Consider the following 72,089-nt stretch of genomic DNA (forward strand, 5'->3'; position numbering starts at 1 on the left):
CTTTACTTTGTCGTACCCCTGAGGACGTAACGCACCCCCATGCATTTTCCATTAATCATTCAGACACCGATCAAGGGGCGTACCTGTTATGCTATGACGTATACCACATGTATTTTCCCTGTTGTGCCTCGTATATTATGATCCATTCCTTGTGCCTCTACCACGTCATTACACATCGGTCAGCAGGGGTACCATGTGTGTCATAACGCATCATGTACATCTTAGCCTCATTCCTTGCGCCAAGCAAGGGGCATGAGTTGCATGCCCCATAGGTCAGGGCATATTAGGTGCTTGTTCACCATGTTATATACGTTAGACGAAAGGCATACCATTTGTGCCGTGACGTATCCCATACGTCCTTACCTCGTCCCATCTTCCGTATCGTGAAGTGTCCCATGCGTCTCCATCACGTCAGCTATGGACCAGTCAACACGTATACTCGATGCACCACCATGCATCACATACGTTCGGGTATTGTCAAGGTTGTACATCGCGATAGGTCGCATACGCATCTTCCATATCAGATACACTAGTCCAGAGCCATATCCCGTGTAACAAAAGACATACCCCGTATGTCGTGATGAATCTCGCGCATCTTTACCATGCCTCACATACCCGTCAAGTGGAGCACCTTTAGACCTTGAGGTATTCCCTACGTCTTCGTCGTGTTATACTTTGTGTGGGATACGCCGTGCACATCTTTATCGTCTTGTTTATACCATTAGAGAGTGTACCTAGTGCATCGTGACATGTCACATGCGCCTTCACCGTAGTGTTTACGTCATCCGGAGACATATCCCATATGTCGTAATGTATCCCGCATCCCTCTATCATGGTTAGGACTTGTTTGGTGGTCATCCTGACATTCGCATCGTGGGGCCAGTCCTGTATACTGTCCACACGGTCAACTCAAGACATACTAGGTGTGTCGCCATGTATGTCGGTTGTTCAAAAAAAAAAAAAATATCACGACGTCGGTTCCCTCGAGACTCGAATTAACCATTCATCACATGCCTCATACACGTCCTACTTATGCCTCAAGACATACCATGTATGTCGCTACGCCTTAACCAACACATCTCAAGATTATGACTGGCACCTTGATCTCAAATAGAACCATAATCTCACGGGTCGTCGTCACCTCCCTTTCGTATCTCAAGACATACCCACGGATGTCGCCACGCTATACACAATTGCCCAGGTGATTCCAAATTACGTTGTTGTATTATCCATGCCCCTCACCTCATAGGTTGCCATTATGACCTTCGTACGCTAAGACATGCCACGTGTGTCGGCGCGCCGTGCACCTATAATCCAAAGTTACGTGGTTGTAAGATCGAAACCTTAGGGTCGAGTGAACTGTTTCACACGAATCTCGTTTACCTGTCGTCATTCGCATCTGGGGAGGTAGTCCATACGTAGCACCTCCATATTTCAGAATTGTGGGCAATACCCTGAACTTCGAAACAAACCCTTGACTGGTGTGTTGTCCACGCTTCCCATTTGTACCTTTAGGTGCGCCATGTGGGTCGTCATAATTACACCATCCCACTGTCCGGACCCCAGGTTCGCATTGACCCTCTGACGCACGCTTCACACGAAGTCATGGTGTCACATCCGCGTTTTAACTGGCACCTTATATGTCACCTCGTCACATCTAATAAATCCATTGCACTAACCTCTTAGCTAGTAGGTCATCCTCATGCCCCATTGGTACTCTCGGCCGTACCTTGTATATCGACACGTCATTGTACTAAAGTAACCCGCGCATCCTTAGCCTTCTTGAGACACGCTGTCGCATCTTCAAAAATGGGCAAATCGATATGAGACATACCAGGTGTATCATCATATATCGTAACACGTCAGTATTCCAAACATGTGACACTAGTCCTTCGAACACGTATCAGCTTTCGGTGCATATCCCGTATGTCACCGCTTGTGCCTTAGTCATACATTGGGCCTTGTCAAAATGTGCCCCACATGTCGCCTTATCATTGACAATATTTGTAGCCCACGAATATGTCATTAGGCTATCCAATTCTAGACCGACCTTTGACGCGTGTTCCGTATGTCATCCCTCGCACCTTACTCACATATCAAAGACTGAGTCGTTTATACCATCCAGTCAGGGTTAAGCTTGTGGCACACACCCATATACGCAGTTCGGTATGTCCTGTTCGCATGTCAAATGTCGAGTCACTCATGTCATTGAGTTCCAGTCGAATCTGGGGCAAGTTCATATATGTCATCACGTGCATCTTGCTTACACCCCCAATGTCGAGTCATTTGTATCGACAAGTTCAAGTTGAACTTTTGGCCCGTACCTGTCATATAGAGTGATTCATGTCATCAAGTCCAAGTCACACCCTTAGGCACGTACCCTATGGGCCGTCTCGAGCATCCCGCTCATACCTTGACACACTGAGTCGTTCATGTCGTGAGGTTCCTGTCAAACTCTTGACGTACGCCCTGTAAATTGTCACTCATATCTTGAGTACGCCTCAAACAGCGGTTTGTTTATGTTGTCAAATCCTCGACACGCTCCCCTTACACCCTTGGTATTATTGTCTATGCGCCCCAAACTCCGAATTGCCTTATTTACGAGTCTGAGACATATGCCCTATGTGTCCTTATTTGGGTCTCGCTCATATCAGTAGTATCAAGTTGTTTATACCGCGGCTAAGTCCAACATTTGGCACTTACCTCGAAGGTCTTGGTTTGCGTCCTCGTTGCTCTTCGAGTTGTTCATAGTAATAGGTTCCAGTCATCTCAAATATCGGTGATGAACCCAATCCGTCGTAAATATCCACATAAGATCTTTAGGGATTCTCATAAAACATATCGTCATCAGGTTCGCGCTATGAAACAAATTGACCTTCGACACGTACCAGGTAAGTCGTCGTTTCTGTCTCGTTGATACCTCGATCGGATTAGGACACTTCTCATTCTACCAGACGCACCGATGTCCGCAAATTCATTGAGGTATTTGGGGTCTCTAGCTTAAGTTAATCCTTGAACCGCACCCTGCGTGTCGGTATCGTGTCTAGCTGACACTTCCAATGTTGTTAGAAGGTACCTCTTGAGTCATCTCTGGGCTTCATCCACACCCAAAGTTGGTCAGATAATACGTGTGTAGTATGCGTACCCTATTCGTGTCTCGTACCTAGCATGTTGGATTTCCCCCACTATGGTCGAAATCCCAAAATCAAGCCATCATATCGTTCGTGAGTTGCGTATAAGTAAATCGTGGGGGCACATCAAGTGGGACTCCCATCCTGCCGTTTGGCTACCTCTAAGGCATACAACGTACGTCACCGTATTCCCTAAATGCACCATGTCTCAAACCACTCTGCCCAGGCACTAGTGAGTCGAGTAGGAGTTAATAATTGGCACATACCTCGTATGTTGACATATGCATCCTATTCGAACCTCGAGTATCAGGTATTCCGTGTGCATTATCCCGTCAAATAATACCCATCATCGTAATAGTTGCTTTCCAGGAGAAGCTGACAATCGGCGCACATCACGTATGTCACTCGAGTCTCCCATATGCCTTAACCTGTTTAGGGCATGTCCCGTGCGTCACCACTTTCTGCATAACACACCAAGGTTCCGTTGGTACGTCTACGTATTAGTGTCTTGGGTTTAAACTAACCATCGACCCACACCCCATATGCGGTGGTCTCGTCCCGTTTGCTTCTAGTTTAGGACACACCCTCTATGCCGGCCTGTTTTAGGAAACTTGTGTTTCCCAGAAAGACGTTTCCCTGTTATCAGTATCAATACCAAGTAAACTATGGACAAGTGCCCCGCATGTCTCCGTCACGGTCTATTGGAGTCTCGGACATACCATGAGCGTCACATCAGTCCATGTAACACCGTGTATCTTCGAAGTACGTCATTGCTACCAATGATGGCAATCCCTCATATACACCTCATGTATGGTCGCTTAGGTTGTTCTTTTTAGATCGTGAGTCGTATCAATGTACCAAGTATGTCATTCCCACCACTCAGGTCGCTACCCCTCCAATGTATCTACACGTCACGGATATCATCGGGGTACACTCTCATTTACCTAGCGTCCTAGGGAATTCTACTTATCATGAGGGTCGTCTCAATCTCACAAGTGTCAGTCGTGTCAAGCGTCATTCAACATTGTACATCTTATAAAGCATTGCAAGGTAAACTTGTAGGGTTCGTACTAATGTGTGTATAACAGTTGAAATGGTTTCAGGCATCGGCACTTCCAAACAGGTAAGTTAGCACAAACGATCAAAGTACTGCCGACGGCTCTGGTAAAAAAAAAGAGAAAAAAAGGGTTTAGCTCTAGTCAAATCATGTTTATGTTGTGAGAAATAAAGCGCAGACCACGAATCATGCATAAATCATACATCCATCTATAGGAGGCACAAGTAGATAGCTTTAGCATTCGCATCGCATGTGCATCATCAAAATTCATAATGCCTAAAAAGCTCCACTCACCGATCCTTTCTCTTTCCTTGTTAGAAACCCAACTCATGGCCCAGTCCAGCAATTCAAACCACAATCTTGAGAGCCGTGTGCAAGGGGCTTTAGCCAAATACATCTTTTCTGATGAGTTCAAACGTGCTCTTAATGATCCGGAGAATACTAAGCATAAGGGGGTTGAAAATTCCCAAGAGATGATAGGAGATTTCAATCTCAGAGCAGAAATCGAGCGAGTTCTTCCCGATATCCTTGCTTCAGATGAATTCAAGATAGAGCTGAAAAGGTTGGTCAGGGAGGTCCTAAGCGAGTCACTGGTTGCGGAGATCCCGAAAGCCGTTGTGGAGAAACCTATTTTCCAGCTCGCGTCACAAGTTAATCCACAAACATTCACTCCACCAAGGGTAGTCTCACACCATATTTCACGAACACAACAAGATCCACATCATTGGGGACATGGGATTACCAGGGTTGTTCGCCCTCCGTCGCCCACTCAGTATAGAAGGGAGGAAAGGGAATTCTCCACTTTCACCCAACCCTTGTTTGAAGTGTTGGAGGGTCTACGAATGCGTGACATACTTCACCCTCTACCAGCCATGGGAGGTCAAACCACTGAATTAGTCAAACGCGGGGGCTACTGCCACTTCCACCAGAAATATGGTCACGAAACAAACACTTGCATGAGGTTGAAACATGAAATCCAAGATCTCATCGAAGCTGGAAAGATAAGTGATCCAGATCTTTCTCAACAGATTAAGCCTTCGACTTGTTCCTTGAATGGCGAAGTCTACAACGGATCAGGATAATCTAAAGAAGAAGTTCCCGAGATTGAGGACACCTATGAAGTGAGAGAATCTGAAGCTTCTTGAAATAGCATGAGAGAGAGGAGTGCACTTGTAGTCTTTATCCTTGTCTTTTATTTTTATCTTTTATTCCACAAGAGGTTATTAACCTCCTTTTGAATTCAATGAAATTTCGTTTCCGCAAATCTATCCTAAACATACGTACTTACATTTGATATCTACTCAATTGAGATATTCCCGCTTCTATCACGGCACAGACATAAGCTCTAGAATATACTTATTGCTCAGTACTTAACCACTGAAGAGAGAAAATTAAAAGAGTAAAAAAAACAAAAAATCATGAGAAACGATTCCCTGACTCTACGATGATAAGTCGGGCGTAGACCCATCAAACGAAGGGTTCTCATCGGCTTTTGCCAGAAAGAAGATTGAGCGACAATCAATAAAGTCCAAAAGAACAAGTGCATGAGTGCACCATTCAGAACAAGACAGGGGCAACTAACCTATCAACGATAAAGGACCCTGCTCCAGGATCAATGAAAAGGTTCAGATCTATGATGACAAAAAAAAAAAAAAAGGCCAATGCTGAAAAGGCTCAGTGGCAAAGTCAAGCCAATCAGAAGTAAGAGAAAATTATCAAGTAGACGTAACTAGCCCAGGGGCGTCAAGGGGACAAGAGTGGTTGACATTGCCCAGCAAATGGGTGATCAAATGTATGAGAAAAGCTCACTTTAACGAAGAAAGATCAAATGCGTAGGCGAATGAAGCTAAAGGCGGTGACAAAGTTTAGAACTTTAATCAATCTCGAGGGAACCGGGGAATCCTTCTCATAAAAAAAAAAGAAAGAAATTCCCGATAGGTTGAAAACCCGCAAAGGGCGGCCTATGCAACAATAAGGGACATCCCAGTGGGTGAAAACTCGAAAGGGCACTCATTTGAAAATTCCGGGATAGCAAAAGGAGAGGATTAAAATAACTGAGATATGAAAACCCGAAAGGGCATACTTTAGTGACAGTGGTTAATGAACTGAGCAATGAACAATTCAATTCATGCTTGCCAAGTGCTTTATTTAAGCTAGACGGTTGCATTTGCAATGAAAACACCCGCATCAATAGACACCCCATCTCAACTAAAGTCGCCTTGACACCCATGAACCGATCCAAAATCCAAAAAAAAAAACTAAAAAAAAAAGACTATTCCTCTCTCCCATGCTCCATGAAGTCTGGTTCCTCCGCTCCTATGTTGTCCTCTCAAGGGTCAAATTTCGACCAAAGCGTCTCTCTTCCATAGCTACTCCCAACGGCAGCATCCCTAGTCTGGCGTACATGAAATCTCGCCTCGAGTTGGCAGGGGCATACACCCGCATCAACTTCTAACCTACACCAAGACGGTAACTTTAATCGGGGGCACGAGCCTACAATCAGATCAACGTCCATCTCACTCCGGAAGCTTCTCCATTAACGAAGGCATCGGGCATGAACTCATCGTCAAATGATTAGCATAGAAATGGCCCGTGGATATAAAACCCCCTGTCCTATCCGGTATCATTCACATTCACAATCAAAAAAAAAAAAAAAAAAAATTGAACAAAAAAGAGTTGGATTGAAAACCTCAAAAGAGGCGATCCAAGCAAAAGGAGAGATAGAGAAAATCAGTGAGATATAGAAAAGATGAATTGAAAACCCCTAGGGGCAGTTCATGCAAAAGGGGAGATAGAGAACATCGGAGAGATCCCGTTGAGTTGAAAACCCGAAAAGGGCAGCTCAGGCAAAAATTAGGGGAAAATGAATACGTCAAACTCTGGTTAAGGGCGAGAGCCCCTTTGACACAAGCTCATCAAGACCAAATCCTCATCCTTACAACCCTTGGTTTCAAACTTAACCTCACCCTCATCCTCACACTCCTTGGGGACAGCCCGAAACATCATTTCTCGATCTGAAGCTACGAAAATCCTCCAAACCTATGAAAAGGGAATCCATCCGAGCATCTCATCCACATGTACATAGTTTGCATTCCCACATGTCCATGCATCCATATAAAGTAAAACACATAGGCCACACGTATGCACATTCAAACACACGCACGGTCACCTGCATACGCACATATAAGGGTTTACATGCATCCATAGATTAGGCTACATCCGCCCATCTATATGCATCACTACATACCTCCCCTTGACACAAGATCATCAAAACCAAATCCTCATCCTTGCAACCCTTGGTTTCAAACTTATCCTCACCCTCATCCTTGCACACTTTAGGGATGGCCTGAAGCATCATTTCTCGATCCGAAGCTACCGAAATCCTCCAGCCTATGAAAAAGGAATCCATTCGACCATCTCATCCACACATACATAGTTTGCATACACACATGTCCATACATCCGCATAAAGCAAAACGCATAAGCCACACTTATGCACATTCAAACACACGCACAGTCACCTGCACACACACACATAGTTGCTTACACGCATCCATAGACTAGGCTACATTCACCCCATCTATATGCATCACTACACACCTGCGGTCGATTTAGAGACCAGGGTTGCTTTTGAGCCATTTTACCCGCGGTCATGGACCAGGGTTGCTTTTGAGCCATTTTACCCACGGTCGTGGACCAGGGTTGCTTTTGAGCCATTTTACCCGCGGTCATAGACCAGGGTTGCTTTTGAGCCATTTTACCCACGGTCGTGGACCAGGGTTGCTTTTGAGCCATTTTACCCACGGTCGTGGACCAGGGTTGCTTTTGAGCCATTTTACCCGCGATCATGGACCAGGGTTGCTTTTGAGCCACTTACCCACGGTCGTGGACTAGGGTTGCTATTGAGCCTTTTTGCCTGCGGTCGATTTAGAGATCAGGGTTGCTTTTGAGCCATTTTACCCGCGGTCGTGGACCAGGGTTGCTATTGAGCCTTTTTGCCTGCGGTCGATTTAGAGACCAGGGTTGCTTTTGAGCCATTTTACCCGCGGTCTTGGACCATGGTTGCTTTTGAGCCACTTACCCACGGTCGTGGACTAGGGTTGCTATTGAGCCATTTTGCCTGTGGTCGATTTAGAGACCAGGGTTGCTTTTGAGCCATTCTGCCTACGGTCGATTTAGAGACCAGGGTTGCTATTGAGCCATTTTACCAGCAGTCGATTTAGAGACTAGGTTCCCCAAAAAGAGCGTCTGTTCGCGACCGATTTAAAGGCAAAGACGGGACAAACCAGACAAAGATCGAAGACAAGGTCGGAGCATGCGGCATGGGGATCAGGTATTCTTCCTCCTACTCTTCACGTGTCTTTTACTTTCATATGTTTTACATTGCATGTGTTATGTTAGCAAAAAACGTTTTCAAAACACACACATCACTGTCAAAATAGAAAAGTAGGGGCAACTGTAGACACCGAGTCGGAGGACCTGTGACGAAAACCTGAAAACAAGACGGTTGAAGCGATTGATTCCGAAAGTTTCAAAAATAATAAAATAAATAAGTTACAGTCGGTCGCTGTTGTCGATCGGATAGCTCGCGAATGCTTAACGGCACGGTGCGAGTGCTTAGCGGCGGCCGGCGCGCATTCAACGACAGTCGGACGCACGCTCGACGACGCAAAGCACGCGCTCGACGTCTGTCGGACGCACGCACCCAACCATGAATAGTACGCGCTCGGTGTCCGAGCGAGGCACGAGCTTGGTGGCACGGGACGCGCGCTCGTCGGCCACGGGACGTGTGCAACCGGCAGCGCGGAACACGCGTTCGGCGGTCACGACGCGTGAACGCCCGACGACGCGGAACGCGAGTTCGACGGCCGCGGGGCGTGCACGCCCGACGGCGCGAGGCGCGCCCCGGCGGCCGTTGAGCGAGTGCCCAATCGCGTTGGGCGGAAGCCCAAAGGTAGGGGGGGCGCGAGCGCCGAACCACGTCGGGTGGACGCCCAACCGCGCGTTGGGCGCTCGCCCAACGCTGTTGGGCGGTAGCCCAACGTGATGTTGGGCGGCCGCCCAACGACTTTGGGCGACGCCCAATTTTGCTCGGGCGTCGCCCAAAGTTTCCGGGACCCGTTTCCCTATATTAGGGGCACGGATCCCAATGCAAAGGGGGAGAGGGATTTTTGGAGCCTTTCTCACTCTAGACATTTTTAGAGAGAGAAAGGGATTTTTTTTGAGAAAAATATTTTTTTTCCTCAAAAATTCCCAATTTCCCAAAGTTAAATTTTTACTAAAAAACACAAAAAAAACCGGAAAATCACGACTCGTGGAATCAATCGGCTTCGACTGTCAGATACCGAATTTAAGGTATTATCCGAGGACTAGACTCTTTTATTTTATTTAATTTATTTCCTTCTTCTATTTATTTTTATGTTATAGTTTTTATTTATTTAGTTATTCATTTATTTTATCACGTTTTATTTAATTTAGCGTATTTATTTAATTTTTGTCTCGTGTTGAATAAAATTTGGTTTTGTTTTAAAATAACAAACCTCGTTTTGATATCCCAATACGAACCGTGATCCGATAAAAAGGTAGTTCGGGTATTAAAGACGTTGTAATTATAAGTTGTAATTTAAAGAATTTTCAAATAACGTTTTAAAATAAAAACGTCGTTTTAGGAACTTCCGTTATTGACTATGATCCATTTTTGGTAGTTCGGAAATCCAAAACGATTGAATTAGACTTAATTTAAAGCTTTTGAATAAATCTGGAAATAATTGGAGTGCTACTGTAATTTTCCATTTTCTGTCACTAAAGGCTGTTTACCGACGGAATTTCCGTCGGTAAAGCTGCTGAAATGTAAAAAAAACTGTTTTGGTCCCTCTTTCTCAACTTTTAAGCTTTCAATCCTTTGTACATATATGTATATTTATGTACTAAATATTTTCAAATTATTTTTGGATATTTGGTACCTATAGTTATTTAGAATGTCTATATATTATTTTTCATTAATTTGATCTATTATAAGTATATGTATATATATATTTCCTTTTTCATTCATTTGAGTTATATTGGATTTTATTTTAGAATGTTATTTACTTGGGTGTTTTGAAAGTAATTGATTAGTAGATACTTAGTAGATAAATGGGTATTATTTTGATATTTAAACTATATATAAACATAGGTGATTTTTGGGCTATTTAGGTAATATTAGTTATTATTGAGATAAAACTATTTTGGGGATAAATGATATTTTCTCATTTAAGGGTTTTATTTACTATTTTCACATGTTTAAAGTATAAATGTATTATATTTAGTATTTTCATATATGTATAATATAATCTCTCTTCATTAACTTTTATTTCATGTTTCTTTTTTGGATTAAAATGTATATATATATATGCTTATATTATTTTCTTTATTCTTTTGGGCCATTTAGGGGTCCATGTTTCAAATGGGCTTTATTTGGGAGTGAATTTTGGTTTAAATATGTTTATTGTTGGAATTATAATGAGTAAAGAGTCCATTGAATAAAAATGGGAAAATAAATCACAAAAAGGGTTTTCGATTTAATTATTTAAACTAAAGGATTTTTAGAGGTTCCTAATGTAAATGAATAGTGTTTTCTTGACATTTTCAAATCATTTCCCAAAACACCACGTTTTAAAACCTTATTCCGTTCCAACGACGGATTAAGCGAACATTGTAATTAAAATCGTTCTCTTTGTGAATAATGGAGTTTTGCATTGTTTTCTTAAATGATTTGTACAAAATAAATTGACTTGTATGACTTAACCATGTTTTCTTATTAAAGTTTTTTTACCTTAACGTTTTCAAACACTTGAGTCGTTCCAACGGCGATTCGGGTGAATTTCATCAAACGGGGTTTTGAAACGTACTTAAATCGTTCCAACGGCGATTAAGGTATGAACCATGTAAATGAACTCGTTTTGGGGAAGTGAATTAGTATAGAATTAGTAAGTAACACGGAACATAAATCACGTTGTAAATAAATCAATTCTTCTTTCTTCCTCCTTTCTTTGTATGAATATTAAACTGATGTAAATGGGTGATTCTTTACTAAAGTGGCTTTTCCATAATATATGCTCAAAACGGTTTCCAAAACGAGAAAGAAAAGGTTTCAAATGAATTTTAAACTTAAAGAAGTATACGATTAGTCAGTTATCGCCTAACATGCTGAGTAGGAGGCCGATGGTTCATAACCGGGCGATGTCGGGGTGCCTAGTAGCCTTTCTCCGGAAAGGAGCTAGCCTTCTCGGCTCGTACCTAAGTTTCCCGAACCCACACCGGTCTCCCGCAAGGGATCGGTGTTCATTTTCCCATTCGTGGGTGGCGACTCTTCCATATCTCCGAGCTCCGGTCCTGCCGAGCAGCTTGATTCCACGATTGGTTGCTTTCGGCGCCAATCACCGCTTACATCGCCATGAGGTGTCCACCCCCCGGTCCGCCCGGGAGATTAGGCCGCGGCACCTCGTCTAACACCTGTGTCCATGTTTGTCGTGAGGACCATGCCTCTATCGGACATTCGTCGCGACCTGACCCGCCAGTTTGCCCCCCGAGACGTGTGGGACCATGCAGAGGGTCGTGCTCACTATTTATCGACTTTGTTGACCCCGGCGGACGCTCCCGAGGTTGCGATGGAGGTGGATCCTAGGACGGACGTGTTTTCAGCCGAGGCTGTCGCAGCGGTTTTTGGTAGGGAGGAGCTCCCGGTGAGTGCTTGACCGTTTTTCATTCTTTATTAGCTAGGTGGTTAGGGATACTCATTGTGTCTTCATACGCAGGAGGGTTCTTTGAGGAGTGCTCGGATGTCCGACTTCTTTGATGGTGCTCAGGCTCGAACGCCTGCGGGCGAGCCCTCCTATTACGCGGGCGAGTCCTCGGGCGTCACCCGACCGGAGTGGCCCCCTTTAGGCGTACCTATCCCCGACTTTGGGAGGGACTTCTCGACAGTTCACTATGACGAGTCCGGAGTGGCTTATGCTGGTGTTGAGATAGCTCCTCCTGCTTTCACATCGAGGATACCGTTTGATCCCCTGGACGCCCTCCAGACTTCGAGGGAGACGTGCACTGACTACGTGGGGTTGTCTGGTTATCTCCGAGAGCGACTCAGCCTTCGTTGCACCAGCCACCTGGTAAGTATCCTTATTTTATTTTAGTGTAGTGGAATGTATGCACATATGTATGTATGACTTCTGTTGTTGCCTTGTTTCAATGTTCTTTTTCTTTTTTTTTTCTACAGAGCGATCTCCATGCAAATGAGTAGAGGAGGAGTGAGTCGCAGCGAGAGGCCGATGCTAGGGTCGATCAGGTCTATCGGGAGAGGAATGATCATTGGTCCGGGGTGATGCGAGCGGAGACCGAGGGGCGTCTTGCTGCAGAGGAGAGGGCGCGAGTGGAGACCGCGGGGCACCTTGCCGCCGAGGAGAGACTTCGAGTTGCCGAGGAGGCCTTATCTGCGGAGCGGGCTTCCCGTTTGAGGGATTTTGAGGATTACTGGGATCTTCCTCCTTATTAGGCTCATTATTTATAGCTTTGTAGCTTTTTATTAGAATCACCCCGATGTATAGCTTGTGTATAGGGAGAGGGGTGGATAGTACGTAGGCTTTTTATGTGAAAAGAGAGGTAAGAAATGTATAACTCATGATTTATATTACCATGCATTCAGTAGATTGTAATGATTCCAATCATCCTCTTCAAATATATTCATGCCTTTATTTATTTACAAACAATGGAAATACTTAGCCGCTCATACATTATTTTTATAATTGCTCAAGATATAACTATCGTTACCAGGACCCGCCTTTTCGGTTTTCAGATCCCAGCGATTTTTCATCTCTCCTTTTACTATCCTAGAATTTTCAAATGAGTGCCCTTTCGGGTTTTCACCCATTGGGATGTCCCTTATTGTTGCATGGGCCGCCCTTTGCGGGTTTTCAACCTATCGGGAATTCTCGTTTCTTTTTTTCTTTTTTTTTACGAAAAGTATTTCTTAAGCCTATCCAGATTGGTAGGTTCGGAGAACTCTATACCGTCCATAGTAGTAAGCTTCACCGCCCCTTTGCTCAGGATCTTCTTCACGAAGAACGGTCCTTCCTAGTTAGGCCTAAACTTGCCCCTAGGGTCGGTGTGCGCCACTCGGATCTGTTTCAGCACCAGGTCTCCTTCTTTGATAGGGCTGGCCTTGACCTTTTTGTTGAAGGCTCGGGTCATCCTTCTCTGATATAACTGCACATGGTAAAGGGCCTCCATCCTTTTCTCGTCCACCAATGCTAACTGCTCATATCGCTTCTTCACCCATTCCGTCTCGGGAATCTCTGCTTCTACTGCGATTCTCAACGATCGCTTTTCAATCTCAATCGGGAGAACGGCTTCCGCACCGTATACCAAGGAGAACGGCGTTGCCCCAGTTGACGTTCTAACTGTCGTGCGATAAGCCCATAAAGCGAGCGAAAGCTGTTCGTGCCAGTTCCGGTGCGAGTCTACTGTCTTTACGAGAATCCTTTTAAGGTTCTTATTAGCCGCCTCCACTGCGCCATTAGCTTGCGGACGATACGGAGAAGACCTATGATGTTCAATACCGTATTCTTGGAATAGACTTTTCACTTCTCCTTGAAACTGGACCCCATTATCCGTGATCATGTGATGAGGCACTCCGAACCTGATGATCAAGTGCTTTTCAATGAACTTCCTCATCTGTTTAGACCCCAACTTGCTAAATGATTCTGCCTCTACCCACTTGGTGAAGTAATCAATGGCGACTGCAATGAATTTGTGTCCGTTTGACGCATTAGGCCTCACCTCCCCGATGATATCAATGCCCCAAGCCGCAAACGGCCAAATGGGCGCTAACACGTGCAATTCTATAGCTGGTAAGTGATTATAATCTCCGTGGATTTGACAATCATGGCATTTCTTCGCATACTCGTTACAATCTCTTTCCATGGTGAGCCAATAGAAGCCTTGCCTTATGATTTTCTTTGCCAATACTGCTCCTCCCATATGGGCCCCACAAATTCCCGAGTGTACTGACTCCATTGCCTCACGGGCTTCTCCCGCATCCAAGCACCTTAGTTGTAAACCATCGGTGTGCCTTTTGTAAAGCAAGTCGTTGTGGATGACGAACTGCTGAGCTAACCTTCTAATCACAGCCTGATCCCTAAGTTCTGATTCTGCCGGGTATGTTCCACTCTTCATGAAGTTTACGATATCGAAATACCAAGGCTTTTCATCTGCCCCCAACAGCATTACATCTTTGTAGCATGGTTTGTGAGACCTCTTCAATACCAAAGGCTTCGAGGCAAGGTTCCGAGGGTTATCCCATACTGATACCAAAGTGGCCAAAGCATCCGCTGCATGGTTCTGTGCTCGAGGAATGTGATAAAAACGACACTCGCTGAATCTTCGCGCCAATCCTTCCAGCTGGTCTAGGTATGGACGCAACCTTTCTTCCCTCACTTCCCAGTTTCCATGCGCTTGTTCGATAATCAGTTTTGAGTCGCCCCAGATTTCAACATATGATGCTCCCAGTGCTGCTAACGACTCCAACCCATAGATGCACGCTTCATATTCGGCCATATTATTGGTGAGAGGGAAGGATAGCTTCTTTGCCATTGGGATCCTTTCTCCTTCTGGTGAGATAAGTAGCACCCCTACTCCGGCTCCATTCGAATTAACTGCTCCATCAAAGAACATTTTCCACGGTATAACTTCTATTGCGTTCAAGTGCTCATCGGGGAAATCATAGTTTATCTCTTCCTCTTCTGCGTTCAGAGGTTGGTTGGCCAGAAATTCTGCTACGGCTCTCCCCTTGATAACCTTCTTCGTTACATATTCGATATCAAATTCGGACAAAAGCAACAACCATCGGGCTAGCTTCCCTGTTAGAGACGGAGTTCGGTACAGATACTTCACAGGATCCATCCGGGAAATAATGATCACTTTGTAAAATTGAAAATAGTGCCGTAGTTTCTTTGTTAACCATACTACCGCCACGCACGTCTTTTCGATCATGTTATACTTAAGCTCGTATTCCAGGAACTTCTTACTCAGATAATACACCGCGTGCTCCACACCGATGTCCCCTTCTTGGGCCAGCATTGCCCCAATAGATCGCTCTTCGATTGCTACATATAGGAGAAGCGGTTTTCCAAGTTTAGGCGGTCTCAGAACCGGCGGATTAGACAAGTAGTTCCGGACATTCTCTAAGGCTTGCTGACACTTATCATTCCAAATCGTGGGTTGATCTTTCCGTAGCAACTTAAAGATCAGCTCGCAGATTGCAGTGAGTCTTGCTATGAACCGACTGATATACTGAACATGTCCCAGAAACCCTCTCACCTCTTTCTCATTCTTTGGTGCCGGCATTTCCCGTATGGCCTTTACTTTGTCGGGATCTACTTCAATTCCCTTATTTCCGATTACAAAGCCTAAGATTTTCCCCGATGAAACGCCGAAGAAGCACTTCTTCGGGTTCAACCTTAGTTTGAATTCTGCAATTCGGGCCAAAAACTTCTCGAGTGCAGCGAAATGCCCCTCTCTCGTCTCCGATTTGACCATCATGTCATCCACATAAACCTCTACCTCTTTGTGTATCATATCATGGAACAGTGCCGTAGCCATTCGCTGGTAAGTTGCCCCGGCATTTTTCAAACCAAACGACATCACCCTATAGCAGTATGTTCCCCACTCAGTTGTGAACGAGGTTTTTGCTTTGTGTTTCTCGGCCATCTGAACTTGCATGTAGCCCATAAAACCATCCACATTCGTGTGTAAGACGCTCGATGCTGCACTGTCGATTAACACGTCGATATGAGGCAACGCGAATTCATCTTTGGGGGCACGCCTTGTTAAGATCTCTATAATCGACGCACATTCTTACTTTGCCGTCCTTCTTCGCGATGGGCACTACATTCGCGACCCAAGGGGGATAGTCGATTACTTCGATGAACCCTGCTTCTAACTGCTTCTTCACTTCTTCTCTGATCTTATTTGCCCATTCCGGTCTTATGCGTCGGAGTTTCTGTTTCACGGGCTTAGCATCGGGGTATGTTGGAATACGGTGAGTTACGATTGATTGATCAATTCCTGGCATGTCTTCGTATGTCCAAGCAAACACTATTTCGTATTTTTTAATTATTCTCTCAAATTCTTTCCTCTCTTCAATAGTTAATTCTTGAGCAATTTGTATAAGTTTAGGATTTTCATCCGTGCCAAGATTGAAAGTTGACATTTCTATTGTATTGATTTCAAATGTAGGTCTGTTATATGAATGAGAATGCATGGAATGATCACGATCAACATCAAGCAAGTAAGCAAAATCGGAATTCATTTCATTGATAGTGTTGGTGAGTACATCATCGGATTCAAATAAAGCAGTAATACAATTTTCATCATCGGGGTTCTCGGGTTTCTCATAAGCCTTGGAGGTACTGGGCTCGTCCACCGCTCCCACAGTTGCTTCAATAGTGATGACCTGCTCCTCGGCATTAAGATCTAACATCATGATCTCCTCGACGAAACAACTTGCCTTTCCTTTGCCCTAGTCGGTAACATCATTGAAGATCTCGAAACCTGGCAGAATCTTTCCCTCGGTGCTAGTCCATGACTCAGGAGCCCCCGAATAAACCTTCCGGTGACCCTCATTCACAAAATACTTCTTTAGGCCCACTTTTCCTTCACCGCCTGTGTTGGACGGACCTCCCTGCTCATACCCCAAGCCCCTCCGGGTTTTCTGACTCTTGAAATCCGGAAATTCTGGCAACCCCTGATGGTGTGCTCCGAAGCCCATACCAGGGATGAAACCCCCTTTCATCATCTTCACCACATCGGTGGTCATGCTAGACTCGTAGATCCCAGAAACTTGGAATCCGGAGAAAAGCTGAGGCTCAATTCCCAATGCCGCCACTGAACTCAATTTCTCAGCTCTGATCGTCACTATCTCCTCCCCGAAGGGAAATTTGATCATTTGGTGGAGCGTGGAGGGCACACCTCCCAACTTGTGCTACCATGGACGTCCCAACAACACGGCAAACGTCACCGGTATATCCAGCATAGTGAATTCAGTCTCCTCTTCATGCGGCCCTACTTTCAGCTTGGCCTTAAAAACTCCTTCGATGTGCCTACGGCTATCATCATAGGCCCTGATCACGGTTTCCGAGGCAGTCAAATCTCCTCTTTCTACTCCCAAGTTGGAAAAAAGTTTTAGTGGGCAAACATTAATGGCCGATCCATCATCGACCATCACACAGCTAGTCTTCTTCCCATTAATTTCAGCTCGGATGTACAAAGGCTTGTTGTGAGCCTTCCCCTCTTCTGGGAGATCTTCGTCAGTGAACGTGATTTCGGTCTTCTTCCGGGCCATAATTGCCCCTACTAACGCTGCCGGCTCAGCATCGGTAGAAATAACCAAATTCTGCAGCTCTTTCATCAGATTTTCACGGTGGTACTTGGAATGGCATAGGACTTCCCATACCGTAGACTTAGCTTGTGTTTTCTTCAACTGCTCGAGGACTTGGTCATCTGGCTTGGGAGCCGATCCTTCCCCTATCTCAGTCTCAACCACAGGTGCCTTTCCCTCGCCACCTGACCTGATCTTGTCATGACGGCGATTTCCGGCTCATCATCAGATTCATCCCAAATATTGATAGGAATCATCCGATCAGCATCCTCCTCGTCCGAGGAACTTTCCCAGATGTCCACAACCATTAGGTCCATCACGTGAGGGACGTTTGAATTTAAATACAAGGGATCTGCCGATCCATACATGGCCCAGCCTATCAATTCATCATAGTTTTGGAGAAACACCCTATTCATTCTCCTTGCCGCTAACGGAATAGTGCCTCTCTGTATGCACATGATCTGCACCTTATCGCTCATCGTTTCATGACATAACTCGTAGCGGTACCTCCACCTCCTAACATAATCCACGAATGGTTCCTCGGGGAATTGCCTGATCCTATCCAGATCTTCCAGGGATCCCGTCCATGGAACATACATCTCATACCTCGACACAAAAGCATCCCTAAGAGGTATCCAATGACCCATCTCTTCCTCTGATAGGCCTTGGTGCCACAACAAGGCTTCTCCCATGAGAGTTTTCGAGAAATGTTCATGTAATTCACACTGAGGGAACCCAGCGTCGTACATGTGGTTGTGGAACAACCTTGCATGCTCCACGGGATCCCGATATCCGCCATATCTGGGCATTGCCAACACCGCCTCGGGTGTTTCATAAGAGGGTGAGTCCGGGGTTTGCTCTACAAGCATCCATACTGTGTATTCCTTAATGAACCTTTTGGTCATCGCGGCCCAATCGCGCTTAATATGCATCGGGAGAGACATGTACCACATCAGCGGCTCCCCCATTAGTGAATTGCAAAACAGACTGGTGATCTCTTCTTCCTTAAAACCCAAAGGCCCCATGGCCGATAGGTAGAAGTGAAGGTGCTCCATTGGATCCTTGTTGCCATTATACTTACTGACCATCGGCAACGGGCGTTTGATAGGCCCAATCTGCAGTGCGAAGCACTCTGCCACCCTGTTCTTAGTGTTCTTGTACTTTTCAAGGAATAGATCGGACAACTGTTCCCAATCATGCTTGCAAGAGTCGGGTAATGAGTGGAACCACCCCAAAGGCTCGCCTATTAGCGAATGGTGGAACCACTGAGCAATCTCGTCCACCCCGAAGGATTCAACAAACATATCGTGCATATATTCACGCAAGTGCACATCGGGATCCTCTCCTCCACTAAATAGACTCAATTCTGGCACAATAGTCCGAGACGACCCTTCCCCGGTCTCTTCAGCACTATCCTCATCATAAGGTGCTCCACCGTCCAACCCTTCATCCATCGGTTCGCCTTCCGGTTCTTTTCCAAGGAAGGACACATATAGACCATTTCCTACATTGCTCTTTTCATCGGAGTCCAACAACTCCTCTTCATTTTCCCCGAAGGATTCCACCACCATGCTTTCTTCCAGCCCAACTCCGATCATGCTCACCCTATGATTAGGCAGCAGATTGCGCCTAGTGGAAGGGTTTGCTAACGAAGGATCAGCTATCTTCTTCTCCTCAATCAAATCTTGGATCTCATGCTTTAACCTCTCACAGTTCTCAATGGTATGCCCATAACTGTTGTGGAATTCGCAGTATCCCCTAGCTTGTATCTGCTGAGTGGGCGGAGCTTTGTTATAAGGAGTAAGAGCTTTCAACAACCCCTTCTTCTGCAACCGTTCGAAAACTTTTGCGTAGGTTTGATCAAATTTGGCGAACTGCCTCTTCTCGATAGCATTCAGTTCAAGCACTTTCACCGCAGCAGATTCTGCACTCGCACTTGGCCCTCCGGCACTATATCCCGACTTCGTCCACTTGGTATAAGCTTTCTTCGGTTCTCCATCCCCCTCAACTGTCAAGGCACAGCTATACATCTGGTTGAAATCGGTAAAAGGCATGTACCGCAGCTCATTCTTAATATACGGCAATGTGTTACCGACTACCATTCGGATCTGATCCTGCTCAAGCGGCTTCTGCTTCATAACCGCGGCCTTGGCCCTCCATCTTCTCACGAAATCGGAAAAATATTCCCCGGCCTGCTGCTTAGTGCTCTCTAGCTCCTTCAGAGTAACCTCAAGCATAGTGTTGAAACTATACTGAGTGATAAATGACTTTGCCAACTCCTTCCAATCTCTTTTCGTAACCATCGGCAACGCATGGAACCATGTGAGGGCAGCCCCCTCCAGATAAGTATTAAACAGCCCCAAGACTTGATCCTTAGTCAGGATCGTGTGCTTCATTACTGTGACATACTGATTCATGTGGGTGGTAGGATCCCCAGTTCCGTCAAACTTTTTCATGTCAGGAAGTCGAAACTTCAAAGGCAAAGCAGTTGCCGACAAACAATTCTTCAAATTATAAAAGTCCTGACTTCCGGAGCTTCCCCCACGCAGATCCTGGACCTCCTGAGTGATGTGCTGCTTCCACTCCTCTTCCTTAGCCTTCTCTTTCTCAAGCTGTTTCCGGATATAGTCCTGATAGTCATCCTCATTCCCGAAGTGGGGACCGGTGTTCACTTCATTCTCAGCACGCTTACTACCACTCTTATTGTCCTTCAATGCCAGCTCAGCTAGCTGGGCCAAAATTGCGGCCAGCTGATCATTGATATTGTTCATAGAATTTTCCAATTCGGCCATCTTTTCGTCGGTCGCATACATACTGGCTGAAGACTGAGTATACTCGGACGAAGATGACTCAGACGCCACAACTGCCGATTCAGAACTGTCAATTTGTAGCTGATCAAACTGCCTGACTAACCGGTTACTCTCGCGAAACCACAACCGCTTAATGATGAAGTCTGCGCGAACGGTCATCCATTAGTATGTATGCATGATTTTATATGCATGATTCATGGTGTGTGCGTTTATTTATTTACGGATATATAAGATAAGAAGAACAAACGTTAGTCTAATTACATGTATCACATCATCTCTCTTCCACCCTTATTCCTCCACACACTCGATGGTCCAAGTCTCTTTCCTAGGATTTTGGTTCGGGGCTCACATGGCGATCCAGGGGACGCGTGATGCCGTCGATTATCGCAGAAAAGTAAATCATCCATCAGACAATACAGTTCGTTTTGACGTATCAACGTTCAGTGACTAAGATATCGACCAAGTTGGATTGTCCTTTCGGAATAACTCGTCTTTTGTCATTTTGCGAGACGCAGTAATTCGGGTTTTGACTCCCTTTGAGCGCGTCTCAGATTTTAGACGTGGTACGAGTTATTCTTTTGGTTCAATCGTTCGTTATTGACAATGACTCATTCCCTTTTATTCGCGTGGGTTTGTGTCTCGATTTTTGGATTACGACGGGATCTTTTGGATCTATCGAGAGACGTAACCACGTGTTTATTTAGTGATGAAATCACTTTTTGGATTTTATTTTAGGGAACGGACTCATCGCGTAACGTGTTTGTTTTTAGCGTCAAGAATCCGCTTGCTCGTTTTAGCTACGTGAAAAGACGGCGAGTCTTATTCGAGCGCATGGTAATCTTTCGGCTAGCAACAACTCTTTATTTCTTCCCTATCTACGGGATATATCACCCTAACGTGGTTATAGAAAATCAACGTTTCGTTGAATCGCATGCTTATTCGAAGCAGGGATATCACCTTTCCTTTTCATTTAGGCACGAGTTAAGCAAACGCGTATATCGGGCCATATTTCTTATAGTTTTGGTAACGGTCGAAATGATCGAGTCGTTAGTCAAACCCGCAGTCTCGTCCATATGGTGCAATTATGCGGTTTAGCTTAATTCGGCTTTGTGATTTTAAACGGTGTATACACCTTTTCGAGGCATGTATTCAACGATATTGGTTCGTTTTCTTTAACTACTCTTGGGATTGACATATATCGTAGATACGGAATGATTTTGGTCGTTCGTTTATTTTTGTTTTTAGTCACTTTCGCGGATACATCCATTTCTCTTAAGAACAACACAAGGCGTAATGTAAGAGTTTGTTTTTTTCATTCGGAAGGGACGGGCCACGTTCATAAAACTCTTTACGTTACGACGAGGTCGTTCAAAACAGAAATGTTCTTCGTTTTCGTTTCGTCATGATTTCGTTTTATCCTAACGTATTCAAAGAATGTGAATAACGGTTACCGTTAATATAGTCTTTTGAATTGAGATATAACTATCCTTAATACCAAACCGATTCATACTGATACGTGTTTACGTCATAACGCATTTCCTGAACATGTGCCTTCTTCGGGACACGGAAAGGGACTAGGCGGGTCGCACAAGTTCATTCATACGAGATGACTAAGTCGTCTTTAGTTCGAAACGTTTCAATGTTTTGGGGTAGTTTGTATATCGGTTTAAGAGTATATATTAACGTACCGTTTCATTTTCTTTACATATTTTAGGATGTAGACACGTATCATGGCAATTTCAAAACACGAACTGATTCATTCATCACATCAAAAATGGTAACGGGTAATCCTATGGCAACTTCTAAGGCTACTATATGCTGACACGGCTGATCGCGGGACCTCACAGGACCGCACAAATTCGCCCCTAACGAATGGATGGGGACCCTTTGGCGCCTTACTGTAAGGGGGAACTTACGCTAGCCTCTTTCGAGCGACGAATGGACTCTCGCTAGAGGTTTCGCGGAAATTACCCAAAAGGTTTGCAATAATGCTTTTGAATGCATACGAAAAGAAATAATACGATCCGTCCCCGTTAAGGGCTTAATACACGCCTTCCGGAATCAAATTTCTCGCTTCCCCAGCAGAGTCGCCACTTGTTAGACAAGGTGCCGAACGGCCTCGCCCGGGCGGACCGGGGGGTGGACACCTCATGGCGACGTAAGCGGTGATTGGCGCCGAAAGCAACCAATCATGGAATCAAGCTGCTCGGCAGGACCGGAGCTCGGAGTATGGAAGAGTCGCCACCCACGAATGGGAAAATGAACAACGATCCCTTGCGGGAGACCGGTGAGGGTTCGGGAAACTTAGGTACGAGCCGAGAAGGCTAGTTCCTTTCCGGAGAAAGGCTACTAGGCACCCCGACATCGCCCGGTTATGAACCACCGGCCTCCTACTCAGCGTGTTAGGCGATAACGGACTAATCGCATATTTCTTCAAGTTTAAAATTCATTTGAAACCTTTTCTTTCTCGTTTTGAAAACCGTTTTGAGCATATATTATTGAAAGCCACTTTAGTAAAGAATCACCCATTTACATGAATTAAAAATACATAGGAGAGAGAAGGGGAGAAGGAAGAATTGATTTATTCATAGTGTGATTTATACTTTATATTATACACTAACTCTAAGCTAATCTCATTCCCCAAAACGAGTTTATTTACATGGTTCGTACCTCAATCGCCGTTGGAACGATTTAGGTACGTTTTAAAACCCCGTTAATTTACATGACATCGACTCGAATCACCGTTGGAACGACTCGAGTGCTTGAAAATGTGGAATAAAAAAAACTTTAACTCCAAAAACGTGATTAGGCATACAAGTCCATTTATTTTGTACAAACCATTTAAGAAAACGATTCAAAACTCTATTATTTACAATGAAAATGATTTTAATTAGAAGGTTCGTCTAATCCGTCGTTGGAACGGATTAAGGTTTCAACACGTGATATTTTGGAAATGGTTAAAAAAATGACAAGAAAACGTTATTTACACTTTAGGAATATCTAGAAAAGCTTTAATTTAAACAAACAAATTAAACTCTCTTTTTTGTGGTTTATTTTCCCCTCTTTCACTCAATTATCCTTTATGTAGATAAAATGACAACAAGTAATGAATTAAATCTCAAAATTCACCAAATAAAACCAATTTAAAACACATACACCTAATATCAAAAGAATAAGAAAAACAAAAGGTTATATACATGTATATATGCATTTTGTCTAAAAATAATGATAACAAAAATGAGTAAGAGGATAATAAGTAATAAATATATAGGTATAAGAAATGATAGTGAAAATATTAAATAGAGTACATTTTTATCCTACTTATAACTATGTGAAAACAATGAAAACCATAAAAACTAGAAAATAAGTTTGATATAATAAGTACATAGAAAATACTCTTCCCTAAATAATAGCTAAACCATCATTTGATAACCCAAGAATATATATACATATATACCAAAACCAAATCAATGAAAATCATAATCAAAAATACAAAATAATAAGTATATAGGTAGTTATTAAGTAAATACCTCAAAAATAATTTCTACCAACATGTTACATAATTATACATATATATATAAAGGATTAAAATGCCAAAAAGTTGAGAAAATGGTTTAAAAGGGTGATTTTCGGTTTCCAGCAGATTACCGACGGAAAACCCGTCGCCAATCTGTTGTTAGTGACAGAAAAAGGAGAATTACAGAAACAGTCCACAACTTTTCAGATTTATTCAAACACTTTGGATTAGATCTATTCTATCGTTTTGGACCTCCGAACTACCAAAAATGGATCATAGTCTATAACGGAGGTTCCTAAACGATGTTTTTTATTTAAAACGTTATTTAGAAAAATTTTGAAAACTTATAATTACAACATTTTTTAATCCCGAACTACCTTTGAATCGGATCACGGTTCGTATTGGGATATTAAAACGAGGTTTTTATTTCAAAACAAAACCGAACGTTTATTTAACACGAGGTGAAAATTAAATAAATACGAAAAATTAAATAAAGCGTGATAAATAAATAAATAACTAAATAAATAAAATTATAACATAAAAATAAATAAATAAAGGAAATAAATTAAATAAAATAAAACGAGTCTAGTCCTCGGATAATACCTCAAGATCGGTATCTGACAGTCGAAGTCGGTTGATTCCGCGAATTGTGATTTTCCGGTGTTTTTTGTGTTTTCGATAAAATATTCAACTTTGGAAAATTTGGATTTTTTTGGGAAAAAAAATATTTTCTCCAAAAAATTGACTTTCTCTCTCTAAAAATGTCTAGAGTGAGAAAGCTCCAAAAATTTCCTCCCTTCTTTTAAATGCATGGGGATCCGTGCCTTATATAGGCACGGATCCCGGAGACATTGGGCGACGCCCGATTAAGATTGGGCGTCGCCCAAAGCAGGTTGGGCGAACGCCCAACTTGTGTTGGGCGAACGCCCAACTTGTGTTGGGCGAACGCCCAACGCAGGTTGGGCGTTCGCCCAACGTCGTTGGGCGTTCTCCCAACGGATGTTGGGCGTTCGCCCAACGGACGTCGGCGCTTGCCTCGCCTACGCTGGGCGTTTGCCCCACGTCGTTGGGCGTTCACCCAACGGCCGTCGGGCGTGCGCGCCCAGTGGACGTCAAGCATGCGCCCCGCGTTGCCGGGCTCACGTCCAACTGTCGTCGGACGCGCGTCGGCTGCCGCTAGGCGTTCGCACCACGTCGCTCCTTTTTATTATATATTTTTGTTTTAAAACTTCCGGAACCAACCGCTTCGATCGTCTTGTTACAGGTTTTCGTCACAGGTCCTCCGACTCGGTGTCTACAGTAGCCATTAAAGAGAAGTAATGACATGACCGTTCAAATAAGGCATCATTAATGCTAAAAAGTTAAGAAATTCTATATAAATACCCTAAATTAGGTGTATTTGAGGTATGTTGGCTTAACTTCCAAAAACTTTTGTCATTACCCATTTACTCTCAAATAATATACTCCCTCCATTCTCAAATAAGTGTCGTTTTAGGGTTTTTCACACAAATTAAGAAACACAATTAATATGCACTTAAATTAATAAATTTACATGGATTAACTAAATAAAAATTCTCTCTCCTATAATGGTTGGAGAAAAAACTTTGAAAGCTTAAAAAACACATAAATCAAGACAAAATTTAAATGCTTAGACCAAAAAACTATACTAAATTTTATTGAAAAACGAAAACGACACTTAAAAAAGAATAAAAACAATTATCTAAAACGACACTTATTTGAGAATAGAGGGAGTACTAACTTTGGCATTAGAGTGTCCCCGACCAAACCCAACAACATCTTACAGGGAAGGGATACCGATCAAGAAAGTTTACACAATTATCAGGTCAGGTCAATGATAGCTGAAGCAAATCTACCAATTTCTTATTATAGAGATGCATTGCTAATAGCCACTTATGTCTTGAATCGAGTACCCTCCAAATCTGTCACATTGACTCCATATGAATTATGGCAAGTCGAAACCCCAATTTGAGTATGCTCAAACCTTGGGAAGTAAACTTGTAGGTCCAAAAGGTAAAGAGTGTATCTTTATACGATACCCATAATGATCAAAAGGATATGTCCTAGTGGAAGAAAATGAAGACGGACGTGTGATGAAATTACAATTATCAGATGTTGTATTTTTAGAGAACGGGCTCCCTAAGTTAGGAGAAGTGGACCATGATCTCACTTTATTTGAGTAATTAGAATCAAACGGATCTCCCCAATCGAGTGAGCAAAATTTTGAGGAATAAGATCGAGATCCATTACCTCAACATAACAAATGATCTAGATCCTACCTTAAGTGGGAGTGTGATTTCTAATTCTTACGAGAAGATAGAGCTTGGTCCTAGTGGGAGCATACCAAACTATGATAAATATATGTGACATATTTATCAAGATTCAAAGCCACGTTGTACTAAAAGGTAAAAATTCAAACATCGTCGATCTAGTATTGAAGGTACGACTTTTTTAGTTATCCAAAACGACATGGAGCCCAAGAATGTCCAATAAGGCTCTCTCATGTCCTGTAAAAGACAAGTGGAATAAGGCAATGGAAGAAGGAATGTCTTCCATGGGATTAAACTTTCTTTGGTAGTTGGTTGATCTACTAGAAGGATGAAAAACTATTGGGAACAAATGGGTTCTCAAAGTTAAGTGAAATGCAGATGGAAGTATTGAAAGATACAAAGCCCGTTTAGTCTCTAAGGGATATACTCAACAGAAAGGGATAGACCTTAAGGAGACCTTCTCACCTGTTGTAAGGTTTACATCGATAAGAGTAATCCTAACTATAGTGGAAAGTTTACCTAGAGCTACATCAAATGGATGTAAAGACTGTTTTTCTCAATGGAGAATTGGATGGAGAAATCTAGATAGAATAACCTGTAGGTTTCATCGAAACGGGTTGTGAATAAAAGGTTTGCAAATTGATTAAATCAATTTATGACCTAAAATAGGCTTCTAAACAACGGTATATTCGATTTCACAATGAAATGATATCAAATAACTTCAAGTTGATTCAAGAAGACCATTGTGTCAATACAAAAAGCTCCGGTAGAAAATTTGTCATTTTGTCATTATATGTAAATGATATCCTTATAGTAAGAAACGATGTTGAATATATGAACCAAGTCAAAGCTTAAGCTCAAGTTATGAAAGACATGGGAGAAGCAGTGTATATTCTCGAAGTTAAGATTTCGAGAGATCGTTCAAAGAACTTGTTGGCACTGCCTCAACAAACTTATGTCAACAAAATTCTTGACTGATTCAATATGCAGAACTAAAATCCTAATTGGTAGGCCAATGTCAAAGGATGTGACCCTTAGTACTGACATGTGTCACAAAAAACAATAAGAAAATAACTATATGAAAAGGGTACCTTATATGAGTGCCATGGGCAGTCTAATGTACGTAATGTTATGTACAAGACCTAATATCTGCCACATTATTGGTATGGTGAGTAGATATTATTCCAATCCTAGACAAGCATATTTGTCACCTATTAAGAGAATACTGAGGTATCTCAAAGCAACTGCATCTTATTCTCTATGTTATCAAGGCAAAGGTCTTCAACAAAAAGGATACAGAGATGTTGGGAGACCTAGAGGAGAGGAAGTCCAGCTATGTTTTCTTGCTATGAAACGGGGAGATATAATGAAGCAGCAAGAAACAAATGTGTATCATTTTCCATAATGTAAGCAGAGCATGTGTTATACTCATTTACATCACAAGAGGCGGTATGGCTCAATAGATTCTTGAACCATCTAAATCTTACGACCTCTAATACTCTAGTAGTGATAAATAGTGATAGTCAATATACTATTGCATTTGCCAAAGATCAGAGGTTCCATGGCAAGACAAAGCACATAAGAGATTAAGTTTATCACTTTGTTAGAGAATTAACTACACATAAAGAAGTTAGGGACCGTTTGTTTTGGGGGTTTCAGGAAAGGGTAAGGGAAAGAGGAGGTTTTATTCCTTTTGTTGGTGTTTGTTTTATTAATTCAATCATTCCCTTTACCCCCTTTTAGTTTTGGGTTTACTCCTAACTCCTCTAATCTCATTCCCCTAACCCCCTAAGGTTTTCCATTCCCTTTTCCCCCTATCTCACTAATTTGAACATATACTCTCCTTATAAGATTTCATTTTAGTCTCTATTTTGTTTTTAATTTTTATTTTGGTCCATATATTGATTTATTTTTACTTTTTTTTAATCCTTGGATTAATTTCACTTTTGATCCTTATACTTATATATTATTTATTTATTTATTTTTCAAAAAATATTTTTGACTAATTTTTACTTTTTGATTTTTATTTTGATCCTTATATTTATTTATCCCTAAACTAATCTCACTTTTGATCCTTATACTTATTTGTTTTTATTTTTTTACCCTAAAAAATAAATATTTTTCTTTTATCATATTATTCGGTTTTGGTATTTATTTTTAATTAATTTAAAATAGAATATTTATGTATTTTCTTTGATTTATTTTATTTCAATTTCTTCAGTTTCATCGTCTTTTGATTTTAATGATTGAATAAATTGATTTTCATTCTACATGTGATTAATTTATTAATATAAATACATGTATGTATAGAAATTATTGTTAAAAACACAACTCTAGTTTATTACCTCATTTGAACCAAACAACCACAAAGGGAACCATGGGTATATCATTCCCTTTGTGGACTGAAACAAACATAAGGGAATTCAGGGCCATTCCATTCCATTCTCCTTGTTTCCCTTTCTTGATTCCATTCCGTTACCCCTCTACGAACCAAACGCCCCCTTAGTGTGAAGTATGTTTCTATTCATGACATGGTAGTTGGTCCCCTTACTAAACCTATCGAGATAGATGTTTATGTGAAACATATTAGATCCCAAGGTTTGTGTAGGATCCACTATAAACAAAAATAACTTTTAAGGAGGGGAGATATTCTTATTAATAGCTCAAATATCCTTATTTAAAGCATTTTTATGAGAATAATTACTCTCATGCGCACTTCATTACTGGGATCTCTTAGTAAAGTATTAATGAGGGCAAAGTGTTATCCTCGTTATAAATTACAATGATAATAATTTTATCCCTATTAAAATATTTTGTAATGATAAGCAAATATTCTCAATAAAGTATTTGTAATGATTTAAAATCTTTTCGTTAGCAAACAAAGGAAATTCTCATTTTTCCTTACATTTATTTTTCTTTTTTTTTCCTTCTTGCTAACGGAGCAAAACTTAGACACGTCTTTGCAAACTTTTAAACCACATAACAAACACTGCAAAATGTTAAACCACATATACTTTGTTGTAATAATGAAATTCATGGCCAAACGAGGATGAAAGATAAAATAAACACCAAGAGAAGAAAATGTTACTTGAATGATATCTTTCTTTATTGCACAACCGGTTATCCATTTTCCTGAAAAACTTCATGCAGAATGTATAAGAACAAATATGATTTTAAGCTTTATTGACAAATTAAAATTACCAAGAAACATAAATTCAATCAAACAACATTTTATTGTATAGAAAAATAGCAATTTGATGCATCTACTAACACACAAAAGCATACCTCGGTAATAGAGATAGCTCATTAAACAAAACACAGACAATAAATCAAACTTGTGCATGTTGATTTGAAAGAGAAAATAAAATAAGAAATCGCATGGGAAATTATTTGTATATTTAGAAGCAAAAGAAACAAAATAGAGGAAAGGAGGAAGAAAGTGATAGCATACCAACTGAAGATTTTGAAGCAATATTTATTTTTATACTCAGACATGGGAACCGACGAAAGATATATATAAAAGAAATTACATTGACTTAGTTTAATAGTATTACATTGACTTAAGCCTTAGGTTTAGAAGCAGAGCGATAAGTACCCCCATAGAAGAAATTGACAATCTGTATTCTTTACAATAGATATATAAAATCCCTTCCCTAAGAAATTGACAATCTGTATTCTTTACAATAGATATATAAAATCCCTTAGGGAAGGGATTTTATATATCTATTGTAAAGAATACAGATTGTCAATTTCTTCTATGTGGTTACTTATCGCTCTGCTTCTAAACCTAAGGCTTAAGTCAATGTAATACTATTAAACTAACTTGAGAAAACAAGAATAAAAAGGGCGGCCCGGTCGCATTACGCGTCCCCGCTGAGCGAGGGTCCGGGGAGGGGTCCCACCACAAGGGGTCCCCGCTGAGAAAACAAGAATACAATAAAAAATTTATATAACCTTACTTTATTCATCTCTCCTATTGAGGCAACAAATTGAGCCAAAATTTCTAAGTTGTCATTCAAAACTTCAATAATCACATCTATTATAAGCTCAACTTGCTTTGAGGGCACTCCTTGAGCCTCCAATATTCTAACCTAAACAACCATTCGGTAATGTTATTTCCAAAGAAAAAGAAAACAACATCAAATTGCACCAATCCTCATTCCAAGAACATTGAAACAAAATCAAAATCCTAATTTTTTCTTGAAATGAATTGAAACAAATGCAAAGGAGAAAATTACAAAGGCTAACGTATCAACAAGAAACAATCTCTTTCCATTAGATTTGACAAGACAAATATCCTTATTATGTGATTAAAGAAGCAAATTGGGCTCACAAGATTCATCCTCCAATGTAGTAGTTATGTTACATCCACCTTCCGTCAATGGAACTCTATAACCAAAGACACTTAAAGACCCAAAACTTGTTACATTGTAGTCTAAAAGAAAAGATGAAACCATACACATATGCCAAATTCTCCACATATGAATTCATACAATTTATTAAGTGTGCCCTGTATTGTGCATGTGTTCAATTCATAAGGAACATTTTGAAAACAGAAAATTATATAAGCTCAATCATCAACACACCATTAGCAAGCTTGAAGAAGAATTAACATGCACTATTCAGCTATAACTTCAATTAATCATACGATTAAAATCAACCAAGAAAGGAAAACTTAGTTTGTCTATTCTTTCTACCAATAATGGAGATGAAATCTTCACAAATAAGTAGTAAGAAAATGTGAGCAGAAACATGTTAGCCATCATGTTTGGAAAATAGCCATTATCCGGAGAAATAGCAAGAACAACTGCTAAAGCAAGCACTAACTAAAACAAGCACTAACATAGAAAAAAAATACTATAGAGTATCCATTTCAAAAAAATTCACTCATGCCTTAGTATTTTACCCTTGCAGCAAGATCTATCTTCGATCTCGAATCAGAACTTCCATATTTTATTACATACTGTATGGGGTGGTGGCTATGCTGGTGTGGTTGTAACTGAAGTACTTTTTGATGGTTAAAGAAGGAAGATTAGCAAGACGATGCCATATTTTTGAAGCATTCTTCAAAGGTTAAGGACGATGATACAACCACCACAAGCGACAACCTAATCAAAGAGAAATGATTGGACCTAACTTCTATGATGGATTGTGAAAATTCCGATGAAGTTGATTGGGTTTGAGAAGAAAGTGAAGATGACCTAGAATTGGAAGAGTAATCGTGGATGGTGGGGAGAGTTTTAAAAAAACATATATTTCTTCTACTATTAGTTAGGTTTTACTAAAATATTTTTGCCCAAATATTTTGATAGGAATGAATTGGGAGGACTAAATTTTTAGGAGAAAGAATGGCGTCCATTTTTTGGAGTTAAAATGACTTCAAATTTAATTTTGGTCTTTACAATATTATTTATCCTCATTGTAATTAATGAATATCTCATTTTAATAAGAATGTTTTATATTATCTTTATATTTTTATCATTTAATGAGGATATTTTAAAAAATAAATTGAATAATAAATGTTTGGTTATTAATACTTTAATAATATTATTTCCTTTCATTATATTTATCTTTCAATGAGAATTTTTTTAATATCATTATTTTCTTCTTGTTATAGCTTGTTTTTCTTGTAGTGATCTAAACATATTTCTAATTTCATGTACTTATGAAAACATGATTATCTAATAAAGTTTTTTGGGAGTTTTTCAATACACGAGTGCGAATATAATATGTTGATATTTGCTATTGTATCTTGTTATGCATGTCACACAAAGAAGTAGCTCACTCATCTGAGCATTTATCCTTATTTTCTCCATAAACAATGACCAAAGGCATAAGGGTGAGGCTGTTTTTTTAGTAAAACGGGAGATATCACAATAAACTTTAGCCGCCTTGCATAAATGATGAAATTAGTTTCATTTAAAGTACAAGATGGATATATATGTATAATGTAACGTATAGACATACAAGAGAGTTATATGGTATCAAGATCACAACTGAAGAGTAACTTGAGATATTTCGTCTTCAAAATCGGAATAAGTCTTTGTGTGGTGTGGATTGATGTTAGATGTTTTGGGACATTTGAACTAAGACTTCTGTATGGTGTTTTTCTCAAAAGACATGTTGAAAGAACGAAACACCATAATACATATTTTCATACCATATATGCTTAGCGACCATGAGATGGAAAAACATTATATAAAATGGTACTCAAGTTTTCCTAGTGTGATTCTCACATCATAATAAAACTATGGTTTCTTGATTACTTTATTCTCAGAACCCTTAACTTGTTCTGGAAGTATGGTCTAATTTGACTTATCTTAGAATTTTCTTTTTGAAGACCATGAGATGATTCAGACCAGAAAAGAACCTGACCATTTAAGTTGATTGGATCATAATGGAAAGAACATAATAAGAGGAAAGGAATTCCATTTGATCACATCTAAATATTTCTGTTTATCACTATTTGGACACGTATGCATGTGGGTATATTTGTGAAAATAGAAAATTGTAATTGAGATCAAAGTATTACATATGGCTACGAGATGGATTTCGGGATAAAGCGTATGACATGTCACAATACATGTACAAATCAAAAGGCTATGTATCTCCAACGAGTATATAACACTTGCTTTGAAACATGCTCATCGAAATGCTATATATCTCCAATGAGTATATAACATTAGTGCTCTCGAGTGTACGTCGGTCGCACGAACTATTTACGAAGATGAATAAGATTGAGAACGAATTTAGATTATGTTCTGTTACATGCGAGTGGGAAATGTTGGAAAAATTCGGATATGGACCAATTATAAAGTCTATCGATGAATTGAATGGGCCGTACCCAAAGAGAGGCACATATGCTGGGGATTTTCCCTAGTCGTTTTTGATAAATAGATAATAAGTTGTCTAACCTTAGTATAAAAGAATACGCCAAAGAGAGGGAAATGTTGCCTCTCTCTCCCTAATGTATGTTGCCTCTCTCTTTCTACTGTATGCCTCCTCCCATTTTCTCTCTCACAAGTGTAGCCGCTGTTAGTTCGTGGCTCTTCTTATTAATCTCGACTCTGTGACTGGTAATACAAAGGTCACATCAAAGGTAATCTAATAACCCGAATAGAATACGTGGTATTTTTCCTTCAATTCTCTTTTCACGAAAAGAAAATGCATAAAATGTAAATTTCTTCGTAATGGGATAGAAATGCTGTATTCAAAATTGAAAGGCAATAAATATTTTGGAGCAAGTACATAATATACATAATGTATTTAGGCCTAGATTTTAAAATAGGAGGGAGGGAGTATAATTTTCAACTGTTTTCAACTGTTTTTGTCGCATTCCCTTATTACCTAATAGAAGCAATGAATAGAAACAAAGTAGTGAGTAACTAACAAAGGAACAGGCTGGAGGCTGGAGCAGAGTAAGAATAAAAATAAAAAGCTCGAAACTCAATCGAGCTGGTTACGGAAAAAGAGAGAGATAATAATTGGAAATTACTCTACTTGTACTGTTGTGAATGTTTAACTGTACAGTTCCAAGGTAGACTTCTTCTTTTCTCTGGCCTGCCAATTCCCACTATGGATCGTCTGATCCACAAGATTCGTCCTCAACTTCTCTCTTGGCTTCACCGATCCCGTTCTGGTATATTTTATTTTCCCCCTCAAATTCTAGTGTCTATGTGACTGTTTGTTTGTGTTAGATGTGGTGTTAATTTTATCTATACTAGTTATTTCTGAGCTTCCAGCGGTGAATTCTCTGTAATTTTTTGGTACATCTGGACTTGAATGTCGCAGATTAAGATTTGCGTGTTATTTGTTTCTGAAATACTTGTTTTATTTCTTCAGGAACTCAACTGTTACATTTTCTCGTGCAAAAATTTGGCCATAAGCTCTTGTCAATTTTGCAATTTGAGTAAAATTTAGGGTAGACCTGAAAAATTAACATATGGGTTTCAGGAGACCAAACTTATACGCAAGGCAATTCTACTTTTGAAATTGATTTCTGACTGTATCTCTAGATCAAGTGAAATTTTATATTTAAGTGTATCAAACTGTTATTTATTTATTTATTTATTTATTGTGGATGAGTTTCTTGTTGAACTTCAGTTTGTCCGGCAAAAAGCAATTTGATTATGGAAACGTAGATTAGGATGAGGACAAAGTGTTTTAGTTAAAAATCTATATGTTTTTGAGCTATGAATTATAAGATGCTGTTTCTGCAGGAGCTGTATCTTACTTTGCTAGGCGCTTCTCATACAAAGAAGTAAAGAGGGCAACGGATGGCTTTCACAGAATAATATATAGTGATTCTCATGGGACTGCTTACAAGGCCAGATTTCAAGATGGTGAAATTGCACTTGTGAAGGAAGTAAACGACCTTGATCAAGGAGATGATGTTTTTTATAGGGAAGTACAACTCTTGGGTCGCTTGCATCACCGTCATCTTCTTGCTCTTAAAGGATTCTCCATGGGTCAGAAAAGGTTTGCTATCTGTCTTATTTATTTTTATTTATTTTTTCTACATGGATAAACTCTCTCTGGGTAATTCTTCTTCAATTGTTTGTGAAGTGAAGAATTGGAACATATTTAGGCTTGTTTTCATGATTCCGGAGACAAACAGCGAGTGCATTTTCTATGGGTTCTTCTTAGAATGTGTGTATGTGTCAAAGAGAGTTCTTCTTGATGATATTTTATGTTGAAAACCAACTAGGTACTTTCTAAAGAATTCCATTTCCATTCATGATAATGGGAAGTGGAACCAATCACATTTTTTTATTAGTATTTCAAGTTTGTATCATAATAATGTTCACCTGGTCAGTGTCACCATTAGATTAGCCTCCTAACATTACCGTCATATTAAGTTACCAACAAGTAGCAAACTCCAAGCTGCCGCAATTACTGTTTTAAGTGTGTTTTTAGTATGCAACCACTGGTTTCAATTTCATAAAGTTTGTTGAGTATCATAGTGCAACGAAATCTGTTAAAGCCATTTCATCTCAAGACCATTTGTTGATTTCATTCGGTGGCGATCAGCAAAAGGCATTCCTCTACTGTTAATCTGGTTCGCTAATTTGCAGGTTGCTAGTGTTTGACAATATAGAAAATGGAAGCTTGAAGGAGCATCTAAATGGTAATCTTAGAGCATAAATTAAAAAACATATATGATTGCAAAATTGAATTTTCTGACAAATAAATAACCCTTGGCAGATCCTCTTAAGACTCCCTTGAATTGGAAGACAAGGTTACAGATAGCCATTGGAGTAGCAGCAGCATTGGTAGGTCAATTGTAAGTGATATTACCTTCTAAATGTGCACCATGCTTCCAGCATAATTCAATACAAACTTTTCCTTGGCTAACTGTGATATATGAATGTGGATATCCAATGCAACATTCATTTTCTAAAATGTTACCATCCCCTCAACATCTTTTGGTGAATACTTATTCTAATCAAAGCACATTTTCTTTATTCCAGTGAACTCTTAAACTTCATGCATCTATTGTGGGCTATTGAGCTTCTCAATGTTATTATTATTAATTTTCCAGTTCTATTTATGATGCACACACATTGTATGTGTTAATAAAGCTGAATAGATTTCAATTATAAAATTGAGGAGTTTATTTTAAGTTTGAAGTTGAGAGGCTCGTTCAGGGATTTAAAATGGTGTTTTGCATTTATATATGTTATCACAAACTCTATTATCCTAGTCTTTAGCATGAGCAGATGAGTTACAATGTTGACTTTTTACACTACACTGCAGGAATATCTGTTTCTCTTTAGTAACCTGTCAATGTATCATGTATCTATCAGCTCAAGCAACATCATGCTAGATGAGAACTTCAATGCAAAGGTGAAGTTGGAACAACTAACTAGGATAATGATATTGAATTACTGCTGCAACCCTCATATAATTTGCATTACATGACAGCTTTCCAATTTTGGCCTTCTTAGTCCTGATGGAAATTATGCTGCAATGCCCCAACCCCCATCAGCTGAAGGTGAAGGTGATTTATCATTTGATAAAGGGAACAAGAAAGTTTACAGTTAGTTTAAACCTTTATTTATTTATTTATTTCTGTGATTGTTGAGTCGCAGAGTGTATGGATGGGAGTGGTGGAAACATAATATTTCAGCTAGGCGTGGTGCTCCTGGAGTTAATAACTGGTCAATCATCCGAGAAGGGCAGCACAGATTTAATCCAATGGATCCAAGGATCACGATTTCGCAGTTCTATGCAGATGATGATAGACCCAGATCTTGGGAACACTTATAACTCCAAACAGCTTAAAAATCTTCTTGCTGTTGCAAGATTGTGTATAACATCTGGGGATAAACCAAAATTTTCTATTCCTCAGATTTTTCGTTATGTGCAGAATTCCTTCCATTGATATGCCAAACGACGGAAGGCACTAATGAATTCATCCATTCATTTGAAATTCGTTTCATTGTTTAGTTAAAGATATATCAGTTTTTTTTCATTAACATGTCCAAGTCCACATGTCCGACTCTGTTCTTCAAATATGTGTCTTGCTTCACCAGATAAATAGATGTCAGAAGTTCTTCTCACTTAGCACAGATTAGAGGATTTAGGAGAAGATAGAAGAGGGAAAAGACAGAATATCAGAAGGAATTAGTTAATTCTCATTGATATTGCCCTTTCTAAGTAATGACCTTAAATAACAGTTGGTACCTATATGAAGTCACCAAATGTTTACATATTACAACTATAGATTCTATTGCATAACTACCTCAATATAGTCCAAAATAAGCTAACAAAAGCGATAACAGAATTAACTATCAAGCGATAACAGAATTAACTATCTGATGATAAAACTAAAGAACCTAACAAATATCACAATCAATCTTTTTTTCTTTCACATATGGAGGAAGGCCAGACCAGTGAATGAGTTGCTTGGTACGCACATCACTGATAATTGTTGTTATGGAATTGTTAACCTTGAGAGATTTAATATTCCATTCAATAGCCAAGATAGGTGGTAAAGTAGTTAGCACAATGAGTAAAAGGTCCAGCTTCTTAAAGACCAGATGTATTTTGCAATTCTGTGGCAGCTGTAATTGATAGGCAACCTTCCCAATTCTTTCTAGTATAACGAAAGGTCTATAATATTTGGCAAATAGTTTAAGGGAACACTTGAGTGCCACAGTTGTCTTCCAATAAGGTTGCAATTTAAGAAAGGCCCAATAACCTGCCTTGAACTCCCTATCAGATTGTTTCCTACGATTCTGAGAAGAGGTAAGGTATTTTTCATATAAGTGTCCATATGATCCATGTCCTTTCTTTAACTCTAGCTACTGAAAAAGTAGTGATATGCAAGATTGGAAATTGAGGTGTTACTCCATAGAGAGCCGAGAAATGGCTCATTGCACTATGATAACTGGTGTTATACCAGTATTTAGCCAAACTCAGCCGTGATGCCCACTTCTTAGGAGCAATAAAGCACATATTAAATAGTTTTCCAAGCACTAGTTAAGTTTCTCTTACTAACCCTCCGTTCGAGGGGCAATATGCACTACTGTACTGGAGTTTGGCATCTAATAACTTCATGAATTCCTTCCAAAATGTCCCAGTGAAATCTCTCAGAGAAAATTGATCTTACCATTCCATGCAACTTGAAGATATTATCAAGAAGGTCATGTTAACAGTTGCTGCAGTAAAAGGGTGGGATAGAGGAACGAAGTGACCTCCCTTAGAGAACATGTCCATCACCACTAGGATAATATCATATCCATTAGAATGCGAAAGCTTCTCTATAAAATTCATGGCAATATCTTATCAGGCCTTTTAGGGAGTTGGCAGAGGTTGAAGTGGTGTTGGAGGTAGGATGCATGATCTATTGAAAATGTGTCCTAAAGACAATCATGGTACTTTTACAATTAATAAAATGTTCATTTATTGTTGGGTTAATACACATATTTACCCATGTATTTATCTATTTTAGCACATATACCCCTATATCAAATAAATACATAAATATATTCTTATATTTTTCAAATAGCACGAAAAATGTCATGATCTAACAGATTATTGATATGACACTAACAGTGTAACACCTCAGCCTTCACGTGATCTCCACCACATTTGCCACCTCATCTTAAAACATATGCAACCCTAACTCATCTCCATTTCACACCGCCCCCAATTGCAAACTTAATGAAAGAAATGCAGTTTCCCTATTCTTCTTCTCTGATTCTCTTTCTCACTCACGGTGTCTGCTATCTTTTCTCTTCTTCACCTTCTCCCTCACTGCTCTTCTAATTTCTCCCAAGTTGATCAGCCGCTCCAAGTTATATTTTTTGGTTTTTTATTTAACTTAGCGGAACTCAGTTTTGGCAATTTTTCATTTTAATGGGATTCTAGTTTATGTTTATGTGCTAGTGATGTGATGAAAGTTTGGTTTTGGTTCTTATTTAGTGAAAGTTTGATTCTTAACAATGGTGTTAAGGTTTAACTCATTTATTTTTGGTATGTGGAAAAACACAGGCTAGAGAAGAACGAAGGCGACTGGGAAATGATTGATCCTTTCTTGGTTGAGGCTCTTCAAAACCCTTGTCATCGTCTCACCAGTAAGATTTCGTATCCGTTATAAAGGCTCGAAAGACTTATTTATTTGTTTTTCTCGGTCTGTTTTTGTATTTGGGTTTTCGTTTTATTGTGTTTTGGGGATTTTATCGGTGATTGTGAGTTTCTATTTTGTTGTTTAAGGATTGGGGTATAGGGTTTGGTTGATTGATTGGAATGGAATTGAAATCTTAAACAACGTATAACTCTTTCTTTTTTTAACCAGATGCAAATCACCTTGAATTTCGGAGATTGCCCGAACTTTGAAATCCGACTGGTCTCTGCCAGTGGTGAGGTATTTGCTACATACACTTATCTTTTCCTTCTGTAGTTCTTCTTCGTCTTCTTCAACCGTTTTCTTTAATCTGCAATTCTAGGCAGCCATGTCCTTGGATACCTGGCTGCTGGTATCTTGATTGGTCCTTATGGTCTCTCTATTATTCGTCATGTACATGGGACAAAAGCAATTGCTGAATTTGGAGTTGTTTTCTTGTTATTTAATATCGGCCTGGGGGTGGAATATGTTTACTGAAATTTTGTTCTTTGAATTTAGAGCATCTCCAACCCTCCCCACATGGAGGGTTGGAAATGATGAATTGGGGAGAGGATTGGGGATAGAAATATATAGAATTGGGGATAGGGAAGGCAAAAATGAAAAATTTGCCTTGGAGATGCTCTTAGACCCTGATAATTCAATACTGAAGCTATCATTTTATCTTTTATGGATGTCTGTTGAAAGGCTTAGTTCCATGAAGAAATATGTTTTTGGGTTAGGCTCAGCTCAGGTACTGGAAGATATTTCTTTTCCGTAACATTCACTGTTGAAGACTGCCCTATATACTATACATTTATACAAACTAATTCTTCAAACTAATTCTTTCTAAGTTCTAACTGAAGGAAATGCAAACTTCCTAACCGAAATGCTATGGTAAGTGTACTCCATACTTTTATATCTGGAAGTTGACTATGTTAACTTGATATGGCGTTTTTCTTCAGGTCCATAATATTTTTGCATTCTAATTGCATTTTTAAAAATCTATACAAATAATTAGAATAATGTTCTTGATGTGATCTACTTGTATTATCTTGATCATGTACTTGCTCTCTTTGTTCCTTTACCTGTCTAGGGTTGAAGAATGTAAACACCTACCACTCAGCATACTTTTGATTAACAATAGAGAATATACTTTAAGGCTTTATTTTGCAGGTCTTGCAAGAGCCGGGTGAGCACATCATGTCATGGTCGTGCTACATTCGCTGTCTTACTATTTCAGGTTACTCTTCTATTTCACATCTGTGCATTTTTTTAAAGAAAGGGGGACAAAAAGGGCTTGGGGTCTCACTACTGAACTTCACTTATATATAGTTGCTAATGAAGTTTTTTGGCTTGCAACCTGTTTGTAATTTTAGAAAATGTGGTTTCTTATCGAATATATGTTGTTGATCTGAATCAAGGACTTTTATTTGCACCATTGAATCCATTTTTTTGGTGTCATACATGATGACTATTAAAAGTTTTGAATTCTTGTATGATTATGCATCCTAATACGTTATCCCTTATTTGCTATAGATTTCGGAGTCTAATGTGGTTAGATATAACACTATCAGGAACAGTCATTCAAAAGGATCAGAGGATCACTAGTGAATCTCTAATTAGAGAAATTGTGCATTACCGTAGAGGGCGTCGGTTGCAAGGCACATTATTGGAATAGTTAATAGTGTATACTTAGTAGAAAATGGAACAACTAAGTACAGAAAATGGAACAACTTCATGGCTGAAAGCTCTTCTTCAATGTAGCAACCTTAGGGGTGATTCCAAATAATGCATGGCAAGATGTGTATTCGTTAGCTGTCAAATGGAGACAAATGTATACTTGGGAATCAATTTTACCACTTTTGTAATTTTAGAAATAACACTTGTAATATATTCTTTTAGGTGTCTTCTATGGTTACTTTGTTTTTGACAAAGTACCATTACTTGGTGTGTTTTCACCATTGGATGATGGAGTTTAAAATTAATCCAATGGTGAAAACACACAAAGTAAGGCTTACTTTGTCAAAAACAAAGTAAGCATAGCCTTTACCATTCTTTTGGATCCAATTATAAAATTTATAAAATTTAGAAATTTTGAAAATTTTGATATTATATTCTCTTTTCCAAATGATTCGAAAGTTTTGTTGATTTAAATTTAAGTAATTGATCAATTATTATTATTATAAAAGTTATCTATAAAATATAATATAAAAATAAATAAATTACTAAGAGGGGCACTTAAAATCGTCCCTACAACTAAAGCGGCAAATTTTGAATTATTATAGAGGACGAATTCCGTCGTTAATCGGTAGGTATTGTTTCATTTGGCAACAGATTTAGAGTGATTGATGTGTAAAGTTTCGGCGTATAAACATTTGTCGCGAAAACTTTTTTGCCACAAAATTTTTTGTCGTTAAAAATCTAATGTGATATTTTTTTTAGTTGACGTGGAAGGTGATGTGGATGCTGACGTGTTATATCGTTAGTGTCATATCAACAGTTTGTTAGATTATGGCATTTTTAGTGTTATTTGAAAAATGTAAGGATATATTTGTGTATTTGTTTAATATAGGGGCATATGTGCTAAAACAGACAAATACAGGGGCAAACATGTGTATTAACCCTTTATTGTTATTTGATTTATTATATAGTTGTGATTTACTATTAAAAAGGCAAGTCATTTTTTTTATCGTGTAAATAACAAGATATAAGAAATTCTTAGTTTATATTCAATGCATAAAGTGTTTATACAAGATAATGATGCTAAACTTTATGACTAAAACTAATCAATCATAAACTTAAAACACCCAAGTCAAGTATTTTGTTAAAGGATTGATACAATGTTGTCAAAACTTGCATGTAACAATGTTTATTATCCTTGAATATGCAGCTGATCTCATAAACTGTAGATATCTAGATATCTAGACAGCTAAATGGATGTATATGAAATAATTCTTATGCATTGGTGATCCAACATGAGATATTAGTATGAATAAATCATTCTAATGTCAACTGCCTTATCTCATAAGTGATAGCATGTCGACTTAAATAATCATCATGGTAATTCTGGATTGAGAAGTGTGATGCTTTGACGCTGTTATCTAGCACGATCCAACACATTAGGTGTGCCTCGAGCAGTCATTGGGTGTCAATTTAAGTAATTATAGGATAATTGCATGATAGATTAAACATTCATCACTCTCGATAGATGGAAGATATATCACATGCCACTTGTGGAAGAATTGTAGGATAATTGAATGATAGATTAAACATTCATCGCTCTCGATAGATGATAGATATATATCACATGTCACTTGTCGAAAAATTGTTTTAAATCCTTGCAAGGTGATGAGTTATAGGTTGAAATTGAGATTTCATATAATCTATCTAGTTTGAACAATTCGACATGTACAAGTAAACAAACGTCTTTATATATGTGATTTGTCATTCTCTATAGTCATGGTTTGTTTGGATATAGATGATGAAGAATCGAATTATATTGCAACTATACACGGAAAGGTAAAATGTCAAAAAATAACTTGGCTTCTTATGGCTCTAAAGGAGTGAGATATCCTTTTCTTAAGTCGGTTCACTCACTATGTTATATGTTAGATTGGATTAATTTGATACAAATTAATAGATGCAAATTAAAGAGTTAATTTACTATCTGATTCAATTGAATTGTAATAAATGTATACGACTTGTTGCGGTAAGAATATAATAGGTCAAAAAAGAAGGACAAATGGCAGAACGATACATTGGAGATTGTTTCCACCTAGGACTAAGGCATGTTGAAATATACGTGTAGTATTTTAGGCATTTTAGTTGAATTGGGATAATTTTAATTAAAATAGAGATTATAATTAATAACTAATATAATATACATATATTGTTCTAATTGAAATAAAAGAGTTAATTTTATTAGATATATAATTCTATTAACATATATTATTTATTAGATAAATGATAATGTTAATATTAATTATATATATATATATATATTAATTGTTATCGCACTTTTGTATGTTGAATCTCCGATCAGAACTTTGATCACCTGAAAACACAATAACTGTGAGAAAAGGGACCGGAGACCGGCGAACCCTCTCTGATGCTAAAGTCAGTTGATAATTGATAGAATATCACAGACTAAAAATGAATGATAGTGATTAAAGAATTAGATCCCTGAATTCTGGGAATACCTCTACCATTTATAGATAATTAAAGTGGTATTTTTGGACACGTGGAAGCTTATGATAGGTCAATGGACCATATCTTTGCGTACCAACATGTTTGTGAAAGTGAGGAGCGTGAATTTGGAATCCGGTGTTTTGATTGGTCCACATGTCCTTCAGAAATGCCCCTCTAGAAGTTGCCTTCGGCAATGCGAAGATGACCGAATCATTGACTACGATCAATACTTCGACCAAGACTATCACTCCTGTGTTGACTAGGATCCATCTGAATTCCTTAAATCATCGTGGGCCTTCTTGATATAAGCCCAAATGATTTAGTACCATAACAGATGTCCCCCCAGTAAAAATGTGAAAACGCCTTTAGGCTTTTTTAGGATGATGCGTGGAACACTCATATGATACACGTAACATCATTTGCCATCATTATTACGCCACCATGTTAAAGGTGTCGTAATGATGATTAACGTTTTCTATTATATTTCCAACATAGACATTTGAGCTACTCCCCACCTTTTCGACTTGCATAAATTGCTTTCTTTAGGGAATAGCTCATCTTCTTCAACTTTCCGCCATTCTCACCTTTTCTACAAATCCTAAGTTCTTGACTCATTTCTTTGCTTTTAATTATTTCTTTTTTAAAATGGCTTCTTCTTCTAAACATGGAACCAAGAAGGTTTGTCGATCCCTTCATCATAACACTGAGACTCCCCTTGAGCCCCTAGAGATTTTAATTGAAGAAACCGAATCCCTAGATCTTTCTCCCCCAAATCATACTGCTAAGATGATTGAGCATCCTGAAAATGAGGATGAAAATTCTGCTGAAGATGAACCTGCTAAATCCAAAAAATCTAATCCTAAAGTCTTCGACCAACCCTCTACCCTTACCAAAACTTGGTTAAAATCTCTTCTAGATCTATACCCTTGGTTGAAGGAATTTACCCTTACTATCCCCAAAGAAAATGAAAGAGCGCACAATCCCCCAACCTCAACCAAAATGGGTATGTTCACCTATTCCTTGAGTGGGAGATGGAATTCCCCCTTCCTCCTGGCATATTGGTCATCGTAAACGAATTCAATCTCTGTCCTTACCAAATCTCCCCAAATGCTTGGCTAGAACTACTTGCCTTCAAGAAAATTTGCAATGACCTAGCCATTGATCTTTCTGGATCTTTGTTTCGACATTTTTGGCACCCCACCAGGAAACCCGGAGAAGACTTTGTTTATTGGGTTCTTCCGAAGAAAAGGCGTAATTTCTTGAAGAATAAAATCCAAAATGTGAAGGACTATAGCCGAAGTGGTTTTGGATAGAACCAAACGGTGTAAATCCGAACCATACCTATGTCCCCAGAGGATTTCCCTTCGCTAGAAAATGGAATGAACTACCAAATAAATCCAGCACCTGGGAATCTACTGAAGTACTGTCTCCAAAGGAAGAAGTTTAGGCACATCGGGTAAGCTCACACAGCCTTAAATGGGAATATCCTGTCTTCATGAAGACATTCCGAAGCAACAGACAAACATGTTTTTACAGCAACATGGGATTATTTATCCCGGATCAGAACTTCTTACAGGTCTGATAGATATCCTTTTTATTTTTGCATTTATACTTCTTCTTTTTTGTTGCAGGCCTTTCTGATCATCTCTAGTGTTCGTGCAAAAATGTTAGCTCAATTGGACAAACTGAATCAACAACGTAGAAAACCGAAGCTACAGCCGCAACCAAACACCACCATTATTCTTGATGCCAAAGGTGGGTCAACTTCCCAGCCTTTAACCGTTGCACCAAAACCCTCGGTAAATGCTTCTGGCAGTGATCATCCAGCAATGACTGAACCAATTATACCATCATCGGAAGATAATGTTCAAGTAAACGCGGCTCCTCTAGTCTCTTCCCCCAACAAAACACCTGAAACTAACCTTATTCTCGAAGAGATCCCCTTCTGCTCCACGACTCCTGCCGTAGACATCAATTTGTCAAAAGACGGAGGTTTACCTTCTCCTAGCGGATTCAGGCTCAATGCCAAAGACTATTTTGAGGATACCTCAAACCATTCTCTTGAAATTCCTTTAAGGAAACGAGATAAAAAGGAAAAAATGGTGAGAACCCTTATTCAACCAAACTGAATGCCCCAAAAATAAACTGAAGAAAATAATCTTTAAGAATCCTAAAGCCGTTTACACAGACTCGGACATCTCGGATACTGAGAGAGAATTAATGCTAGAAGAGGCTGGCCAACAATTATCACGAAACTCCCAGCTTAAAAGAGTTCAGATACCTCCAACTGAAGATTCATATTTTTTTCTAAGAAACGGGACAGAGAAATAGAACTGATTGATCTCCAAGAACCTGTCCCGAAGAAGAGGAAGAAGTATAAGGAGAAAAAATCCCAAATGAAAGCTAGTGGCAAATATATCCTACCTGTAGGGGTTAACTCGGAAACAGTGCAGCAAATTACTGATATGGTCATCTCTGAAGACTTAGCGAAATTTGCGCAATATGACCAAACCAAGGTAAAACCTCCTTATATAAAAAGTTCATTAGTTTCCTCATGTCATTCCCTATATCCTCCTTCCTTAAAAACTTCTCCTTTTTGCAGATGTGGTCTGTCCTCTTCGGGGACAGATTGTCCCTCCGGATCCCTTGCATTACCGAAGTCGTTTCCCGTCTATCCATTATGCCAGATGATGCCAAACTCTTCGAGCATCTAAATGCCTTTGAGGCAGCTCGTGAAGCCATGGAAAGGAAAGTTTCGGTAAGTTTTCCTTTTTTCTTACCTTTCCTTCTTAATTTGCTTTTTGTTTAAAAACTTCTTAATTTTATCTTTTGCAGGATCTGTCCTCCATCACCTTGCTTATTGAGCAATTTTGCAACTTGGCAGAGAAATATCATGAGCTGAAGATGAAGATGGATGATCGACATCTTTCAACAGCCGAAGTTCTAAAGGAATTGGACAATGTGGGGAGCGAGCTACTAATAGCTCAAGAAGAACTGGATAAAGCTCAACAAAAGGCTTCGGCCTCCGAGAAAGCCGAAAAAGTAGCTCTTCAGAAAGCAGCTGAGGCTGATGGCCTTGAGGAAGTTATAGCTATCAGGGAAGAACTTATCCAAAAGCACGAGCATAACACTTTGAAAATTAATTTAGAAAAGTATCTGAAGGCCCAGAACAAGTTTGAGAATGAGCTTGGGACCCTGAAATATAAGATGGCTGAGACTATCTCCTCTCTAAATTCAACCAAAGCCAAAGCTAAAGCTAAAAAAGAACGTGCAGAAACAGCCGAGAAAGCTATAGTTTTTGCCCTAACAACGAATACCGATCTTCGAAGGAAGATAGCTCTTTGAAGAAGAACAAACTTCTTCTGAGGCCAGCTTTTTAAATACAATTGAGGATTTAAAAAGCTCAAACCGTGGAAACCATTGCCAAAGCTAACAAGGAGGCGGAAGAACTTGGAACTAAGAACCCTTTAAAAATCTATGATGCTGAGTTTGACTTCTAGGTTAATCTTTTTCCGCCCGAAGATCCTCATTATCCTCAGATACCGGATGAAGGAGAGTTTCCAAAGCCAAATTTACAAATTGATTTTTCCTTGTAATTTACTTTTTTGATTCGTTGAATATTAGACATTTTTTTATGAAAAAATTATCTATTTATCCAATCATGTGAATGCGTAGATAAATTTCATTATCTTTTTAGAATATTTTTGACTTAATGATTGTGACTAGAATCCTTTTAGCATGGATAGGATTAGTCTTTAATATAACAAAAAAGGATTCCAAGTAAGATTATAAGGAGAAAACGATATTGTCATTCACTCACTTCGTTCGACTACTTAAAAGCAGGATCTTACAGGCTTAAGAACTTGCATTTATCTAAAAAGAAAGATTACAAACTACCGAAAGGTAGGTTTACTGATACAATTTTCTTAAAGAGACAAAATTCCATGTTTTTGGGATTGATCTGCCATCCAAATCGCGAAGCTTATATGTATGTGTGCCAGTATACATTCGTCAACCTGAAAAGGTCCTTCCCAATTTCTTCCAAGTTTCCCCTCTATCCACTCTAGATTGTGAAGCTTCTGCATTCCTCATAACAAAGTCCCCAGCAAAAAAATGCATAGGTCTTGCACGTTTGTCATGACTAGCTTTGATACGTTGTCTGTATGCAGATTGACTAATGCCTCTTCTCTTCATTCCTCTAAAAAATCTAGCTTTCGGCCATTGCTTCTTTATTTCCATCGATGGAGAAGTATGTTGCTCTAGGGCTAGAGGAACCTGTTTCCACTGGGATAAAAGCTACTCCATAAGTAAGAGAGAAAGGAGTTTCTCCAATGACAGCCCGATGAGTAGTTCTATATGCCCATATAACATATTGTAATTGATCAATCGAAGACCCTTTTGCTTTTCCTAACCACTTTTTAGGCCATGAACAATCGTTCGGTTTATTATTTTAGTCATCCCATTATTTTAAGGATGAGCTACCGAAGAAAACCGAAGTTTGATGCCAAGATTTTCAAAGAATGTTTGAAAGGTCTTGCAGTCAAACTATTTTCCATTATCGGTTATAATTGTGTGTGGAACTCCAAAGTGACATATGACCATTTTTTCCATAAAAGTAATGATGTGAGCCGAACAGATTGTTGCAACGGCTTTGGCTTCTACCCACTTAGAAAAATGGTCAACAATAACAATTAGAAACTTCTTTTGTCCTCTAGCAGTTGGGAAAGCACCCACATTATCAATTTTCCAAGTTGCAAACAGCCAAGCTGGTTGAATAACCCTCAAAGCTGCCATCAAGGATTGAATAATTGGAGGAAAAGATTGGCATACATAACATTTTTTAACAAATTCAGCCGCATCGCTAACCATCTTCGGCAAGAAAAAACCTTGTAATTGGGCCTTTTTAGCCAAAGCATCTCTCCCTTTGTGGGCACAACATAGACCCTCATGAATTTCCTTCAAAATTCTATTCCCCTCTTCGAAGCCGACACATTTTAGCCATGGTCTGTCAAAAGATCTCTAGTACAAAACTCCTTCTACCACAGAATATCTGCCCGATTTATGCAAGATTCGAATTTGCTCAGTCTTTTCTTCGGGTAGGACACCTGTGGTTAGGTATGAGTAAATAGGATAGAACCATTCCTTCGAGAAATCAATAAACATGACTTCATCCTTTTGGATGCTAGGAACCGTAATCAACTCAATGGGACATTGACATCTACGAGACCCATTTGGAGTCGAAGCTAATTTTGCAAGATAATCGGCCTCTTCATTCTCCTCTCTTGGAACTCGTTGTACCTCCAAGATTCAGCCCTCGTCCTTCCCTTCCTGAAGAAGAGTTTTTACTAATACTAAATATTTTCTTATAGTTTCCGAACGAGTTTCAAAATTTTCAGTGAGTTGGCATACTACCAATTAAGAATCACCTTTGAGGATGTCTTTATCGGGCTTGATAATGTTAAGGATTCTCAATCCTTGCAACAATGCCTCATATTTAGCCACATTATTGGACGCTGTGAATCCCAAATTAGCAGCATAATGAAGCTTGATACCGTTAGGACCCTTGATAAAAAGTCCAATGCTAGAACCATCTTTATTTGCACTTCCATCGACAAAAATTTCCCAAACCTCTGAAATTGTTGGTACAAAACCTTCTAGATCAAGGATTTCTACCAGAAAATCAGCTATAGCCTGGGCTTTGAATGCTCTCTTGGGCTCATATCAAATATCAATCTCAGTTAATTTTAAAGCCCATTCGACAATTTGCTCCAATGTCTGTGGTCTCTGTAAAATCTTCTTGAGTGGCATATCAGTTCTTACCACAATGGCATGACTTTGGAAATAATGTCGCAACTTTTGCGCAATAATGACTACCCCATAAACCATTTTTTCTAGCTTCGGATATCGAGTTTCTGCATCCCTTAAGACACGACTAGCATAATAAATAGAACACTGCTCTGTTTCTTTGCATGCGCCAGCCCAATGTCCAGATCTGTTCTGTCTTTGACTCTCTCCACTACCGGTTGTGATCTAGTCACGTTTTCAAGAATAGGAATTGCTGCACTTTTGGAGGGACCCTCTAGTGTTGGCGCTTATTGCAGTTTTAATGATTCCTTTGTACTTGTGGGTAAGTATTGAAACAACTCCGAAAGTGGGGCCATACTCTGTCCGTCATTAAAAGATTGCGGTAAGACATAAAAGCTATATTCACTTACTATGGGGATCGACAACTAGATCTATGTAACAAACTTCGTGGTGGAAGACTTTGTTTGCACTGGCAATGTTGGCAAATAAACTGATGGTGCCACTAGAATACTCGTGTTTGTTGAATTGTAATGATTCTGTATAGAATAATCAGTTCGTCTTGGAATCAACTTAGCAATTTTTTCACATCGGTTCGCAACTCTAGAATGATCTTAGTCAAAGGATAAAATCGAGTACATATTATATATTAAAATAATCCACAGCATAACTAGATGTGCTATTTTAGTAATACCACATATAACATTCATAATCATAAAGATCTACTACACGTGAATATTATTTAGGAAAAAGTACAAAAATAAATCTTGTAGTTTGGGTCAATTTCAAATATAAACTATGTAGTTTAAAAGTTGACAAGCAGGTACCTTGAGGTTCATTCTGTTAGTAAATAGGTCCAAAAAAACTAACAGTGTTAAAAAAGGCTGAGGTGGCAGTCAAAGTCAAAGAGTAAGAGGAGCATTTTTGTCCCTCCATTTATTTTATATTTTATTATATTTTTAAAAATATAAACTTTACCCAATCCCCAATTTACAACTCACCTCTCCTCTTTCCTGTACTCTATCCCAAAACTCTTCTTCCTTTTCTACTTTACTCCTAAAACCGTGTATTTGCAAAGGAAAAAGAAAAAGGAAAACTAATCAACTCTTAATTTGATCGTATCTTTTTGTCATCACTATGAACAAAACGATCATTAGATTTTTGCATAGTGGCTAATGGATCCGTCTCCTTACCTCCTATTTTGGAGGAATTCGATCACCACTCCGGTGAGTAATCCAGTCTTCCAGTTCTATCTTCAGATATAATATCATACATATCTAATTTATTATTAACAAATTCATCCCCAAATCTAGTATATTATTGAATCACCAAAACTTAACCTTGTGCAAAGCTCGACATTGCCAACAAATCTCGTAAAGCCCCCAATTCTAGATATTCACACCAACCTATCAATCCAGATGTTAATGGTGATTTTATCCATACTCTTTTTCCCACTACGCAATGCTCAGCGAGAACACCTTTCTTGACATAATAATAAATAACCTACAGTAGAACAAAAAAATCTTCACAACAGTGAATATTATTACGGGACAAATTAAGATAACTGCATTGTGTTCTAAATAGTTTTTGTTGTTAAGTGTGTTGCAGTCGATAAACTCGCGTTACTAGAAAACTTAAGGCGGGCAAGTTCAAGTATTTCCCTAATGTAATTCATGTATCCTACTAGACACAGATGAAGCTTTATCCTTAGGGCAAGAAACAATTTCTCAATTTCTCCGCTCAAGGTGCTATTCCGGTGGCCGAACCTATATTATTCGGTAATGGTGCTTCTGTTGCAGACATAGAGAAGATGGAAATTTTACCTTTAGTTTTTCCATTTTGTGCATGGTTTGCAACCAACATTCTGATCTCCTTGGCTCCTATGGAGCAAATGTGATTTTAGAGAGGAGGAAGAGAGATAGGTGAGACAAAGAGAGTGGTATTTAGAAATTTAGTGAGGTGTCACTTAGAGATTGGGTAAAGTATATTATTTTTTAAAATAAATAAAAGGACAAAAATGCCCCTCTTACCCTTTGACTACCACCTCAGCTTTTTTAACACCATTAGTCTTTTTGGACATGTTTGCTAACGGAATGAACCTCGAGGTACGCCGCGTAGTGGTCTCCTAAAGGAAGCTGGTTGGCGGATCTCCCCAGATCAGCTCAGAGAGATCCGCTGGCGGACCTATGGGGCGAATCTCTCCCTTCGCCTCTATAACGGCTGGCCGCTGACTCGGCCATAAAAGATCATTAATAAGTTATTAATTAGCTAATCCGCCAGGTTCAGAATAACCCGTAACCGCCATTAATGAGGCATTAATAGAGACTTTCTAGTTACCTGAAGGTTACAACTTCCCAGCTATATATAGCCTGATCCCCTAGGTTATCAAGGTACACACACATTCTCACCATTCTTGTCAATTCCGTTGGTTTCCTTGATCCATCTTACTGACTTTGGCATCGGAGTGTCCCCGGCCGATCCCAACGGCACCTCACAGGGAAGTGCTCCGATCAAGGATTTTTCCTCAAGTTAACATTGGTGCGGTGAACGTGGAATCCTTAATCAAACAAAGGGTTTTTTCGTTCACGCTGAAAACGCAATGACCAACGGAGGTGAAAATCCCTCCTCAGGGATTGAAGCACCGTTAGTTACACCATCTAGTGCTGGTCGCACCAATACAACCGCTCCAATAACGCATGTCGACAATAACATGCCTACCGCTGCTTTTATCAATATGTGTGCACAAGATATCGAGGCGCGATATGGACTCGAGATAGGAAATCGCCTTCGAACATACATGACTCTTCCTCCGCGTTGGAGTATGACGTCTACTTCAACCGTTTCATCTTTGCCTTTGTTAAACTTTGGCCTTGGACCAGGTGCCCATAGCTCCTCGTTCCTTCAAGCTCACAACACGGATTCCATGTTAACTGCCACAATATCAGGTGGCGAGCGACCAATTAATCGGGAGTTATTCCCTGGTGAAGGAAGTCAAAGAAATGATACAACCCTTCCTGGCGGATCTGGGGGTCCGGGGTTGAATCTTGGTGGGTCCGATATACCCAGGCGTCCACGGATGAATTTATCCCTTGGCGGATCTAAAGGGCCAACTCGCAAGAAGCATAGAAAAGAGAAGGATAAGCGGATAAGGTCACCTTCGCCCCGACGAGCAAGATCCTCCCGTCGTGGCAGATCGCCCCCATCTACTGGCCGTAGGCGAAGTAAAAGGCCAGAAAAGGCATCCCATGCAAGTGGACCACCACCGCCGCCTTCAGGAACTGTTGGACACATCACGTCAGGAGGCCAGGGGGGAGGAAGCGGTCCGACTCCCCCCAGGTGGAGGAAATGGAGGGAGAGGTGGTGGTGGAGGAGGAGGCGGAGGATGAAGTGGACGCGGTAATGAAGGAAGACGTTCGCCATCAGATCCATCGTCTGATTCAAGTTCTTCTTCTTCTTCTTCTCCAAGCAGATCGCCACGAAGAGGTCGTCCCAGGGCGGATCCGAAATTTTTTGATGATAGGGTAAGGGCCCTGGTGCTCCGTATGAATGAAGAAAATGCCAGGCACAACCCGTTCGCCAATAGAGATTCGCCTTTTGCAGCTTGGATTGAGGCGGAGGAGACGGAAAGAGCTTTTAAGATTCCCAATCTCGCAATATACACAGGCAAAGATAATCCAGAAGCTCACGTTCGAAAGTATCGAATACTGGCCAGGCTCAACCGAGCCACCGAGCCCGTGCTCTGCAAAATGTTTGTCACCACGCTGGGAGGCCCAGCCTATTTGTGGTTTCAATCTCTACCTCCGGGCTCGATAAACAGCTTCGATCAATTGAGCAGGGAATTTTGTGCTAAATTCGCCGGTTGTATTCCTACAGTGGTGAAATCTGGAAAGCTTTTTGAGTTAAAGCAGAAAGCGAATGAACCCCTTCGGGAGTATGTGGACACTTTCAATCAATTGTGCATACAAATCGTTGATGTGGATATCTCCGTAGCTGTGGAATGTTTCGTAAGAAACACTACCTGCAAGAGTTTGCAGGAAGATCTCATCCGAAAGAAACCCACCAGCATGGCGGAGCTGATGGAGCGTTGTAAAGATTTATAGAGGTGGACGACATTCGCCGAGGTTCACCATCATCGCTAAAAAGAGACAGGGGCGAATCTCGTCTTCGAGATCGATACAAAGACAAACGTCAGGATCCTTCCTCCCGAAGCAAGCGAAGAGATTCTAGGAATAAATCAACGTTTGTCACCTCCTTTACACCTCTCAATGCTTCTAAGAGTGAAGTTCTTATGTGGATCGAGAACAGCCAACACAAGCGGAGCATTTCATACCCCGAACCAAAGGGGGGGGGGGAGTATACCAATAATGGTAAAAACCCTAAAAACTATTGTAAATACCACAGGAAAAATGGCCATGACACTGATGCATGCTAGGAATTAGCTCGAGAAATTGAGCGTCTCATAGAAAGGGGCAAATTGGATCGTTTCATCCAAACGGAAGGCAAAAGAGGAGAAGGTGACAGACCCAAGGAGGACCCAAAGAAGAAAGGAAAGGGTACCATCAATGTCATAGCAGGCGGACCTGGGTACCAGCCAACGTTGAAAAAGGCAAGGACTACTGCCCTTGACAGGACGTCATTAAATCGCCCCTTTTCAGATGCAGGTCCTGAGATATCACCCCATGCAGATGCTCTGGTCGTCACTATGATGGTTGAAGGCTGGGAGATGAAAAGAGTAATGATTGATACTGGAAGTTCATGCAATACCCGAGGAGCTTTCGCCAAACTCAGGATTGATCCTGTTCAAGTAGAGCCAACCGTGGTCGATATCTTGGGAGTAACGGGACATAGTATTCAAACAAAAGGCCAAGTTACTTTGGACTGTGAGCTTACAGACGATGATCAAGTTTGGAGGGGAGATTTAGAGTTTTCGGTCTTGGATGGTCAGTTAGCTTACAATATCATCCTCGGACGACCTTTTATCTCTGAAGTTGCAGCTCTTATCTCCATTCGCCACTTAACACTTTACATTCCCATGACCAAGGGAGGTGTGATGATCAAAGGTAGCCAAAAGGTGGCCCAAGAGACGTATTCGGTATCATTAATGATTCGCCCCCAATCTAAGGAGGAAGATGAAGAGGAGCGCGTCACAATGGCCTTGGGCGAGACCGAAATGTACCTTATGGCGGATGGAAAGCAGGTGCGAATGGCTAAGGGGCTCAAGGGCGAGATTAAAGATGCAATCACCAAAGTGCTCTATGAGGCGGAGGATGTCTTTGCATGGAAGGATGAAATTCTCCCCGGAATCAGCCCAGACGAAATCACTCACAAACTCAACATTGATAAGGATGCAGTTCCTGTGGCTCAGAAACGGAGAAATCATGGCCCGGAAAGGCAGAAGGTGATTGAGGAAGAGATCGCCAAGCTCCAGAGGGCGGATGCCATCGAGGAAGTACTTTACACTTAGTGGTTGGCGAACATCGTGTTGGTGAAAAAAGCTGGCGGATCTTACCGTATGTGCATTGACTTTACAGATCTCAATAAAGCTTGCCCCAATGACAACTATCCTTTGCCATGTATTGACATGCTTGTAGATGGAACCGCCGGACACGCAATGTATTCCTTTACTGATGTGAAGTCAAGTTATCATAAGATCCCTATGGAGCCCTCAGATAGAATCAAGACCTCGTTCGTAACACACCAAACCACTTATTGTTTCAAAGTTATGCCCTTCGGGCTTAAGAACGCAGGTGCAACTTATCAGAGGATGATGAACAAGATATTTGCAGATAGTAAAAGGGGTAATTATTCTGTCTATGTAGATGATATGATCATCAAAAGTACGACCGTAGAAAAGCATGCAGATGATATAAAGGAGGTACTGGACGTACTCCGACGCCACAACATTAAGTTAAACCCAGAGAAGTGCACTTTCGGGGCAACCTATGGAAAATTCTTAGGGTTCATGATCAGCGAAAAAGGAGTTAGCCCAAATCCTGACAAAGTTAAGGCAGTCCTGGAAATGAAAGCGCCACGGAATATCAGAGAGGTACAACGCCTTAACGGGCGTATCATAGCCTTGGGCAGGTTTATCTCTTATTCAGCTCGCAGATGCCAGCCCTTTTACGAAGTCATCAAGAAACAAAAAGCATTCGAGTGGAATGAGGATTGTGAAAGAGCCTTTGAAGGAATCAAGCAGTTCCTCACAGAGCCACCCATGATGAGTCGACCTTTGAAGGGAGAAGATCTCTACATGTATGTATCGGTCACAGACAAAGCCGTATGCACGGTCATGATACGAGAAGAGGATGGCCAGCAGTTTCCGATTTATTACGTGAGCAAGGTTTTGAAAGACGCCGAAACCAGGTATTCAAAACTTGATAAAATGGCACTGGCTGTTCTAACCACGGCAATCCGCCTTAGGCCATATTTTCAGGCGCATACTGTAGTGGTTCGAACAAATATACCAATGAGAAAGGTGTTGCAGAAACCAGACACTTCGGGAAGGTTGATGGAGTGGGCAATTCGCCTTGGCGAATTCGATGTGAGGTATGAAAGCAGGTCAGCCTTAAAGAGTCAGGTCTTGGCGGACTTCGTGAATGAATTCACTGACGAAGGGATAGATCATCCCAAGCCTCCGATAGAGGAATGGTCAATGTACACCGATGGAGCCTCCTCGGTGGATGGAGCGGGTGCAGGCGTTGTGATCAAAGGTCCCCAATATATAAAATTACGATACGCAGCAAAATTAAATTTCCATGCCACTAATAATGCTGCTGAATATGAAGCTCTGATATTGGGATTACGCCTACTCCAAGAAATCACCCCGGAGCGGATCGTAATCTATAGCGACTCTAAACTAATGGTCAACCAAGTAATCAAGAATTACGAGGTGAAAGACGAGGTTCTGGCCAAATACGTAGCAGAAGTCAAAAAGTTGCTGGATCACCTTGAAGCTAAGGAAACTAAATGGGAGCTGATTCACGTACCAAGGGAGTCCAACACAGAGGCTGATCATTTGGCCAAAATGGCCTCTTGTGAAGAATACTGGACAGATCCGGATTGTCCCTTCGAAGTTAAAATAGCTCCAGCATTTGCCTCAGAGGAGGTATCCCTACTCACAACGGTAGAAGATGATTGGAGATCGGTCATTCGCCAATATCTGTTAAATGGAACCTTACCTGAAGACACGGAAGAGGCACGGCGGATAGTCAGGAGAGCAGCTTATTTCTCCTTGATCAATGACGGCCTTTACAGAAAGTCCTTTAGTCATCCTTGGTTGAAATGCATTCTACCGGAAGAAGGGCAACAGATCCTCAAAGAGCTACATGAGGGATCATGTGGGGCACATGAAGCATCCGCCGCCATCTTGAAAAAATCCAGGTTAGCAGGTTTCTACTGGCCCACGGCTGAATTGGATGCCCAAAAATTGGTAGAATCTTGTCACAATTGTCAGATTCATGCGAATGAATCACATACTACCAAACACATTCAGAGGCCAATCATAGAAGGACGTCCATTCGCCCTCTGGGGAATAGATATTGTCGGCCCATTTCCCCCGACTCGTCGGCAAAGAAGGTACGTGGTAGTGGCAGTGGACCATTTCACCAAATGGGTAGAAGCCGAAGCTGTTTCCTCCATTACTGCAGAACGAATGGTGGAATTCGTCAAAGACAACATCGTAGGAAGATACGGTGTTCCACATACCATCATCACCGATAATGGAACACAGTTCAACTGTGGCGAATTCAAGGCTTTCTGTGAGGGGTTGGGCATCCTGAACAGATTCGCCTCCGTTTATTATCCCCAGTCCAATGGAATGACCGAAGTAACCAATCGAACGATCGTGAAGGGGATAAAGAAGAGATTGGGAGAGCATGATAAGAAGTGGGCGGATCAACTAACAAGTGTTTTATGGGCTTATCGCACCACCCCAAGGACGGCTACAGGGGAAACACCGTTCGCCCTTTCTCATGGCGTTGAAGCCGTTATTCCAGTCGAAATACAGGTCCCCAGTGACCGAGTGGCCTTTTATTGTGAAGAGGACAATGGCAAACGACTAAGGGAGCACCTAGATCAGATTGAAGATCGCAGGGATCAATCCTATGTACGCATGGCAGCATACAAACAGCGGATTGCAGCTTACCATGATAAAAACGCCAAACTTGTGGATCTAAATGTGGGAGATCTCGTGCTCCGTAAAGCTGATAAAGTCCAATCTCGAGAAGGCAAGGGCAAGCTAGGACTTAACTGGACGGGTCCATATCAGATAGTGGACAAGATTGGACCAGCCACGTTTAAAATACAGGACATGGAGGGTAATACACTACCACACACGTGGAACCTCCAAAATCTCCGCAAATACTTTGTCAGAAAATGAAGTGTGTACACGGTCTTGAGTACTCTTTTTCCTTTAATAAGCTTTTTCCCATGTGGTTTTTCTTATTAAAGGTTTTAACGAGGCTCACTTATAAGACCTACTTGATGTAATAAGGTTTCTCCCATTAATAAACATCATTTGTTCTATTATCTATGTTCTTTTTATTGTTTACTGCAGTAATATCAATATTCCAGTCTTAAAAAGAGGGGGGCATCCAACGCTCTCCACATTTGCAATGTATCGCTATCTTAGAGATACGTCCTCGATGCCCTTAAAAACATAAGAAGATCATTCTTATGGGCGGATCCGCCTCTAGGCGGATCCCAATCTCCAATAGAGTTAAAACGATCCTTGGACGCAAGGTCTTTACACTCTCTTATCCTTCCCAGAAAGGAATTCACAAGTCCTACGGGCGGATCATCTCACCTCAAAGATAGGTAGCAAATCGATCCCCTGGGCAGCTTTACTTCCTCTAGAAGGAATAGAACAGCTTTCAAACCTTCACAAAGGTTCATACAATGGAGTATGGCTGGCCACCTACTCCAAATCCTAGGTGTCTATATATTTCCTTACACAAACGTAAAGGCAAAATAACATAGTTTCCATAAAGGATCAAAACAAATTGTACTTAGAAATGTTTTTACAATATCCCAAATAAAAGCAAGCTAAACAACAATAGGAGCATCCTCCTTCGCGCTTTCTTCGCCCACGGTGCTTGCTTGGGGATCCTCCTTCTCCACATTCGCAGATACGCCATCAGGAGATACCTCCTTATTCGCCAAAGATGCGGGACCAAGTGGAAGAGCCTGGTCAGGAATTGGTTCTGCATCCGCCTTAAGGGGCACTTCATCAAGCTCATCCACCAAGACCGTAGTAGAGGGTTTGGTTTCCTCCATAGGTCCCTTCATCCATCTCCGAACGTAATCACGGAGGTACTCCTTAGCGTTTGGCATTTATTGAACTTCGCCACATCTTCCGGTTCAGGGACGGCGAATTGCGGATCTGTGAAGTTAATCTCAGGATGCGCCAAGGAGAAGTACGCCATAAGCATCTCGCCGTAATAAAAAGCTTGCACACCCGCCGTGTATTCAGCTTCTCCAAGGGCGTCTTCGTGGCTCTTGGCATCAGATGCAATCTTTGCCTTTAGACTCTTAATCTCCTCATCCCTGAGAACTAAGGCGGCTGTGGCAGAAGCAAGATTTGCATTCGCAGAAGCAAGACCTGCATTAATAGAAGCGATAGTGGAATTAGCTTCCACTATCTCTTTCTCCAACCTCTCAATAGTTGCCTTATCCGCCACATTCTGAAGGAGCTCATTTTCCATGGTGCGAAGGCGAGCATACAACTGTAAAAAACAAACGATTCAATCAAAAAGCAAAAGGACTAAGGAACTAATACTTTCTACATCTTTTCTAAAAAAAACTCACTGAAAGGAGCTCCGTCTTCCCCTTTTGAGCATGAATTGAACCAGGAATCTGGTCATAGTTCATCTGCACTTCGCCCACCTGACCCAAGGCCTCATCCAGATCATTTAGGATGGATTCGTTCTCGAAAGAACCTTGGGCTCCCAATTTGGCGGACCAGTATCCACCAATATCAGGCTTCACCGACTACACAAACATAAAAGAGTCATACTCCGGTCCGAAACTTGATGAACGAAAGGGAATCAAAAGATAGACTACCTGTGCAATCTCCTCAGCAGGTTTGGTGGACCTCATAGCGTCCGCCATAAGCTTAAGGCCCCCAGTGGTGTTGGGCTTCCTCCTCTTTAGTGGCGGATCAACCACCTTCTCTGCGGGACGTTTACCCGTATCAGCTTGAGGATTCACCGCTTGACCTTTCTTGCATGCTTCAGCCTCCAAAAACTTCCTGCGTGTCTCTGCAAGAGCGTGATTAGCCTTAGATACACCCCTGCCAAAGAAAACATTAAAGTAATCAAAGTTCACGAAGAAATGAAGGGTACCTTGGTCAAATTGCGCAATCTTTGAGTAAATAAATTTATCCTCTTCCCGGCGAATCAATGGGATATCACTCATCATGAAAGCTAAGGCATCTGCATAAGTCCATGCATCCGCCTTAATCTGCTTCATGAGCTCCGCCACCTCCTCATCACTGTTCGTTAAAATTCGCAATAAGCGTAGATCCGGAGATTCCCGAATAAGTCAACCTTTCAAACTGCTATTGAATCCATGGGCAGGCAAAAGACAACCTAGCGAACGTCACCCGTCATATGTAGCGGCCTGGGATTCCAAACTGAAGGAAAGCCTAATGGTTCGCCATCCTTTATCTTCACGTAGAAGAATTTCTCATCCCAGCAATGAACATTAGACATTTTTTCGCTAAAAGGCGAATAAGCTCCGAAATTGGCGAACGTGAGATAGGATTCAGACTTCCTTTTTGAGGGTTTGTGAAAAGCTCTAAAGATACGGCCCGTGTATACAACTCCTAAATTCGAGGCAAGGTAGCAGTCTAAAGCAATGTCCAACCAGCAGTTAGGATGTAGCTGGCTGACTGTGATGAAGTAAGAGAGGATGTCCGCCATCATCTTTGGGAGAGGAAGTCGGAACCCTCTCTCCACATGACTACTATACACTGTGAGGAAGCCGCTAGGCGGACATGAAGGACGTTGATGAGATGCGGTGAGCTGGGTCTCATAATTTTTGATCCAGGGAAAGCGATCCGCCAGATTCACTAGATCCGCGGCATTCATGCGAGACGGAGTGGACTCCGCTCGGGGATTCTTTTTCTTGGGAGGTATCGAAGAAGAGGCCATTGATCCTCGGAACCACCTAGGGTCACCGGCCGGAGCAGCACCGGAGATAGAAGTAAAAAGAGAGGGATTCCTAGTGGAACGAGTCTGGTAGTGATTACGCGCCGAGTTATCAAACTCAGCTAAATCGGAATTAACCGTGTCCTTAGAAGAATGGGAGTTCTCCGACGACGAGGTAGTCCAGCTAAAATCTACTTCAATTTCAGGAGGAGGAGAGGAATTAAAAAGTTCCGAAGTTGATCTAGAAGATGAAGACGAACTTCTAAACATCCAGGAAAAGTTAAAGCGAAAAGAAAATAAACTTACATGAGAAATCGGAAGCTTGGTGCAAAACCCAGAGGAAATCCCAGAAAAGCTTCGAGCGTAGGAGAAAAATGGGGAAATGAGGAGGAAAGAGAAAGCGTAAGAAGAAGAAAGAAGTGTTCTTCTTCCTGGGACAGTGTGTCCACTACACGTGTCAATCATCCAATGGCACAGAACAATGTGCTCATTAATGCAAGTGTCTATGACGGCGCGCGGAAGTTCAAAAGCCCTAAAGGACTTTAAGGACATTTTGGGGGGGCTTCTGATAACATTGAGATATTATCCTGAGGACCAAAAGGGATATTCACCTCAAAGTACGCCGCGTAGTGGTCTCCTAAAGGAAGCTGGTTGGCGGATCTCCCCAGATCAGCTCAGAGAGATCCGCTGGCGGACCTATGGGGCGAATCTCTCCCTTCGCCTCTATAACGGCTGGTCGCTGACTCGGCCATAAAAGATCATTAATGAGTTATTAATTAGCTAATCCGCCAGGTTCAGAATAACCCATAACCGCCATTAATGAGGCATTAATGGAGACTTTCTAGTTACCTGAAGGTTACAACTTCCCAGCTATATATAGCCTGATCCCCTAGGTTATCAAGGTACACACACATTCTCACCATTCTTGTCAATTCCGTTGGTTTCCTTGATCCATCTTACTGACTTTGGCATCGGAGTGTCCCCGGCCGATCCCAACGGCACCTCACAGGGAAGTGCTCCGATCAAGGATTTTTCCTCAAGTTAACAGGTAAAGTATATTATTTTTTAAAATAAATAAAAGGACAAAAATGCCCCTCTTACCCTTTGACTACCACCTCAGCTTTTTTAACACCATTAGTCTTTTTGGACATGTTTGCTAACGGAATGAACCTCGGGGTACCTGTTTATCAACTTCTAAACCACATAATTTATGTTTGAAAATGGTCCAAACCACAAGGATTATCTTTGTACTTTTCCCTATTATTTACATAATGAATTTTTATTAATGAATAACCATAATGATAATGGCTCAAAAACAATGTCTTTTTACATTTCAATACACATTATTACTCAAGATAATATATTTATTTTAAACATCATAAAAATGATGGCCTCCAAAATTAGGTAAGATATCTTATATAGTTACTATTTACTTATAGCCAATGTTGTGCGTCTATGTACTAATAGCATTCATAGATCATTAAGAAACTCTATGTACATCCGCATAAATTCATGTTCTCTTTCGAAACCGACACTTCCACTCTCCTTGTAGTTAGCTCAAGACTTGAAAATTTGTTTAGCTAATTTGGCAATTCATCTACTTATAATGGCCTTAATAATTATATGCATGTTTATTCAAAAAAAAAACTGATCACACCCAGATCATCTTCAATCACCCAAGCCCCTTTGTGTCACTTTGATATCAAATGACAGGATAGCCTTGAATGTATGGAGTTTTTTTTATAAAGTTCCAAACTTACGTGCCTTATACATGCATTTTGTTTTAATTCAATGATAAAGGCATATTACACTTGTCATGCATAAAAATATGATGAATATTGTGCCTGAAAATTTAATGAAGATCCATCTCAATGGCTGATTTATCCATTACAATTTGTTAGATATATCATAATAACACATATGACATCCATAACACTTCACAAGAAAATGAAGAAAACAATCTTTGAGAATCCCGAAGCCGTTTACACAGACTCAGACATCTCAGATACTGAGAGAGAATTAATGCTAGAAGAGGCTGGCCAACAATTATCACAAAACTCCTAGCTTAAAAGAGTTCAGATACCTCCAGCCGAAGATTCATATTTTTCTAAGAAACGGGACAAAGAAATAGAACTGATTGATCTCCAAGAACCTGTCCCGAAGAAGAGGAAGAAGTATAGGGAGAAAAAATCCCAAATGAAAGCTAGTGGCAAATATATCTTACCCATAGGGGTTAACTCGGAAACAGTGAAGCAAATTACCGATACGGTCATCTCTGAAGACTTAGCGAAATTTGCGCAATATGACCAAACCAAGGTAAAACCTCCTTATACAAAAAGTTCATTAGTTTCCTCATGTCATTCCCAATATCCTCCTTCCTTAAAAACTTCTCCTTTTTGCAGATGTGGTCTGTCCTCTTCGGGGACAGATTGTCCCTCCGGATCCCTTGCATTACCAAAGACGTTTCTCGTCTATCCGTTATGCTAGATGATGCCAAACTCTTCGAGCATCTAAATGCCTTTAAGGCAGCTCGTGAAGCCATGGAAGGGAAAGTTTCGGTAAGTTTTCCTTTTTTCTTACCTTTCCTTCTTAATTTGCTTTTTGTTTAAAAACTTCTTAATTTTATCTTTTTGCAGGATCTGTCCTCCATCACCTTGCTTATTGAGCAATTTCGCAACTTGGCAGCTAAATATCATGAGCTGAAGATGAAGATGGATGATCAACATCTTTCAACTGCCGAAGTTCTAAAGGAATTAGACAATGTGAGGAGCGAGCTACTGATAACTCAAGAAGAACTGGATAAAGCTCAGCAAAAGGCTTCGACCTCCGAGAAAGCCGAAAAAGTAGCTCTTCAGAAAGCAGCTAAGACTGATGGTCTTGAGGAAGTTATAGCTGTCAGGGAAGAACTTATCTAGAAGCATACACATTCCCTGAAGACTCTTCAAGACGAGCATAACACTTTGAAAATTAATTCAGAAAAGTATCTGAAGGCCCAGAACAAGTTTGAGAATGAGCTTGGGACCCTAAAATATAAGATGGCTAAGACTATCTCCTCTCTAAATTCAACCAAAGCCGAAGCTAAAGCTGAAAAAGAACGTGCAGAAACAGCCGGGAAAGCTATGGTTTTTCCCAAACAACGAATACCGAACTTCGAAGGAAGATGGTTCTTTTGAAGAAGAGCAAACTTCTTCTGAGGCCAGCTTTCGAAGACAATTGAGGATTTAAAAGGCTCAAACCGTGGAAACCATTGCCAAAGCTAACGAGGAGGCGGAAGAACTTGGAACTAAGAAGTCATTGTAGTTTAGAGTCATTTTCCTTCGGACTCTAAGGAAAAAAAATGTTTGATGTTGACTTTGACTTCTGGGTTAATCTTTTCCCGCCCAAAGATCCTCATTATGCTTAGATACCGGATGAAGGAAAGTTTTTGGAGCCAAATTTACCAAATTGATTTATCCTTGTAATTTATTTTTTTGATTCGTTGAATGTTAGACATTTCTTTATGAAAAATTTATCTGTTTATCCAATCGTGTGAATGCGTAGATAAATGTCATTATCTTTTTAGAATATTTTTGACTTAATGATTGTAACTAGAATCCTTTTAGCATGGATAGGATTAGTCTTTAATATAACAAAAAAGGATTCCAAGTAATATTATAAGAATGAGAAAACGATATTGTCATTCATTCACTTCGTTCGACTACTTAAAAGCAGGATCTTACAGGCTTAAGAACTTGCATTTATCTAAAAAGAAAGATTACAAACTACAGAAAGGTAGGTTTACTGATACAATTTTCTTAAAGAGACAAAATTCCATGTTCTTGGGATTGATCTTCCATCCAAATCCTGAAGCTTATAAGTATGTGTGCCAATATACATTCGTCAACCTGAAAAGGTCCTTCCCAATTTCTTCCAAGTTTCCCCTCCATCCACTCTAGAAAGTGAAGCTTCGCCATTCCTCATAACAAAGTCCCCAGCAAAAAATTACATAGGTCTTACACGTTTGTCATGACTAGCGTTGATATGTTGTTTGTATGCAGATGTCTTGACTAATGCCTCTATTCTTCGATCCTCTAAATAAATCTAGCTTTCGGCGCATTCCTTCTTCATTTCCATCAATGGAGAAGTATGTTGCTCTAGGGCTAGAGGAACCTGTTTCCACTGGGATGAAAGCTACTCCATAAGTAAGAGAGAAAGGAGTTTCTCCAGTGTCAGCCTTGGGAGTAGTTCTATATGCCCATATAACATGTTGTAATTGATCAATCCAAGACCTTTTTGCCTTTCCTAACCTCTTTTTTAGGCCATGAACAATCATTCGGTTTGTTAATTTAGTCATCCCATTAGTTTAAAGATGAGCTACCGAAGAAAACCGAAGTTTGATGCCAAGATTTTCAAAGAATGTTCGAAAGGCCTTACAATCAAACTGCTTGCCATTATCGGTTATAATTGTGTGTGGAACTCCAAAGCGACAGATGGCCATTTTTTTCATAAAAGTAGTAATGTGAGCCGAAGAGATTGTTGCAACTGCTTCGGCTTCTACCCACTTAGAAAAATGGTCAACAACCACAATTAGAAACTTCTTTTATCCTCTATCAGTTGGGAAAGCACCCACATTATCAATTCCCTAAGTTGCAAATAACCAAGCTGGTTGAATAACCCTTAAAGCTTCCGTCGAGGATTGAATAATTGGAGCAAAAGATTGGCATACATAACATTTTTTAACAAATTCAGCTGCATCTCTAACCATCTTCGGCCAGAAAAAACCTTGCAAGTGGGCCTTTTTAGCCAAAGCATCTCTCCTTTCGTGGGCACAACATAGACCCTCATGAATTTCCTGCAAAATTATATTCCCCTCTTTGAAGCCGACACATTTTAGCCATGGTCTATCAAAAGATCTCCGGTACAAAACTCCTTCTACCACAGAATATCTGCCCGACTTATGCAAGATTCGAATTTGCTCAGTCGTTTCTTCGGGTGGGGCACATGTGGTTGATAGCTCCCTATTTTATAGAGTTTTTTGGATTAATTATTTTGTTTTAATTAGCTTTTAGTTAAGTTTCTGTATTAATTTGATAGTTTTTAGTTAAAATTAGTATTTTCCATTATTTATGGCATTATCAGTGTTTTCAGGGATTTTCAGGGACTATTCGAGCATTTCCGAACCAGACCCAAGCCCATTGGAGCATTTTCGGACTATTCAAGAACCGTCAGAGCACTTTTAGGATTCATCAGGGACCATTAGAGCACTTTTCAGAAGCTAGGGACCTAAACAGATAAAAGCCAGAGCAAAATCGCCCTAATTAGGACCTGTCTCGTCGAGACATTACCCGTCTCGTCGAGACATGCCCTCGTCTCGTCGAGACACTCCTTGTCTCGATGAGACGGGGCGGGGAAAGGCGCACCAGCGCCTTCCCCCTTGCTGAAATCGCGGATTTAGGCCCTGAAGCCCATTAAAACATTATGTAAATGTCTGTTTCACCCTTGATGCATTAGGGTTTTCTCCCTAACTCTATAAATAGGGAGTTAATCCTAATCTTTGAATGGGGAATTCATCCCTCCTCTTTCACAATGTAGACAATTAGTTTTAGCTTTTAGTTTAGTTTTATTTTCCTGCTTTCTAGATTAGATTTATTTTTTGCTTTTCATTTATTGAAGAACAATTGATGGGAGAAGCTGATCTTCTATTTTATAAATCGGAATCGACAAACGGGTTCTAGATTTCTCTCTTTCCCTTTTATCTTTTACCTTTATATTCAATTGAAGATGTTTTCCATTATTCCTATTGTCCTATTGCTATGATTAGTTTGTCTATGAACTGATCCCCATCCAATTTGGGATGGGGATGAAATTGATTGAATGAATATATATGATTAGGGATCTAGGGCCTTTGATTGATTAGTTTATGCATGCTTAATGCCTTGAAATTGTCAGGAATAGGATTATTGCTAGAATGAGACTTGATGACGATCAACTAGCCTGCTTTGTATATATGATTGTGCCTAATGCCTATAAACCTGACAAAGATAGGATTATAGATAGATAAGAACCTGACCACGGAATTATCTATGCTGAACCTGTGTGAACCTGACCTCGCTAGAGACCACTAGGAGTGCGGCTTCGTGGCTGGGCTACGGCTTTAGCCTTAGTTGCCAAAGAACCTAATGCTTTGCATGACCTAGGGTATATGCCTAATCAAGCCGTCACGCGAATGCATGTGAATAAGTTAGATAAATCTTGTACATATTTTTCTTTCTTATTAGGGTAATTACCGTCAATCACTGGTAAAACATAAATCCGAACTCCCTGAACCCATACATGGGATTTAATTAAAGGATTACTCATCCTATATTGTGTCATCCGTTAATTCACCTTCTGCCCTGTTAATTGTTCGCTTTATTTTGTTATGTTATCGCCTTTAATTCATTTAGTTAATTATTGAAAACCCAAATCTCTATTTAACCCTCTAAATAGTTAGACCAGCCTAGGTAGATTTACTAATTATAACAAATAGTCTTTGTGGTTCGATCTCGTGCTTAGCACAATATTACTTGTTGTGATAGGATACACTTGTCCTATTAACTGCTATATATTTTACGAGCATCAGTGGTTAGGTATGACTAAATAGGAAGAACCATTCCTTCGATAAATCAATAACCATGACTTCATCCTTAAAGATCAATGCCTTTATATAGTTAAACATACTATATCCCATTAAACAAATGATAAAAAAAAAACAATTCATTTACAAATAGTTTATATTCTAAAACAATTGTCTATAGGACATAAACCCCATCATTTTCCACTTAGACTAAAGCCAATTGTTTCCAAAACTAATCTCAGAAGAATACAAATAACAATCATGAACTCTTTGGGTTAAGGCCTTCGTCAATGGATCTGTATTATTTTCCTTTGTAGGCACTCTTTCTATTCTCACATCTCCTCTACTTATAATCTCTTTGATAAGATGATGTCGCTTCAGATAGTGTAAGGGTGCATTATGAGAATGTGGTTCCTTTGCTTGTGCAATGGCTCTATTGATATCATAGTACAAAGTAATGTGATTCACAATGTTAGGCACCACTCCTAGTTCGCTCACAAACTTCTTAGTCCAAATTACCTCCTTTCCCACTTCTTCAGCTGCGATGTATTCTGACTCGGTCATAGAGAAGGAAACGCTTCCCTATTTAGAACTCTTCCAACTGACTGTGCCCCCATTCAGAATAAACAGGTATCCTGTTTGGGATCTGAAATCATTCTCGTCTGTTAGATTACTAGCATCTGAAAATCCTTCTATTTCCAGTTCTCCACCTCCAAACACAAGGAACATGTCTTTAGTCCTGCTTAAGTAGTTAAGAATGTTCTTGTCAGAAATCCATTGATCATTTCCAGGATTTCCCAAATAGTAACTTTTCATGCTTAATGCAAACGCTACATCTGGCATGTTGAAGAGCATAACATACATAATCAAACCAATCGCACTAGAGTAGGGAACTATTGCCATGAGTTTCATATCATCTTCCCTTTTGGGACATTGATGATTATTTAACTTGACCCTATGTAGCATGGGCAAGTTACCCCTTTTCATTTCATGCATGTCAACCCGCTTTAGCACATTGTGAATGTATGTAGACTGGGTGAGACCAATCAGACTTCTCGATCTATCTCTATAGATCTTAATCCCTAAGATATAAATTGCTTCTCCCAAGTCTTTCATGGAGAATTTACTAGATAACCAAACTTCCACTAATAGCAGTATAGCTACATTGTTTCCCATTAGTAGAATCCCATCGACATATAATACTAAGAAAATGATTGAGCTCCCACTAGCCTTCTTGTATACACAAGCTTCTTCAAAGCTTTACTCGAAACCAAATTATTTTGTGGTTTCATCAAAACGCTTATTCCAGCTCCTAGATGCTTGCTTAAGTCCATGAGACAATGTAGCACATTGGGCTTAATTTGGCTCAACTAATTGGAAGTAATCCATCGTTCCTAGAATGATGGGGCTTGTGTAAATCTTTAAATGTTGGTCGTTTACTTTGTACTGTCCCTTTTCAGGATCTGAAAATAGCACAACCCCATGATTAAATGTTTGTATTACTTCAAAAGGGTTGGGCCACCTTGTTTTTAACTTGCCTGGAAATAACCTCAGGTGAGAGTCATACAAAAGCACTTTCTACCCTATGTGGAAGGTCTTTCTTTGAATGTGTTAATCATGGAGAAGCTTTGTGCGCTCTTTATATAATCGTGAATTTTCATAGGTGCACAACCTGAATTCATCCAATTCGCACATCTGTTCTTTCATGTGCTTTCCAGCTAAGGGTTGGGTCAAAGTTTGGAAATTGGATAGTGCAGAATGCCCTATGCTCCAACTCTACAAGGAGATCGCATGGCTTATCGAACACTAGCCTAAATGGTAACATCCCTATAGGAGTCTTATAGGCTGTCGGTGGTAAGCCCATAGTGCATTCTCTAATTTGTTTGCCCAATCTTTTCTAGAGTTGCCCACTGTCTTTTCAAGAATTTGTTTGAGTTCCCTATTGGACACTTCCACTTGGCCATTAGTTTGTGGATGATAAGGGTTTACAAGCTTGTGCATAACCCCGAATTTGGTCAAGCATTTTTCAAACTATGCATCACAAAAATGTGTTCCATTATCACTGATTATATCACGTGGAACTTCGAATCTTGTAAACAATTGCTTGAGATGTTTGACTACAATTCTTGCATCGTTGGTTGTTGTGGCATTTGCCTCCACCCACTTTGAAACATAGTCAATCATCACAAGTATATATTTATTACCATAAGATGTTGGGAAGAGTCCCATGAAATCGATGCTCCACACATCAAAGATTTCACAAATTAAGTTCATGTGCTAGGGTATTTCATTCTTCTTGGAGATGTTACCTGTACATTGGTATGGGAGACATGCCTTCACAAACCTATGTGTGTCCTAGAGTATCATTGGCTAGTAAAAGCCCGATTGAAGCACCTTTATTATTGTGCGGGCAACTCCAAAATGTCCTTTTTCCTCTTAGGAGTGACAATGTTCAAGGATCGACTAGATGTCTTCATCATTGATGCATCTCTTTAAAATTTGATCCACGCACAACTTGTAGAGGAATGGATCATGCCACACAAAGCTCTTTACATCCGATAATAACTTTTTCCTAACTTGATAGTTGAAGCTAGCTTGAATTTCACCATAAACCAAATTGTTAGCGTAATCATCAAACCATAGTGAAGAGATTACCTTAACTGTATAGAGTTTTTCATCTGGAAAATGTTTGATTATTTCAGGCTGTGTCGTTTGGGTTGTGCCTTCCGGATGTGAAAGATGATAATCCATTAAGTTCTCTACCCCCTTACTGTCTTTTCTTTCGATGTCAAATTCTTGTAATAGAAGCAACCACCTAATAATTCCTGGTTTTACGTCTTTCTTAGTCATTAAGTACTTCAGCACCGAGTGATCTGTATGGATAGAACTAAATAAGACTCGAATTTATCAAAGGCATAGACTACAGCTAACAACTCCTTTTTAGTGGTGGTATAGTTGAGTTGTGCATCTGTTAGTGTTTTGTTAGCGTTGAATATAAGATGAAAATGCTTGTCTATTCTCTATCCAAGCACAACACCCACACAATAATCACTAGCATCGCACATAGTTCAAAGGGAAGAATTAGGTGAGATCAGAATCAAAGAAGTTATGAGTTTCTCTTTCAATTGTGCAAAGGCTTGCTTGAATGTTGCTGTGAATTCGAACTCATCATCCTTGTGGAGTAGTGCTGATAAGGGTTGTGCGATCTTAGAGGGTGATTCAGCCGACCTAGCCCTTTGCAACATGGGGAATTCACATCGTGGGATCTTTCCCAATGGCTAGAGTCCAGAAGAAGTTCTTAATTGTCGTTGTGGGCCATTTTACTAAATGGGTGGAAGCCGAAGCAGTCGCTTCTGTTACTTCGGCTCATATAATAACCTTTGTGGAAAAGATGATTTTTTGCAGGTTCGGAGTACCTCATACCATTATAACGGACATTGGGAAACAATTTAATTGTAAGGCATTTAGGAGTTTCTACGATTCCCTACATATCAAGCTTCGGTTCACTTCAGTAGCTTATCCACAAAGCAATGAATAACTGAGGTAACAAATCGAATTATTATCCAATGGTTGAAAAAAAGACTGGGCAAGGCAAAAGGTTCATGGGTGGATGAATTGCAACATGTCCTATGGGCATACAGAATGACTCCAAGGGCAACTACAGGAGAAACACCTTTCTCTTTAACATATGGAGCCGAAGCCTTCATTCCGGTTGAGATTGGAAGTTTAAGTCCAAAAGCAACTTATCATCACTAGAAAATAATGAAGAGCGAATGAGACAGAAGCTTGATTACTTGGAAGAACGAAGGGAGTAAGCAGCTATTAAAACAACAACTTAAAAGTAGAAAATTAAGGCAACTCATGATAAACGAGTTCGGCCTATGAAATTCTTTCAGGGAGATATAGTCATGAGAAATGTCGAAGCTTCACAATCCAGGCAGGATAATGGTAAGCTTGGAAGAAATTGAGAAGGCCCATTCCAGATAGAAGAATGTGTTGGCACTCACACTTATAGACTTCGGGAGTTAAATGGAAGGTCTATTCCCAGAACATGGAATGCGGTCACATTAAGAAAGTTTTATCAGTAAATCTATCACACAGATAGTTTGATTTATGCTTTGTTAATCTTTTCATCTTGTAACTCAATCAACATTGTAAAATCCTACTTTTTCAAGTAGTCGAATGCAATACAATATCGTATGCTTTTCTATTGATTTCAATATCTATGATCAGAATTTCTTATTTATTAAATTAAAGCTAATCCTATGCATGCTACAAGGGTTCTAGCCACAAACATTAAGCAAATATACATTCTAATTAAAGATCATAAAATTAACAATATCAAGCATCCAACAAAATAAGCAAACACAAAGAGAGTTTTATATAAACTTCAAAGTATGTATTACAAGATCAAAAGGGATTTCGGAATTCCCTTGGAAGAGGAGCTTCAGGAACATCCTTGTTATCTTCGGGGGGAAATACCCTTACCCAAAAATCAAAGTCCGCTTCAGGATGTTTTTCCCGAAGAAGATGAAGGAACCGAACCCTGAATTTTAAGGAATGGCTAAGTCCTAAATCCTTCGCTTGAAAGATTACTCTTTGCATCTTTTCATTAAGATCAGAGATAGTACGAGTAAAAAGAGCAGTATTTAAAAGTTGATTCTCTTAAAAGGCTTCGATTTTGGCACGAAGGGCAGCGTTGGATTCTTGAGCAAGCTTTATGCCTTTCTTCAGGAGTTCAGTTCGACCTTTCTCTGCATCCGCTTCGTCATGAGCTTTAGCTAATAATGTCTCAAGGCTACCACACTTCTCATGGAGAAGGTTCAAATCGATGGAAAATTGGGTGAGGTTATCTTGGTTGGCAGTATCCCGAACTTGCAGCTGATTGTAGTTTGCTTGAAGGGTTTGAAGAGTGTGAAGCTGCTTTCAGATAGTCTCATCTCTTTCTCCTATGACTTTGTTCAGGTCATCTACTTCACTGACTTTCTGCAGAGAAAGCTTTTCCCTCTTTTGCGCAACAATCCTTTCGTCTTTTTCCTTTTCAACTTCTTCTCGTGCTCCGGCTAGTTCTTTTTTCAGAGAAGCTAATCTAGTGGCTTGTTGAGTGTTCAGCAAAATTTGTTTTTGCAATTCTCCATGTTGTTCGTTGAATCTTCTAGTCGTCAATCGGTATTGTTCCACTAAAATGGTGGTAGCAGTCAAAACTGAAAGGAAAGAAAAGTTAAAAAATACTCACTGCAGCTTTCTGTTTGAGAACTGACAGGCAAAAAGGACACTTAGCTGTTTGAAATGCTCTGCATCCTTTGGCATCACCGAAAAGCGAGAAATGTCCTCTACAATCCCAGGGATTTTAAGAGAAACATTCTCGCTGAACAACTTGTTCCATACGCCATCATATATCTTTGAAACATTGCTGGAGCATTACATAATCCAAATGGCATCCTTTTGTATGCAAATGTGCTGTAAGGACACGTGAACATGGTCTTTTCTTGATCCTTGTGCAAATCGTATCTGGTTGTACCATGAATAGCCAT

At 40.1% G+C, this 72,089-nt stretch overlaps 1 protein-coding gene across 2 annotated transcripts; it reads left to right on the plus strand.

Annotated features, from left to right (window-relative positions):
- Positions 1-33,605: 33,605 nt before the first annotated feature.
- LOC136221616 (probable receptor-like protein kinase At1g49730) lies at positions 33,606-36,645 on the plus strand. 2 transcript variants are annotated; one of them, XM_066009005.1, is made up of 7 exons: positions 33,606-33,852; positions 34,433-34,691; positions 35,288-35,340; positions 35,418-35,485; positions 35,970-36,059; positions 36,138-36,213; positions 36,305-36,645. In XM_066009005.1, exons 1-7 carry the CDS (start codon positions 33,789-33,791, stop codon positions 36,595-36,597), a joined length of 903 nt encoding a protein of 300 aa, XP_065865077.1. In that variant the 5' UTR covers positions 33,606-33,788; the 3' UTR covers positions 36,598-36,645. The 2 variants fall into 2 exon arrangements, with proteins under 2 accessions (XP_065865077.1, XP_065865078.1); XM_066009006.1 differs by having other exon boundaries at positions 36,138-36,207.
- Positions 36,646-72,089: the final 35,444 nt, after the last annotated feature.

Source organism: Euphorbia lathyris, chromosome 3 (genome assembly GCF_963576675.1).
Source record: "Euphorbia lathyris chromosome 3, ddEupLath1.1, whole genome shotgun sequence".
In the NCBI taxonomy this organism is placed as follows: domain Eukaryota; kingdom Viridiplantae; phylum Streptophyta; class Magnoliopsida; order Malpighiales; family Euphorbiaceae; genus Euphorbia; species Euphorbia lathyris.

What these genes read in the sequence shown, in the direction of transcription:
- LOC136221616 (XM_066009005.1), top strand. Translation starts at nt 33,789, where the DNA reads ATGGATCGTCTGATCCACAAGATTCGTCCTCAACTTCTCTCTTGGCTT. An exon ending in GCTTCACCGATCCCGTTCTG is followed by an intron (nt 33,853 to 34,432) that starts GTATATTTTATT and finishes CTGTTTCTGCAG; the next exon opens with GAGCTGTATCTTACTTTGCT. An exon ending in TTGGAGTAGCAGCAGCATTG is followed by an intron (nt 35,486 to 35,969) that starts GTAGGTCAATTG and finishes ACTACACTGCAG; the next exon opens with GAATATCTGTTTCTCTTTAG.